Source organism: Balaenoptera borealis (genome assembly GCF_965194805.1).
Source record: "Balaenoptera borealis genome assembly, chromosome: 9".
Classification (NCBI taxonomy): domain Eukaryota; kingdom Metazoa; phylum Chordata; class Mammalia; order Artiodactyla; family Balaenopteridae; genus Balaenoptera; species Balaenoptera borealis.
In genome coordinates, this window is record NC_138873.1 from 61773193 (window position 1) to 61834140 (window position 60948).

Below are 60948 nucleotides of genomic sequence, written 5' to 3' on the forward strand. Positions count from 1 at the left end.
AGATTATAGTAGTCTGTATAATGAAATGCCTGCGATATCATAGATGCTTGGGTCATCATGAAGGAAATGTATACTTTATAGAAAGTATGGAAAACATTTTGTCAAAAAATGGAACGTGGGAGAAAAGAACAAAACATTTGATGTCCTGTCCTGGGGAAAAGGACATGGTGGTGCCTTTTACTAGTGAAAATTGGTAGTAGAGTTATCTTGGTTAATTAAAAAAGAGAGGGAAATACTTCTATTGCCCGGTTCTGCTATATGTGTTAGGATGTTATTCAGACAGGGAATGAGGACTGGCTATCTGACAGAAGGGCAGAGAGATGTGAAGTGTATGAGGAAGTCGTGACTCAAGACAATTAGGATGGCTAAGCTTGTTTTGATGGCATACTTGGAGAGAAAAGGACAGGGCCAGTACAAAGATGAAGAAAACCAGACTCCTAAATTAGAGAAAACGAGGAGGAAAGAGAGAGACCATGAATTGGTTCAATGATAGATTGATAGATTTGAAATAGATCTTTGAAAGAATCAGATGCATTTGTATAACTGTTTAAGGTAGAACGTTTCACTGTGCTGAACAATATCAGGGTATAATTTTCAGGTAATTTTAGGCTGGTGGAAATATCACTTTCGTGGAGCCTGCTGTATTTCCCTTCTCCTCACGTTTGGATTTCTGCTGATGGAAATGCACTCGAGGCACCAGTGCCATAACCAAGTGCCAAGTCCCATTCCAACTCTAAAATTAACCACGATGGCCCTTTGGGAACCTCAAGGATATAGAGACTACAATTTTAAATTGTCTCCTTTCCTTCCTGCACCTCTTCACTTGGTTAGGCCAGAATTTACACCTGACTCTCTCAGATAATTGTTGGATGGCTGCCAATCCTAGTAGGGACAATGGTTTAGAAAAATCCTCTCTCACTGATTTCAGGGAGTTTGCACATACCATGGGGGAAATACGCCTTGCTGTAGCCCACCCCTCTGGGAATTAATGGACCAGTGACTGCACATAATGAAGCTCTACCTGGGGAGAGAGCCTCCGTGATAATCTAGTGATCTTCAAGAGAGAAAGTCTGAGCCCAAGGAGCTGCTCTCAAGATTATGTCCTTGTGGAGAGTGCTTCCTTTTAAAAGTCAGCCTCCTTCCATCGCACTGTCCAGTTGCAATGGGAGTTTCTCCACAGCCTAAAAATTATCACCCGACCCACAGTTTGGGGGACGTGCAGTAGACTTCCAGGGTTTGTTAAATCTCCATAGCCTAGTATCTCACACGTGTGCTACTGACATTTAACCCAGAGGAAACAATTTTTTTCTAAAAGTAAATGGTTACCAAGGAGATTACAACTATTTGGCAGGAACCAAACGTAGTCTAAAGTTTGGACAAAGTGCTAGGGGAAAAAAAGGTACATTGTGGTATAGTGCTGAGGCCCTTTATATTCCTCCTGATTAAAATTCGCCTGATAACTTACTTTCTGGAAACAAAATGTAATTCCTCAATGCTAACCTTTGATTCTTAAGACCTAGATAGTAAATAATGAATGGGACCTAGATAAAATGAGTTCTAAAAATGTAATTTTTACTTTATCTGATAAATTATATTTTCTTAAAAAGAGCCTCTTTAGAGAGTCATACTAAAATATTTACAGATGAGGTAGTATGATGTCTGGGATTTGCTTCAAAATAATCCATGTGTGAGGGGAAAGGAATAGGTAGAAGTACAGAAAAAAGAAGACTGGCCAAGAGTTAATAATTAATCGAATTTAGGTGATGGGTACATGATTGTCTATTGTGCTACCCACTGTACTTTTGCATATGTTTTCCGTCATGAAAAGCTGGAAAATAATAGCACATAATGGTCAATCTTAGAGGCATTTAATTCTTGGGAATTTGACTACTTTCCTCAAGACAGATCATCCAAAATTTCATAGCAACTGTACATCATGCTTACTACTTAGCTCTGCCTCCAGGTCTTTATTTAGCATGAAATGTTGGCAAAAAGTATGGATCTATTTTCAAGGAGGAAGCTCCAAGGAATTCAGCTTGATTAAGCCAAATGTGGAAGAATCTATATCATATCCACCTGCATTTCTAAGGGAGCGCTCTCTGCTGGGTCAAGAGACCTACATGCTCAGGTGCCAGAAAAAAGTGAGGTTCTAAAAAGAGAGGACAGAGTGTGGATAGAATTCAGTTTTGTTTTTTTTTTTCACACACACTGTATTTTATTTTTACAGGAGATAAATAAACTGACACCAAGCATTGTAAATGGATGACCACAACAAAAGCAACAATGATTGCAATTACCAAACATGAAACACACTCATACTATGTCATAATATTGACATTCAGTCCAGTAATCCTCCACTGTAACAGCTCCTTTACTTTGCAGTGAAAATTGATTTGTATATTTTTTGCCTCTGAGTCCTTGTGGGATTTTTTTTTTTAATTCAAACAGAAAGTCACAAAAATTATAATCATCCTCATCAGTTCACTCAGTCCCATGTAATTAATTTTCTTTTTCATCTTGATCTTTTGTTAGCACTTTTATGAATTCATCAGTTTTCCATTAGAGTTCTGAAAATGCTTGTTCATTCAGTTCAGCAGTACAGTCAGTTACCAGAAACCTGTACTTGTCAGAGGCTTTTCCATGAATTCCTTGAAGATGAAACCCTTTTATAGGAACATTTTTGCGAAAGCATCAGAGTACACCCAAAACTGTCTGTAAATGACAAAAGACTTAAAAATGACCACGGTTAAAGAGTTGATGAGGGCTTCCCTGGTGGTGCAGTGGTTAAGAATCCACCTGCTAATGCAGGGGACACGGGTTCAAGCCCTGGTCCGGGAAGATCCCACATTAAAAAAAAAAAAAAAGAGTTGATGAAAGTTCATAATAATGCAATTGACAAGGAAATTTAGGTATTTCTGAGATATACATTTTAAAGTAATAACTAGAATTATGACTTATAACATTATACCAGAACATATAAGATTTTTAGAAATTTCATGTAATGTCTGAAACATTTATATTAACATATTTCCATACAAATAACCCAAAGAAAGTTTAGTATTAGTTGTTTTTTGTTTGTTTTTTATACTGCAAGTTATTAGTCATCAGTTTTATACACATGACTGTATACATGTCACTCCCAATCACCCAATTCAGCACACCACCATCCCCACCCCACCATGGTTTTCCCCCCTTGGTGTCCATACGTTTGTTCTCTACATCTGTGTCTCAACTTCTGCCCTGCAAACCGGTTCACCTGTACCATTTTTCTAGATTCCACATATATGCGTTAATATGTGATATTTGTTTTTCTCCTTCTGACTTACTTCACTCTGTATGACAGTCTCTAGATTCATCCACGTCTCAACAAATGACCCAATTTCATTCCTTTTTATGGTGGAGTAATATTCCATTGTATATATGTACCACAACTTCTTTAACCATTCGTCTGTCGATGGGCATTTAGGTTGCTTCCATGGCCTGGCCATTGTAAATAGTGCTGCAATGAACATTGGGGTGCATGTGTCTTTTTGAATTATGGTTTTCTCTGGGTACATGCCCAATAGTGGGATTGCTGGATCATATGGTAATTCTATTTTTAGTTTTTTTAAGGAACCTGCATACTGTTCTCCATAGTGGCTGTATCAATTTATATTCCCACCAACAGTGCAAGAGGGTTCCCTTTTCTCCACACCCTCTCCAGCATTTGTTGTTTGTAGATTTCCTGATGATGCCCATTCTAACAGGAGTGAGGTGATACCTCATTGTAGTTTTGATTTGCGTTTCTCTAATAATTAGTGATGTTGAGCAGCTTTTCATGTGCTTCTTGGCCATCTGTATGTCGTCTTTGGAGAAATGTCTATTTAGGTCTTCTGCCCATTTTTGGATTGGGTTGTTTATTTCTTTAATATTGAGCTGCATGAGCTGTTTATATAGTTTGGAGTTTAATCCTTTGTCCATTGATTTGTTTGTGAATATTTTCTCCCATTCTGAGGGTTGTCTTTTCGTCTTGTTTATGGTTTCCTTTGCTGTGCAAAAGCTTTTAAGTTTCATTAGGTCCCATTTGTTTATTTTTGTTTTTATTTCCATTATTCTAGGAGGTAGATCAAAAAAGATCTTACTGTGATTTATGTCATATAGTGTTCTTCCTATTTTTTCCTCTAAGAGTTTTATAGTGCCCGGTCTTCCATTTAGGTCTCGAATCCAATTTGAGTTTATTTTTGTGTATGGTGTTAGGGAGTGTTCTAATTTCATTCTTTTACCTGTAGCTGTCCAGTTTTCCCAGCACCATTTATTGAAGAGACTGTCTTTTCTCCACTGTATATCTTTGCCTCCTTTGTCACAGATTAGTTGACCATAGAGGTGCATGGGTTTATCTCTGGGCTTTCTATCTTGTTCCATTGATCTATGTTTCTGTTTTTGTGCCAGTACCATATTGTCTTGATTACTGTAGCTTTGTAGTATAGTCTGAAGTCAGGGAGTCTGATTCCTCTGACTCCATTTTTTCCCCTCAAGACTGCTTTGGCTATTCAGGGTCTTTTGTGTCTCCATACAAATTTTAAGATGATTTGTTCTAGTTCTGTAAAAAATGCCATTGGTAATTTGATAGGGATTGCACTGAATCTGTAGATTGCTTTGGGTAGTATAGTCATTCTCACAATATTGATTCTTCCAATCCAAGAACATGGTATATCTCTCCATCTGCTTGTATCATCTTTAATTTCTTTCATCAGTGTCTTATAGTTTTCTGCATACAGGTCTTTTGTTTCCCTAGGTAGATTTATTCCTAGGTATTTTATTCTTTTTGTTGCAATGGTAGATGGGAGTGTTTCCATAATTTCTCTTTCAGATTTTTCATCATTAGTGTATAGGAATGCAAGAGATTTCTGTGCATTGTGTATCCTGCAACTTTACCAGATTCATTGATTAGCTCTAGTAGTTTTCTGGTGGCATTTTTAGGATTCTCTATGTATAGTATCATGTCATCTGCAAACAGTGACAGTTTTACTTCTTTTTTCCAATTTGTATTCCTTTTATTTCTTTTTCTTCTCTGATTGCCATGGCCAGGACTTCCAAAACTATGTTGAATAATAGTGGTGAGAGTGGACATCCTTGTCTCATTCCTGATCTTAGAGGAAATGCTTTCAGTTTTTCACCAATGAGAATGTTTGCTGTGGGTTTGTCATATATGGCCTTTATTATGTTGAGGTAGGTTCCCTCTATGCCCACTTTCTGGAGAGTTTTTATCATAAATGGGTGTTGAATTTTGTCAAAAGCTTTTTCTGCATCTATTGAGATGATCATATGGTTTTTATTCTTCAATTTGTTAATATGGTGTATCACATTGATTGATTTGCGTATATTGAAGAAACCTTGCATCCCTGGGATAAATCCCACTTGATCATGGTGTATGATCCTTTTAATGTGTTGTTGGATTCTGTTTGCTCGTATTTTGTTGAGGATTTTTGCATCTATATTCATCAGTGATATTGATCTGTAATTTTCTTTTTTTGTAGTATCTTTGGTTTTGGTATCAGGGTGATGGTGGCCTCATAGAATGAGTTTAGGAGTGTTCCTTCCTCTGCAATTTTTTGGAAGAGTTTGAGAAGGATGGGTGTTAGCTCTTCTCTAAATGTCTGATAGAATTCACCTGTGAAGCCCTCTGGTCCTGGACTTTTGTTTGTTGGAAGATATTTAATCACAGTTTCAATTTCATTACATGTGATTGGTCTGTTCATATTTTCTGTTTCTTCCTGATTCAGCCTTGGAAGGTTATACCTTTCTAAGAATTTGTCCATTTCTTACAGGTTGTCCATTTTATTGGCGTAGAGTTCCTTGCAGTAGTCTCTTAGGATGCTTTGTATTTCTGCGGTGTCTGTTGTAACTTCTCTGTTTTCATTTCTAATTTTATTGATTTGAGTCCTCTCCCTCTTTTTCTTTTTTTTTTTTCCCTTTTTTTCTTGATGAGTCTGGCTAATGGTTTATCAATTTTGTTTATTTTCTCAAAGAACCAGCTTTTAGTTTTATTGATTTTGCTATTGTTTTCTTTGTTTCTATTTCATTTATTTCTGCTCTGATCTTTATGATTTCTTTCCTTCTGCTAACTTTGGGTTTTGTTTGTTCTTCTTTCTCTAGTTTCTTTAGGTGTAAGGTTAGATTGTTTACTTGAGATTTTTCTTGTTTCTTTAGGTAGGCTTGTATAGCTATAAACTTCCCTCTTAGAATTGCTTTTGCTGCATCCCATAGGTTTTGGGTCGTCGTGTTTTCATTGTCATTTGTCTCTAGGTATTTTTTGATTTCCTCTTTGATTTCTTCAGTGATCTCTTGGTTATTTAGTAACGTATTGTTTAGCCTCCATGTGTTTGTCTTTTTTACGTTTTTTTCCCTGTAATTCATTTCTAATCTCATAGCGTTGTTGTCAGAAAAGATGCTTGATATGATTTCAATTTTCTTAAATTTACCAAGGCTTGATTTGTGACCCAAGATGTGATCTATCCTGGAGAATGTTCCATACGCACTTGAGAAGAACGTGTAATCTGCTGTTTTTGGATGGAATGTCCTATATATATCAATGAAATCTATCTGGTCTATTGTGTCATTTAAAGCTTCTGTTTCCTTATTTATTTATTTTCATTTTGGATGATCTGTCCATTGGTGTAAGTGAGGTGTTAAAGTCCCCCACTATTACTGTGTTACTGTCAATTTCCTCTTTTATAGCTGTTAGCAGTTGCCTTATGTATTGAGGTGCTCCTATGTTGGGTGCGTATATATTTATAATTGTTATATCTTCTTCTTGGATTGATCCCTGGATCATTATGTAGTGTCCTTCCTTGTCTCTTGTAACATTCTTTATTTTAAAGTCTATTTTATCTGATATGAGTATAGCTACTCCAGCTTTCTTTTGATTTCCATTTGCATGGAATATCTTTTTCCATTCCCTCACTTTCAGTCTGTATGTGTCCCTAGGTCTGAAGTGGGCCTCTTGTAGACAGCATATATATGGGTCTTGTTTTTGTATCCATTCAGCAAGCCTGTGTCTTTTGGTTGGAACATTTAATCCATTCACGTTTAAGGTAATTATTGATATGTATGTTCCTATGGCCATTTTCTTAATTGTTTTCGGTTTGTTTTTATAGGTCCTTTTCTTCTCTTGTGTTTCCCACTTAGAGAAGTTCCTTTAGCATTTGTTATAGAGCTGGTTTGGTGGTGCTGAATTCTCTTAGCTTTTGCTTGTCTGTGAAGCTTTTGATTTCTCCATCGAATCTGAATGAGATCCTTGCAGGGTAGAGTAGTCTTTGTTGTAGGTTCTTCCCTTTCATCACTTTAAGTATATCATGCCACTCCTTCCTGGCTTGTAGAGTTTCTGCTGAGAAATCAGCTGTTAACCTGTGGGAGTTCCCTTGTATGTTATTTTTTGTTTTTCCCTTGCTGCTTTCAATAATTTTTCTGTGTCTTTAATTTTTGCCAGTTTGATTACTGTGTGTCTCAGCGTGTTCCTCCTTGGGTTTATCCTGTATGGGACTTGCTGTGCTTCTTGGACTTGGGTGGCTATTTCCTTTCCCATGTTAGGGAATATTTTGGCTATAATCTCTTCAAATATTTTCTCTGGTCCTTTCTCTCTCTCTTTTCCTTCTGGGACTCCTATAATGCGAATGTTGTTGGGTTTAATGTTGTCCCAGAGGTCTCTTAGGCTGTCTTCATTTCTTTTCATTCTTTTTTCTTTATTCTGTCCCGCAGCAGTGAATTCCACCATTCTGTCTTCCAGGTCACTTATCCATTCTTCTGCCTCAGTTATTCTGCTATTGATTCCTTCTAGTGTATTTTTCATTTCAGTTATTGTATTGTTCATCTCTGTTTGTTTGTTCTTTAATTCTTCTAGGTCTTTGTTAAACATTTCTTGCATCTTCTCGATCTTTGCCTTCATTGTTTTTCAGAGGTCCTGGATCATCTTCACTCTCATTATTCGGAATTCTGTTTCTGGAAGGTTGCCTATCTCCACTTCATGTACTGCTTTTTTCTGGGGTTTTCTCTTATTCCTTCATCTGGTAAATAAGCCCTCTGTCTTTTCATCTTGTCTATCTTTCTGTGAATGTAGTTTTTGTTCCACAGGCTGCAGGATTGTAGTTCTTCTTGCTTCTGCTGTCTGCCCTCTGGTGGATGAGGCTATCTAAGAGGCTTGATGGGAGAGACTGGTGGTGGGTAGAGGTGACTGTTGCTCTCGTAGGCAGAGCTCAGTAAAACTTTAATCCACTTGACTGCTGATGGGTGGGGCTGGGTTCCCTCCCTGTTGGTTGTTTGGCCTGAGGCAACCCAACACTGGAGCCTACCTGGGCTCTGTGGTGGGGCTAATGACAGACTCTGGGAGGGCTCACGCCAAGGAGTACTTCCCAGAACTTCTGCTGTCAGTGTCCTTGAACCCACGGTGAGCCACAACCCCCCCCCACCTCTGCAGGAGACCCTCCAACACTAGCAGGTAGGTCTGGTTCAGTCTCCCCTGGGGTCACTGCTCCTTCCCCTGGGTCCCGATGCGCACACTACTTTGTGTGTGCCCTCCAAGAGTGGGGTTTCTGTTTCCCCCAGTCCTGTCGAAGTCCTGCAATCAATTCCCACTAGGCTTCAAAGTCTGATTCTCTATGAATTCCTCCTCCCGTTGCCGGACCCCCAGGTTGGGAAGCCTGACATGGGGCTCAGAACCTTCACTCCAGTGGGTGGACTTCTGTGGTATAAGTGTTCGCCAGTCTGTGATTCACCCACCCAGCAGTTATGGGATTTGATTTTACTGTGATTGCGCCCCTCCTACCGTATCATTGTGGCTTCTCCTTTGTCTTTGGATGTGGGGTATGGTTTTCGGTGAGTTCCAGTGTCTTCCTGTCGATGCTTGTCCAGCAGCTAGTTGTGATTCTGGTGTTCTCTCAAGAGAGTGAGAGCACGTCCTTTTACTCCGCCATCTTGGTTCCTCCCTAGAATTCAGTTTTTATTAGTCCCTATGATCCTTGGCATCAAATCTATGTCAATGGATGTTTATAAAATTTGTTCAATTAGAATTCTCCTGAAAAAATTCTAATAAGTGCATTTCAAATTCTGTTGTTTTGCAAAATGCCAGGGATTAATAAGTTCAATTACAATTTCCTCCAGAAAAGCAAGAGCACTCCCAATGCACTGATTTTTTTTTTTTTTAAGAGTTAGTCATTGCCAAAGCACAGTTACCAGATAGGTTATGCTAATTTTCCAACGAGGTCAGCAGCTACAGCTTATATTACAATGTTGGAACCTATTGTTAGTGCAGATGCATTTTTAGATACAGCCAGAAAAATAGAGAGATGGATGTTGTTCATTCATTAATCAATCATTTAGGAGGGAATTCTGGCATAATGTTATATGCACGGGCTCTGGAGCCAGACTGCCAGCAAGAATCTCAACATTCCCTCTTACTGTGTGGCCTTGGGCAGGTTATGACACCTTTTTTTTTTTTTTTTTTTTAATTTTTATTTATTATTTATTTATTTATGTCTGTGTTGGTCTTCATTTCTGTGCGAGGGCTTTCTCTAGTTGTGGCAAGCGGGGGCCACTCTTCATCACGGTGCGCGGGCCTCTCATTATTGCGGCCTCTCTTGTTGCGGAGCACAGGCTCCAGATGCGCAGGCTCAGCAATTGTGGCTCACGGGCCCAGTTGCTCTGCGGTATGTGGGATCTTCCCAGACCAGGGCTCGAACCCGTGTTCCCTGCATTGGCAGGCAGATTCTCAACCACTGCGCCACCAGGGAAGCCCCTATGACACCTTTTTGTGTCTCATTTTCCCCCAACTCTTTCATAGTGTAGTGGTTTAACTAAGTTAATATTCATAAAGGCTCTAGAACAGAGTTAGCTTTTGCAGTCATGGAGCTTATAGTAAGATAGGCTGTTAAGACATCAATCCTAGAATGTTGGAGCTTGAACTAAGACTAGGAAACCTAGTCTAATCCTCTTATTTTATAGCTTAGGAGGCGTGAAGGAATACCAGTGTCCAGGTTCCACCATCAGAGAGCTGGCATCTGGGTTGGGCCCTCGGGTGAGTCTAATGTGCAACCAGGGGTGAGATCAGTGACTTGAAAGTTACAGAAAACTGTTCTACTGGAGGTTTTTCTGCTTAATCTTACTATCTGACATCTGGATGGAACATTCTATGAGGGCTCTCAGCCCTTCACCCAATGTCTGTGCATCCGTTCCCACTATGTTAAAGCAGAGCAACACAAACATATAATTAGTGTGCTCATACCTAATATTTATTGCTGTGAACACCTCTGATTTTTCTTTCCCAGCTTAAAAATAGCCGTTTGCTTTAAAATGCCAAACGTGACAAGAAGGAGGGGATATGGGGATATATGTATATGTATAGCTGATTCACTTTGTTATACAGCAGAAACTAACATACCATTGTAAAGCAATTATGCTCCAATAAAGATGTTAAAAATAAAATGGCTCTGAAGAACCTAGGGGCGGGACAGGAATAAAGACGCAGACGTAGAGAATGGACCTGAGGACACGGGGCAAGGGAAGGGGAAGCTGGGATGAAGTGAGAGAGTGGTATGGACATATATACACTACCAAATGTAAAATAGATAGCTAGTGGGAATTAGCTGTATAGCACAGGGAGATCAGCTCGGTGCTTTGTGTCCACCTAGAGGGGTGGGATAGGGAGGGCGGGAGGGAGGCACAAGAGGGAGGGGATATAGGGATATATGTATACGTATAGCTGATACACTTTGTTATACAGCAGAAACTAACACACCATTGTAAAGCAATTATACCCCAATAAAGATGTTTAAAAAAAAAAACGCCACGTGTGACAAGGCCAGCGTTGCTAAGGGTAGAGGTGAAGGCAATTTGCCTAAATCTGAAGCTTAGCAAAGAGCCTGGACTAGCCCAGTAATGTCACTTTAGACAGTAACAATTTTCTGCCACCTAGTGGATACTTCAAAGAATAAACCATATCTTTATTTTTAAAAAAATCAACATTATCACAAAGCAATGACTTCTAAGGGTCCTGCTACCAGAAGGAAACGTTTTGGGGTTAGTGAGAGAAATCGTTTTCCACACACTATGTCTGAAATGTAGTCTTCCATTTTTATTCATTTACTGACTTATTTTTTCAATGGAAAAAAATTCATTGTCCCATCACTTCTCTTAATATTGCTAAAAAAAAAAAAGTAGATACACAAAGTATAAATCCAAATATGCTTAATTCCTAGAAGTTTACATGCTTATCGGCCTGTGGTATAGATAAATATGTTTATATTTGGCTCTTTCAAAAATTTCTCCTACTGGAAGAAATTAAAATATTGTCTACACAGAGACTCTCAAGGAATCTACAAAAACGCTCTTAGGACAAATAAGTGGGTTTAGTAAGGTTGCACATAAAAGGTGAACACAAAAAAATCGACTGTATTCCTGCAAACAAGTAATGTGCAATGGAGAATCAAAGTTTTAAAAAAATCCCATTTACAAAAGCTCCAAAATAACTGAAGTATTTAGGTATAAATCTAACAAAATTTGTGTAGGATCTGTATGCTTAAAATTACAACAAAAAACCTCCTGGCAGACAAATAACTATTCTGCAATTCAGGGAATTATGTACCAGCCAGAATATAAATAAGGCTTAATAAAAGTTCGATAACAAAGTAATATTCAGAGTAATAAACACATTGCTTTACTTAAAAAAATTCTCCTTTCCAATATTGGGGGCAGTAGTGTCCAAGTTTAAGAGCATGAACTCAAAAGCCAAGCTTCCTGTTTTAAAATTCGGGCTTTCCCCTCTATTAACAGTGGGAATTGGCGAACTTAACCTCTTTGTGCCTTGGTTTCCCCATGTGATAAGGATAGTACCTGCCTCACAGGGCTGCTGAGAGGATGAAATCCATGCAAAGTCCTTGGTGTCAATGTCATTAGTATTTTTAACTGTTGTTATTGTTTATGTGTGTATCAGTATTTACTAATTATGGGGAAGAAGTTCAGAAGTGGCTTGTACTGAGACCCAATTCAATTTAAAAAATTAACAAGCATTTATTTAGGCTTATTTTATACTCAACATTACAGGGAATACAAAACTGAATCAGACAGTGCCCTGTTTTGAGTCAGTGTTCTCAGAAACGAATGGGGGAGAATTAACTATAATTCAAAGCAAATATATTGAGTGTGAGACTGGAAGCATATTGAGTGTGAGACCAGAGTTATAAAGAAAGTAGAGAGGTGGAGGAGGGTATTTGCAGCTGGAGAAGTTGACTTATGAGCTGTAGCTTAAATAATGGATAAATTTTAATGGAAATTAAATTGCCTAAGTGGAGATGGTAGGGAGGACTCCACAGGTACATATTTTAAGCAAAGGAATCAAATTGGGAAAAATCTAGGATTTATTTATTCTGGATGCAGTAAGATCGGTCTAAAGCATAAGATTGCTTCATTCTTTCACCCAACACTTATTTGAGCATCTACTCTGTGCCAGGCTCTGTCGAGGTATGTTTATGATGGTCCAATAGAGTAGACAAAGACTCCATCCTTAAGGATGTGTATTCCAATGAGGAAGGAATACTGGGAGAGGAAGTCTGGGAAGAGAGGGTGGGACTCGATTTTGGAGGAGCCCTAATGAGGTGCCAACAAAGGCTGCTGAGTAAGATGGAGCCATGATCAGGTGCTACTTGAGAAATATTTATGTGGTGGAGGAAGTGTGAGTGATAGATAAAAAGACGATGCTGTAGAGGCACAAAAACATACTTCAGTAGGCGGTAATGAACGTCCAGGTGAGAGGGAATGAAACCTTAAACCATGGAAGCGAAAAGGAGGAAACTGACTTAGAAGACACCCAACAGGGGGGAGCAGGACTTGGACCAGCATGACGAGGGCATGTGAAGAGTGATGCAAGACGATGACACTAGGCTCGCTGAGGAGAGGGGAGGCATAGTTATGTAGTGCGTCGTCCGCATCACTGGCACCATAGACGCTGGAGCCAGACCTATCTGTATCATGACTCAAGCCAATTATATTATCTCTTTAAACCACAGTTCCCTCATCAGCCCAATGGGAATAAATAAAAGTACCACTTTATTAGATTGTTGTAGAAAATAAAGACAAGTCCTTCCCACATTACTGCAGACATGGTGAGCGCTCAGCCCTGGAGGCTATTCTTGGGGGAAGTAAAGAAGGCTAAGCAGAGTCACCTACACCTGCCTGTATTTAGCATCAGATGTACTTGTAGTGGGGGGGCGTTGCTCTCACCTTACAGCTGACGGTTGTTCACAAAGAAGATAATTAGCCAAGAAGTTTTTGACAATTATTCCGCATTAGAAAATGAATCACAGATTAAAGGACCTTAATTTTTAAAAAACTTTTGTTGGAGTGTAGTTGATTTACAATGTTGTGTTAGTTTCAGGTGTACAACAAAGTGAATCAGTTATCCATATACATATATCCACTCTTTTTTAGATTCTTTTCCCATATAGGCCATTACAGAGTATTGAGTAGAGTTCCCTGTGCTATACAGTAGGTCTTTATTAGTTACCTACTTTATATATAGCCGTGTGTGTATGTCAATCTCAATCTCCCAGTTTATCCCTGCCCCCTTACCCCCTGGTAACTATAAGTTTGTTTTCTACATCTGTGACTCTATTTCTGCTTTGTAAATAAGTTCATTTGTACATTTTTTTTTCCTTTTTAGATTTAAAGTAATTTATTTTGCATTTGGGAATCCAAGCAGTTGTGAATTTTGGTAGTATTCTCCTCATAAACTGGCATAGTCCTCATTTCAGCAGCTAGAAGCATACCTCTTATGAGGGACAGAGATTTCGTGAAAAACCTAAGAATGAGAATTGGACTAAAGTTTCAACAGCCAGAGTGTTATTTCCCCCAATCTCAGGACCTGTCTCTGAACATTTGCCAGCTGAAGACTTTTATTATCCCATCTTTAGAAGCTACATATAGAGCATAATATCAGGAAGCAGAACTGTGGGTGCTGGTTAAGGACCAGGCAATATGGATCAATAAGTGTGCCTAGATGTCTGTTTTCTGGAATTCCTTCCAAAGTAATTACGTGAAGAGTCTGAATCTGTGTCCAGAGGGAATTAATGCACATTAACACAAAGAGAGCACTGAAATAGGAGAGGTGAGATGGTCAAAGGGGAAGCTTAATAAGGAGGAACAAGAGAAACACCGTACCTGGGGAGGAATGAGGCAGCTCATGAATGCTGCTCTGGTATGCTAAGAAAATTTAGGATGCCCAAAGCTACACATACTCAGCAACAGGTTAGAGTAAAATTGTCTTAAACTTTTTTTTTTTTTTTAATTATTTATTTATTTATTTATTTATGGCTGTGTTGGGTCTTCGTTTCTGTGAGAGGGCTTTCTCCAGTTGTGGCAAGCGGGGGCCACTCTTCATCGCGGTGCGCGGGCCTCTCATCATCGCGGCCTCTCTTGTTGCGGAGCACAGGCTCAGTAGTTGTGGCTCACGGGCCTAGTCGCTCCGCGGCATGTGGGATCCTCCCAGACCAGGGCTCGAACCCGTGTCCCCTGCATTGGCAGGCAGACTCCCAACCACTGCGCCACCAGGGAAGCCCTGTCTTGCACTTTTGAGAGACACAGAGAATGCACTTTGCAGTTTAAGCAAAGTAAGTACAATTACATTTCTAGCTGTAAGTACATGAAACAAAACTTGTTTGGATAGATCGACTCCAAATTTGGCAGGCGTATTTGGGATGGTATGGCTTAACATAAAAACTACTCTGCATGCAAAATCTACTTTGAGGGCCCAAGAGGAAACTTCAAGTATAGGCAGTTATTCTCCAGGGCACCTGAAAATTAAGTGTCTGAAGAAACCCATGTGAATTCTGGTTGAAAGAAGCACACTCCACAGATCAGTAGTCACTGGACAGAGGAAACAGCGACATCAAATTTAAAAAATTCAAAGCAGATGCTTGAAGATGCAGGTGTTGATTTGCAATCTAGCTGCTTCTCACATGGGCAACTTCATATAACACAATCAGGATGAGTAGCAAAAAAGATTTACATATTTATCATGGTTACTGGCAATCAACATAGGAAGAATATTATTATAACAATGATAACACTTTCACAACTAAAATTTAATTCAGTAAGTATTTATTGGTCATCTACCAAGTGGCAGACATTTTGCCAAGCTCTGGGTGTATAAAGATGAGTAAAAGCATGATCTAGGGGTGGAGTCAGGGTGGAAAAGAAGGTGAAGATAACTAACGTTTAATAACTTTTTAATAAGTTAAATATGTTTTAGGCAGATGGGAAGCAGTTTGCATCTATTTCATCTAATATTCAGAGCAGCTTTTTGAAGTTTATATTACAGATCCCCAATTAAAGATTGAAAAACCGAGGCTCAGAGAGTTTAGTAACTACCAGATGTCACACGCCAAGGGAAGTGGCTAGGCTGGGATCTGAACCCGGTTTATCTGGCTCCAAAGACCATCATCTTTTAATTAGATTTTCTCCCATTCCTAACTGTAATATAAATTGAGTTATTTAAACTGCTCACAGAATTGTAAAAGAAGTTGAGGAAAATGATTAATTTTTTTCTAAGGGATAGCAATAAAGATTTGACATAGGAGGTAACTTTGATCTGGGCTTCAGAGGTTGATTAACATTTTGACAGGCAGGAGACTCCTAGGCAGAGAAAGTGTAAAGGAATGAAATTTGAAAGAAACAAAAAAAGCTTGCAAGGGAAAATTTTAAAAGTGTGGCTTTTCTTATAGGAATTAGGTGTAAGGGACTGGGGAGAGCAGGGAACCAAGACAGATTTTTTAAAAAAAACAACTTTATGAGATGTACTTACATATCATACAATTCACTCATTTCAAGTGTACAATTTAATGATTTTTAGTAATTTTGCCAAGTGGTGCCACCATCACCATAAATCAGTTTTGGAATATTTTCATTCCCCTATTAAAGATCCCTCATGCCCATTTACATTAGAACCCCATTCCCACTCCTAGCTCTAGGAAACCACAGATCTACTTTCTGTCTCTATAAATTTGCATTTTTGACATTTCATATAAATGGAATCATACGTGACCATTTTTGTCTGGCTTCTTCCATTTAGAATAATGTTTTCAAAGTTCATGTTGTGGCATGTTTCAGTACATCATTCTTTTTTATGGTTGACTAATATTCCATTGTATGGCTGTACGATGCTTGTTTATCCATTCATCAATTGAATACTTGGGTGGTTCCACTTTTTGGCTATTAGGAATAATGCTGTTACGAACATTTATGTGGACATATGTTTTCATAGCTCTCGGGTAGATAGCTAGAAGTAGAATTGCTGGGCTGTTTGGTAGTTTTATATTTAACTGTTTGAGAAACTGCCAAACTGTTTTCCAAAGTGGCTGCATCATTTACATTCCTGCCAGCAGTGTATGTGAGGGTTCCTGTTTCTCTACATCTTAATAGCACTTGTTATTGTCGACTTATAAATCACAGTCATTCTAGTCTGTGTGAAATGGTATCTTGTGGTTTTAACTTGCATTTTCTTAATGACTAATGGTGTTGAGCATCTTTTCATGTGCCCAAGACATAAAATCTAAAGGCTCTGTTTGGATGATGCATTTAAGATGCGGAACATAAGAAAATAAGTGGAATTTGTAGGAAGGATAGTGAAGTTGTGAGCTGCCTGCATAATACTGATTTGCAGATGTTCAGAAGGCAGAGAAAAACTTGGGTCTGGAACTCAGAAGAGAATTGAAGGCAGGACACGTAGATTTGGGCTCAGTTACACAGAAAAGGCAATTGAAATCAAGAAACTAGATGTGTTCATTGACCGGGAAAATGTGGAGCAAGAAGCTTGAGGAGAGAATGTTTAAGAATATCTGTTTTAAAGAAATGGATAAAGGATAGTGTACAGGCAAGGGAGGCACAACTTTAGGTGACATTAAGAGAGACAGGTGTCATGGATGCCATTGGAAGACAATCTTAAAATTTTGCCAATGTTGATATTTTATTGTACTTCTTTTCAGTGTTTTTCTTCACACATAAATTAATAAATTAAGTAACATTGGAATATATCATACATATTGTTTTATAACACTTTATTTCCACTCAACCTCAAGTCATGAGCATTTTTTCATGTCACTAAGTAGTCTTAAAAAATTATTTTTTTCGTGGCTGTTTTTAAAGTTATTTCATTATAAGTAGGTATCATAATTTATTCTCTTATTTTGGACCTTTACATTGGTTTCTTGTTTGGGGCTTTTTAAAGAACACTGCAGTAAACCTTCCAGTACAAAAATATTTGTGTGGCTCTCCAATGATTCCTCCAGTATAAGTTCTTAGAAATCAGAATTTCTTATTAAAAGCTTATGGAAAAAATTTTAAGGTTCTTTTTATATACGTTGACAAATTGCCTTCCAGAAGTACCTTTCTCTCCCCAGCTGTGTATAAAAATAATGAGCCAGATGTATTGAACATGAAAAGAATATCTCATAAACATAAGGACAATATTTAACATCATTACTGTTTTAGAAGATGTGTTTCCAAGATTGCCATGAGCACCTATTGATGGGAACCGCCTGGAGAATTTTGTAATTTTTTAATTTTTAAAATTATTTAAAGTGTACAACATGGTAATGTGATATGTATATACATAATGAAATGATTACTGTGGTCAGATTTTGAAGGAACAAGGGAAGGCCAACAATAGCAAATACCTCACAGCAGCATTGGAAGGTGAATATTAATGACTTTGGCAACTATGTATCTGTTGGTGGCATCTTAAGAGTAATTTTACCTTGAGAGGGGGAGACAGATACCAAATTATAATTCTCAAAAATCTTATTAAAAATGTTCTTTTTCTTTGTCCATTTATTTTGCTTTCTTCAAATGCCTTGTGGTTTTGAAAATGTTTTATTATACTGTAGGGAAAAATGTTTTTAAAAATCAATTTTCTGTTTTTTTCAAGAATGTTAATTTTTTATCACCACTCTTTTTTTCTTCATTTCTTCTTTATCCATGCTCCCTCATTTATTTCCTTGGGTTAGAGTTTTCAGATAAACAGCTTCATAGGTGATGCTACAGAAACAAATCAAGGATAGGCTGTCATTTGTATAAAGAAAGAATAAGCCTTTGGGATTCAGTGTGTGGACTTCCATAAATGTCAAACCTAACTTTTGTTTTTGTATGTGGTGGGAATAGAATTTAATGTCACTGTTTGAGTCACTGAATGGGTGTCTGTTGAGCTCATTAATGTTCCCCATTCAGAGAACCCTTTATGGACATCCACTCCATAAGCTTATTACCATTCGTGGGAAAATATTTGACCCAAATACTATTTGCTTCTCTGTGACATGGATCATAATTCTATCACAGTGAGCTGTTTCCTTTCTCAACCACAGAGATATACAATCCAGGCATTCCAAATACACATAAACTCTGTTATTTCTTTCATAAACTCAAACTTGAGCATGAATCTCTTCTGTTTCTTTCCCCTCCTTTTTGATTCTCAATTTGAGAACTATCTCCTCCAACCCCACATTCAACAGGGTATCTGGTCCAAAAGCTGGTCATCTGGGGAAATTCAGAATGTTCAGAATTCTGAACAAGAACTTCTCTAATTCTCTCTGGATAATGCATTTTTAGAACTGTCTAGGAAGCCACATGGATGATTGAGTGGATGGACTAATTTCTAATTTCTCTTGAGTTTGATGGTTCAAATGAAGACTCTTGGTATCCTTGCCCCTTGGTGTTCTTTTGTTATGTTGGCATAACAAATCTAAACACAGTAACTTCTGAGAAGTTACAAGGTCAAATCTATCTTATGACATTTTACCCAAGTCTTGCTAGGTCTCCTTTACCTCTTCCTGGAAAGAGGACCTCAGAGTTCCCCAAACATTTCTTTAGTTATCCCAGCTGACTCTTGGAATGTTTCTGATAGAATAATAAAGATTTAAAGGTCTGATGCTTCTGAGGGAGAGGTTCATGCTAAAAGTAATACCCCAGCAAGTATAGTTTCTAGTGATATTCTGTTTCATTGAAGAAACACCATTCTAAGACATAAAAGTTTATCTTTTGAGTACCCTTTAGAATTTCATTATATTTCAAAGCCTTATGATTTTTAAAAATGCTCTAGAAATGTTTGAGAGATATTCTTCTGAACCTTTGTGAAACACGTTCTGACATTAAATGATTTAATCATCTAATGTAACTCTAGAGAGAACCTAATTGATGCTTATAGTGTGGATTAGCAAAAGTTTCATGAAGTCTGTTACAGACACAGATTTTGCTTTAGATAAAACAAAAGATTAAAACCACTAAGAGTTTTAACAATTCCTCTTATATATAAATAGTATTCCTCCAATATATAAAAGAAATTAGCAGAAGACTACCTCTGTCAAAACAGGAAAATCCAATTGAATGGGATATTTCTGATAGAACATTTTTAGAATCACAAATAATAATTAAAATAATTTTTAGTTTAGAATATTTTAAAATTTGATCACTAAGAAAGAACATAGATGTGGAGGCATTGCTGTTTGGGTCAGACAGAATTGAATTATGCTATTTTTGTATTAATACGAAATGATATTTGGACATATGGTTAATTTAGGTGTTACAAAAATGAAGATAAAAGTCATTATGCCCACTTACGTAACAAAAGTAGAAACACTACAAAGTTATTCCATACCTCTTTTGCTTACTGCACAGTTAATGTAAAAAATAAATATCTAAAAACAATTTGAGAAATATGTACTATACAAACTCATTCAGCATAAGAAACTTCTGAAAACCAGAATTTGTAAAACAAGTAGAAGCAGTATTATTGTAATAGTAAACATCTGTAAATGTATTTGAGAATAATTTATGTGCTCAATTAAATATATCTAAAACATACTGTAGCAATCATTTTCCTATTTAAAATATGAATTATTATCAATACAACAAGTAGGTTAAAAAGTATTTTTTTCTTAAATTCAAAAATGGTGTTACTAACAATAGACATATATTTTTAGGTTGATTTTTCATTTGTAGTACTAAATTTTGCAGTGATATTTAACCAAGGCCATTCGTGACAGTGTTATGCATTTTCACAATGGTTGACCAATCTTTCACTCCAAAGTACAACTTAATGTTTTTTTAAAGTAAGTTTTGAACCCATGATTGTAGCGCTGTCACACTTCACTTAACCAGTGGGCCTAGATTGTCCCAAAATAACGTTTATGATTTTGTTAAGTGAAAACTGAACCGTTGGTCACCCTTCCTGTTATCATGGAAGCAGAAATTCTTCTCTTCATTTTTCTCCTTCACCTCTAACCCCAACATGACAACACAAAATATTTGATTCACTGACTTGTCTACTCATCTATATCAACAAATCTAGCTCTTGGCTTGCATTACCTATTGCTGTTTCTCTCTTTTCACTTCTGTAGCCACTAACCAAATGTATTACTGCAGTCGGAGATCTTCATCTTTGGAACCTTACCCTCTTCAGTTCTAGGCCACACGGCAGCATTAGCACAATGTTCCTCACACACTGTTGTTAATGCTTTTTCTCCCCTATTTAAGAACAATTAGTAACTTTCTGTTGCCTGTTCTATTAAGTGTAAGCCTTTAATCCTAAGAGTTCATTATTCTCCCTTCATCTGACCCTTTCTCGTTTAGCAATCCCATTTCTTCTTGCTCTTTGGCACAGTTGTTCTGCTACTTCCAAGCCATCTGGCTGCTCTTAGCACACAGGATTTGCTTCTAACTGCTTCCCTACCTGTGCAGATGTCACGCCTTGAATCACTGGAAGCCCGCTGCTTCCTGAGACAGCCCATTCCATCTTTGGGTAGGTCACTTAGAGAGGTTTTCTCTTTACTGAGCTAAATCAACTCTAGTATATTGTGTATGACTTTTACTTTTATCTTTGTGTGTCAGTCTAAGGCTGTCTTCCTTCTCAGTTGTCGTGAATATGTGTGTTATGTCTATAGTGGCACTTTTCATAAGCTCTCTGCATCCGGCTCTCCCACGCTTCCATACCCTGATCTACCCTCCCACCACCCCAGAATCACAGGAGCTTGAGCTCTAACTGCGCACAGTAAATGTTTAATACATGTTTGATGACTAAGCTACCTTCTAAATAGGGAATAAATATCTTCTAAAAATAGAAATAATTCTCTATTTAGAAGGTAGCTTAGTCATGTGAAAGTATATGTACTTAACTATACTTATCAAAGGATCACAAAATCTCTGTCTTGGAAATGGTTCTGTGAATTTTTTTAATTGTAAAGATTGAACACAAGCCTGATCACGTGCATACTCACACCCACCCCACTATCCCACACAGCAAAATGCCTAAACAATACCAATTGTTTAAGAAAAACCATTACATTTTGTATGTTTGTTTATAATTGACTAACTGAGACAGTGTTACATATTGTATATCTACACAGATTTAAAATGGCTTGGTTTTCTAAATATATGATACACTGTTATATTCTAGATCATAGAACAATTGGCATATTCAGTTTCACATGTGTAATTTCAAACAATGCAGGAAAAATATGGATATTTTTGCCTGCATTTAACAATGTGAATAAGAGAAAATATCTTGGCATTGTTAATACCAAAAAAAGGACAATTATATCTTTCAAATCGCCTATGAAGCCTGACCTTTTATTAGTATCTCTAAATTGCTAATCTCCAAATGTCCTTGCATTTTAAACTATTTCAAAAAATGTGTTTCCATAACAATTTTAATTAAATCTCTTGTGATGTAGTTGTAATCAGCCACAGCATGTAATTAGACTTCAATCAGAACCTTTAATGCTATGCAGTAATCTGAGAGTAGACACTTATAAAAATGTTATGTCAATGTGGGTTTCTTCTCGTGACCTCTCTCTGCTCCACCCAAGTGACACCATAACAAAGGGTGGTAACTGAGCATGGAGAGCAGAGGTTGATTTCCATTTATCCCACATAATGTGGAAAATTTTGTCCAGGGGCAGCTAGGTAAGGTCATCATCAGTAGATGTCTGGTATAAAGTTAAACACATGGTGATAGGCTTTTTACTAAGGCTGTGACCAATAAACACTGGCTTATTTGTAGATTGGCTACCGAGGGTTGAGAGTGCCCCTCACAGTCATGCAAGAGCTTGAAGCTCTAGAACACCATTGGCATGGGTGAGGTGAGTTGCATGGGCATGGAGGAACAGTGGGGAGGGCTCATCTGTAGACCTTATTGCTCTGTGGTGCTGCTTTGCAGGTCCTGAATTATCAGCAGTGAATTATTCTTTTTCAGTTCTTGTTATTACTAGGTTTCTTTAAAGCCCACTTTTATGTCTTCCCATTAATCAACTATGTAATTTTGGAAGGCAAAATGCATGACGCTCAGAGCTAGTTATGCATTCTATTATGCCTTTAGATATCTGGGTGAAAGTCAGGTTCCAACACTCAATCCCTTCCCTAAAACTCATTTCCAGAAGTGATGATTTAATGATCTATTTACTTTAAAGGTTTGCCTTTGGGGACTGATTATCTTGGTTAGCTCTCTTGAAAGAATAGAATTTTCTTTCATGGAATCTGTAAGTATTTAGAAAAAAATCTTTGTGGGCTTTGAAATGCATTTAATACAAAATGTGTTGAAACCTATGCTTTGACTATCCTTAGGGAGAAAGGACCCTTTTATAGATATGCAGAGAATATAAAGAGAATGAGAGGCATAGTGTCCAGAATTCTCAAATTCCATTGATTAAATATGGTAACCAACCAGCTGTGGAAGCAGGATGGATGAGGGCAAATCGTAGCTTTGTTCTTCAACTCTGAAGTCAGTACTTGTGAACAATAAAAGAATGATAAAATGACAAAATACTTAAATGTGATGATTAGTAATCAGTTCCTCCTGATCATTTTTGTTCTTCTACCATTCACGGCCAATCATGTTATGTATAACTAGCTAGTTAGGAATGCAAACATTAGTTTCATGTATGCCCTTCAATTTGATCTCTTGTTTTCCTTTTTACTCTGCAGGTTTGAAAAACATCAGTTTTCAGTAATATCATCCATGACTTCTAGGTATAGATCATACACTTGATTACAGTAAAGAAATATTTTCCTGTATTTCTAACAGCAGAGTGCAGTATTTTGCAAGGAAAGGTGCCTTTGCGACTTAGTATATATTCATTTCTGTTAGACTGTGTTTTTTTTTTTTTTTTGAGCTCTTATAACATAGTTCAATCAGACTGTGTGCAAAAACTCTTCCGCTATAAACTCTACGTGAATTTTTTCTAAAAATTAAGTCAGAAATACAGCGTCGATCGAGTTCTGGATTTAGTGAGAACAAAAGCAAGGTGGATTTCAGGTGGGGAAGGACTGTCTTCTACATGTCAGTGTCCACCCCAGAGCCACATTTGTGGCAGAAGATTTCCTTGTTGTGAGTCAGGAAGCCTTCCCCCACCAAGGAGACTGAGCACTTCTCACAGTTAAAGCATTCGCTGTGCCACTGGCGGTCTTGAAAGCAGATAAACTTGGCACCTCTGAAACCTGTAAAGGAATTGGAGAAAAAGAGTAATCTATTCTTTCAACAGATAGATTGAGCATTCTCTCAGGGACTCTTCTGGGAACTGGAGATACAGCAGTGAGCAAGACCATGTAGAGGCAAGTAACCTAAGAAAGGAGGCTGCCCCCAGTGACCTGTGTCCATCTGGGAAAGTCGCCCGTGGACAAGTTCTTTCTATGAGACCCAGCCAGATTCTCAGTCAAATTTTTTCATAATCCACATAAGTAGGTAGAATCTGGGTATACAAAGCACATATTTTTGGAGACAGTTAAGGATTGCCTAAGACATAAGGAAATACAGGGTAGTGCAGTGAGAAGAAGGTATAGGTTTTGAAGTCAGACATATCTAAGTATGAATATTTATTTTCCCTCTTTGTGACCCTGTTTACTTAGAAGCAAAATTAAGATAAAATAAATGTATACTTCCCAGCCTGGTATTTGATATCTTAATGACTTGTAGTTCTCTTCTCTTCCCTCTTTTTTCATGTTTCATTTTATTCAGGATAAAGTCCCATGGTCGTATTGGGGCTTGGGACACAATTCCCAAAAGCCCTAAATAAAGAATTTCATCTAAACTATCCTGTAGCTAGCCTAATGTGATGACCTTATTACCTTGCCCAGAGGTGACTTCAGCATAGGCTTGCAGCAAAGATCTGTGAATCTGATCCCTCTGGCCACTGAGGCCATGCTACCCATTGATGAGTTTCTAAGAGGTGCTTTGTCAGCCTCTGTCACTTCAACTTGGGCCTCACTTGAACCATAGGGTTTCTAAGAAAGGTATGAGAATTTGAGTCTTCAGTGAGACTCTATCTCTATATCCCAAATTTGAATCCAGCGTATGGTTCAAGGAACTGATTTTGAGGAGTCGTAGAAAAGGAGAAAAGGTCTAAGGATTGGGAAGGGGTTGGGATGCCCTAGGCTTGAGTCTTTATTTGCCAATGATAATGAACTTTTGTTTTCATCCTGGAAACGTTTTTTGATGTCTTCACATAAATTTACTAGTTCAGGGATAAATTTACATCAAATTCTTGTACTTTTCTTGATTAAATTTATAGCTTGCTTATTTATGATGCTGTCATCACTACTTTCTAATAAGAGTAAATCAATAATGTACCAATTAATTCCCTTAATATTATTCAAAACAAGCTGACTGCAAGAATAATGTTCTGTATATACATAAATCATCTCTGTTCATCAAACTAATTATTATACATCCAGCATTTTGATGCACATGAGGTTTTCTTGATTTTATTATTAGGCCTTGTACAGGTGGCAAATGTAAAAATAATTCTTTCTATAATTTTACAAAGAAGAATAAAAAAGAAGCATCTGGTAGCAGGAATATAAGAAAGTCCTGACTCAACATGTGAGCTGATTGTAAAGTTTTTTGATTTTGGATATGTTTACTCCCTCAGGTCACAAGAGTCATTTGCAATAAGAAAGTCAGCAATGAAACAGGTCTCTGACACCTGTTTTATTTGGCTTCATTTATTCCTGAAAATTCTATAGAATAAGAGCTAGCATTTGTTGAGCACATGAAGATGAGCCAGTCACTATTCTAAGCCCTTTACTTCATATAGCTCTCACCTCACCTTCATGGGGTAGATATTACCATTAACCCGACTTTGCAGACAGAAATTGTCGAACAGAGAGGTGCAGACTCTTGGCCAAATCACCCAGATGCTAAGTGGCAGATCTGGGATTCAATTTCAATCCTAGGCCATCTGGTTTCAGAGCCTATGCTCCTAACTTCACCAAATTGTCTAAAATTTCTTTTTTAAAGAACATAACCAGGAACCTTAGCATCCCTTTCTGAAGAAATCAACATTTGAAACTCACTTTACTAAAAATAAACAGAAATAGAAGAAAGCAAAGATGTGATCTTGTTCAATTCCTCATTTTGCAAATAAGGCAAATGAGGACCTTGGAGGTGAGTTTTGTACCCATGGGTCACACAGTAGTCAGGGGCAGAGGCAAGACCAAGGTCTTTTACTCCCTAGATCAGAGCTCTTCCTACTAGACCAAGCTGGTTCATTTATCCCAGAAAGTTTGCAAGGTAAATCCTATCTTGCAGGAGGAGAAAAAATTGTAATTACATCTTGAGTTTGTTCCTTATAGATTTAGTTACTTTAAAATAGTGTTTTGAAAACATTCTAACATAGTTTCTTAGGATGACATATTGTTTGCATGAATGTACAACTTTCAGAAGATAAATATATGGTAGTATAGTTCCCTGTGGTACATTAGTTCAAATAGTTCAATTTTAAAGAAGCACTACTACAGGGCCTATATACATTTAAGAATCGGATCAAAACATATTAAAGTGAGTTGGAAGTTTTTGCAGGCATTTAGTTTCTGGTGTCTCTCAATCACAGACCTAAAAGAAGGTTAAGATAATGACCAAAAGACTGTCCTAAATTAAATGCATATCCTGCATGTGGATTACTTTGGGGACAAATCATTGGTTCCTGATCATCCCTATGCTTCATGTGGAACAATGTAGTTTTTCTGTCTGATCTAAAAAAAAAAAAAAAAAGCTGTGCTCAGTGATTGACCTGTAACAACCCATCAGAAAAATCACATGAATCTGTGATGGGTCAGAAATGAAGCTCATCAAGGTCAGGGCTTGTGTAGGCGCTTTCAGATCAGTATTAGCCATTTGGGTCCCCAGAAAGTTTTCAAACCATTTTGAGTTGTTTAATTGTCTCATTTCTTCATGGAACACCCCCCGCCCCCAGCCCCCAATTTTTTTTTCTGGCCAATTCAAGAAAAGTGTTGTAGAATAAATTGACTAAATCCATTGGGCTGTGATTGCAGATTCTACTGATTTTGCTGCTCCAGTTACTGTTGCATTTATGGAAGTCCCATTTCTAACTAAAACCAGTAGAGATGGTGGCTTATTCTCTTGGCTTCAGGAGTTGCCAGATGTATAGAAGCAGGAGAGCAGCGTGGTTAAGAGCCCAAGATTTGGAGCCCTATAGTCTGGGATTGTCAACGTAAGCCCTTGAAAGGGTTGGAGAGGTGACATAGCTGAGTGATAGAGACAAGGTGGAAGCAGCAAAGGGGGCATGCCCTACATAATGGGCCAGCCACTCAGCTCCATATGACCGTGACCCGGCCGGGAAAGCGAGGGTAGTCTGCTCACCCTGGGCAGGCTCTTTGTTTACTTTTTGGCTACAGAGATGGATTTTACATTAGTTGTTTACAAACAAGTGCAGGCCAAACAAACCATGCTTGCTGGCCAGATATAGCCCATAGGCCAGTGTGAGATTCTGAAAAACATGGTGCCTTCCTTGTACAGACAGACAGAACTGTGTTCTGTTCATCCAGGAAACTCCCTCCCTTGCAAGTAAGTGAAAGCCTATCAAGCTGGGTTTGCAGCAAAACTCTTTATTTGAAGATGAATAAATATTCAGTTTTACTTTGTGATATATTTGAAGATAGAGGAGGAGGAAAAGGATAAAATAATCTTTAATTCTGTGTTATGTAAACTGAGCTAAAAGTGAAATATGACCTAAGAGTACTAGGAATGGAGAACAGAAGTATAGTTCTGCCACGTTATTCAGTGACCATACATTGCCTAAAAGAATAGCTTTTGGATTTCTCAGGTGTGATGAGATCTTCAGTTCCTTTACTACAGGATTAGCATTTTAGAAGTGTCTCTAAGGAAAATGTAATGCTCTTTTTACCTTGAAAATCCATTTAACACAGATCGGATTTACCATTTATGTTATTTTCAAATCATGTCATGTATATTTTGTTTCTTCAACAGAATGCTATCTTGTTTTTTTTTATCTCATCTATTCACAATTAAAACTTATTGTAAGTGAATAGAAAGCAAAGAGAATAATACATTTGTTAGAAGCATCTTAAATTGAGGTTTAATTAATTCCTGACCTATGCTATCCTAATTATTATAGCTTCAGATTTTTGTACAGTACTTGCATTTAATTAAAACTTTTTCTATTTTAAGGCCCTGTTACCCTTGTTTGGAATTCAGCATTTTGTTTTATAAGTATCCCTTCCCCCACTCAACTTAAAAGTTCTGCCTCAGATCAGGCCTCCTTGTGAAGGTCTTCTCCGCTCATCTTATCCTCCTTCCCTGAATTATTACTTTATGTACAGTCAGTACCATGAGGTTTAGTATTAATTACCCTCTACAGAGCATAGCTACCTTAATTATACTCTATACTTGCCTTGAGGGTTCTGCGTAATATTTATATTTATATATAGGTACCCATGTTTATTTCGAAAGGAAACATAAAGGAAAGATCATTCTTTTTTAAATTGCATTTCCTGAATTAACTACATAGCATTTACAGAGCCATAACTGTCTCATGGTAGGACCATATTAAACTGAATAACTCACCAGTAATAGGCTTGGTGCAGGTGGCACACTTTTTGGCATAAAGATGGTTGTAGCAGTCCAAGCAGAATGGATAATCATCTCTGGACATAAACTCTTCTTCACAGAGCTCTTTCCTACAGCCACGGCACAGAAAGCACTCTTTATGCCATGGCTGGCCACAAAACATTATCCCACCTGAAGTAATCACCTGGCAAATGATCACAAAAAAGGCAATGACTGTGGAAGTTATTACAATTCAGACGTTTTGTGATTCTTTTCTGTGCCCACAAGTGGTACTTTGGGCTACTCTATCACATTGTGTCAGGATGTCTTTTCTCTGTGATTTTTTTGAATCTATATTAGAAACAAAAGGCTACAGGGATTAAATAGAACTGGTGATAAATATCCTAATTTTTCTCCTACAATGGAACAGAAAGGAAGCAGGGCCATAATGAACTCAGGAAGATGAAAAAGAAATAGGCCCTTGATTCCTTTGCTCATCTTTCTCTTTCTTGTTGGTTTTCAAAGATCTGTTTTTAGAGCTAACATATTTTCTATGCTATGTTATGTCCATGTATAACTTTTAAGGATCCTAAAAAAAAAAAAAAGCTTTTTTTTTTTCCTGAATGCTTTATTCCAGCAGTAGTAACCCTGAAAGGAATTGATCACCACCATAATCTGCTAATAATAAATAATATTTCTGAGGTGTTTTTTCAGTCTTCAACCCTGTTCTTAACTTCTTCTTAACATTCTCGACGTCCTGACACAGTAGGGACTATTATCTTTCCCCCTTTAGAGATGAGCTACTACTGAGAGTTAGAGCAGTTAAGTCAATTGCTAGGGTCACACAGAGCTAGCATTCAAACCTGCACAGTCTTATTCCACAGCCCATGTGCTTAACCATGAACACAGTACTGAGATTAGATTACTTTGCACTGATAAGCAGTTGACAAGTCTTTGTTGAATGAACAAACACTAAGGGAAAAAATGTTTGGAAAGCAACTCCAGTATTGTATCTAGCACAAATAGGGGTGCTGTGGGCAACTTCAGCATTAGGGTTCAAAGTCATAAGTGCTGGTTGTACATTGAACCTTAATGTGTGATATGCTAGGGTTTTGCAGAGATGCTTGTTATTCCTCCATAAGATTTATTTTCTAAACCAGTTTAATCTGGATTTTACTTTTTTAAAGGCTGAGATATCTTTATTTAAAAATCAGATGGAAAAATATTAGACAGCTTTTCTTGTGTAGCAATTTTTAAGTCGTAGCATCTTTCAAATCCACGGCTCTTGAGCTCCTGGGGTGTCCGGGGAACCTGGCATATGCTCATGGAAATGTCTCATAATGACTGAAGCAATGTGATATCTGAGATGCCACCTGTAATCTTTGTATGCACATTAACTAGATATAGAAAAAGTAGTCTCTTCTAAGCCATGCTATTGTGACATCTAAGTATCCTATAGCCATCCTATAGGATACTTGTCTATCCTGTAGGCTTTTGAAAAGATTATTCTAAAAATATTTTAAAATCTTACAATGACTATCTTAAAAATTAAAGATACTTGATAGAAAGTTATTTTTCATAAAGGAGAAAAAGTATACTATTCTAAATAAGTAAATAGAAAACATAACGGTGTGTGTGAGCTAAAGCAATTTAAAATGCCCCCTACTGACTTCAAATGCCTTACAGAAGGCACAGCAGAATTCCAGATTCCTTTGATTTGTTTGGTCAAATGATTAGCAGGCAATGCTTAAAAGATTCAAAACTTGAAAACTGTATTCACAGCAAAATAAAACTTGATGTACCCACCAAAGATTGTTTCATTAGGGAGAAGAAACTCTGGAACATTAAAAATTGTTTGCTTGTGATTATATTCTTTTGAAGAGGCAGATGGGCTAAGATGAAGTCTAATATCCAAGCGTGGTTTTTGCTACTGATTGATCCCAGGATTTAGAACAAGTTTCTTCTCTGGCAAAGTGGAGGCAATAATGATTTTGCACCCAGTGGATGAAAGCTGATGAATTACAGAATACTCTATGTGAAACTTGAGGAGTTTGAATTCAGAGTACTACAGTTTGAGGTTACTTGCTTTTTGGTAGAAAATAGATTTTATTTTGTGAAACTAAAATGTGTGAAAAAAGTTCTATGGGCCTGATGGTCAAGTAGTTTTTGCTTATTTTCTTTTGTTTTATATTTGGTCTTTGGCTTGGGTTGAAACAAATTGTTTTTCTTCAGCTTGGATCATCTTGATCTGTAACATTTATATCCAGCTTTCCTTAAAGGACTTGTGGTTTTAAAAAATTAAATAGAAAATAATCTGGCATGTTGTGATCTGTCTACTACCCAATAGAAACATTTCATAAATTTTTTGGTGACTTCAAATCATGTCCTAAATACAGGGCAGGCTCCTCTAACCTGGGAAACACCAGGGCTTTGGCCCCAGGTAGTGCTCAGCTCTGATGTACTAGAGAAGTTCTCGTGAATCTTTATAGCATTGAAAGAAACTTTATATTGTGTGCCCAACAAATGATTTTAAGATGAGTCTCACGAGTGTCATTAATATTTTATTGTAAGTCCTTAAGAAACGTAGCCTAAAAACGGCCAACTTAGTTGTCCCGCAAAGCAGTGAGATAAATCTATTTTATTTCCAGCATCCCTTTCTAAATGCATGTCATTGACTGATAATTTTTCGGAGCTTCATCTGTCACAGGGTCATAGGGTCTGACTGTTTCTTGTAAAGTCATTTTCTAAGTTGTTATTTCTGGTAGAGTAATGGAAGTCTTCGGGCGTAAGATGGTTTTGTAGCATGTTACTTTCAACTGTAATTTTCAGCCATCATGACAGTGTAATTTAATAATTATAACATAGGGGTTGATTGATGCCTCTTCAAATGCAGTACCAGTATTTTAAATATATGTGGAAAATCATTGAGTGTGTGTATGTTTGTACATGCATTTGTAGAAAGTGGCAATGACACTTCAGATGCAAGTATGCAAATGGTCTTAAGAGACCTGCCAGAGTAGCCTGTAGATCAAAAATGTTTAGAAACCACTGGACTTATCCAATATGTTTTCATGATTCATGCTTTCTCATCACAAGTTATAGGGTTATTTGAAACTTATGATGCCTCACAGGTCAAGAATTTCTTTGAGAACATCAATATATATTTATGGAATACAGACAGACTTTATCAAGGTGATAGAGATGAGTGACTTTTTCACGTAAAAGCTTAGAGGATACAAAAAGAATTGGACCATGTTTACTTGAAAAAAAATGACTTTTTTTCCTATTGGAAAATATGTTTTGAATGGGTGTCCAAGTTGAAAGGCCCTGCAGGAGCTCTGGAGCTGGAGGTGAAGGAAACCACTCGAAGTTCTTAAGTCATCTTTCTGTCTTTCTGTCTAATGAATTTCCCTAATGATTTTGTCAATCTCTTGAGTGTCACTCTCTTATCTATCCACTCTTTTTTTTTTTTTAACATCTTTATTGGGGTATAATTGCTTTACAATGGTGTGTTAGTTTCTTCTGTATAACAAAGTGAATCAGCTATACGTATACATATATCCCCATATCCCCTCCCTCTTGTGTCTCCCTCCCACCCTCCCTATCCCACCCCTCTAAGTGGTCACAAAGCACCGAGCTGATCTCCCTTTGCTATGCAGCTGCTTCCCACTAGCTATCGATTTTACATTTGGTAGTGTATATATGTCAGTGCTACTCTCTCACTTCGTCCCATCTTATCCTTCCCACTCCCTGTGTCCTCAAGTCCTTTCTCTACGTCTGCATTTTTATTCCTGTCCTGCCCCTAGGTTCATCAGAACCTTTTTTTTTTAGATTCCATATATATGTGTTAGCATACAGTATTTGTTTTTCTTTTTCTGACTTACTTCACTCTGTTTGACAGACTCTGTGTCCATCCACCTCACTACAGATAACTCAATTTCATTTCTTTTTATGGCTGAGTAATATTCCATTGTATATATATGCCATATCTTCTTTATCCATTCATTTGTTGATGGACACTTAGGTTGGTTCCATGTCATGGCTATTGTAAATAGTGCTGCAATGAATATTGTGGTACATGTCTCTTTTTGAATTATGGTTTTCTCAAGGTATATGCCCAGTAGTGGGATTGCTGGGTCATATGGTAGTTCTATTTTTTATCTACTCTTTAGAAATATAAAAGCTTCAAGCTAAGAAGACATTTATATTGCTTGGACATAATGTGAGGAGTGAAATATCCTGTTTAAATTGGTTCCCTTAGTCACTCTGTGAGACAAATCCATATCTCTCTGAAATTAAATGGATCAAAAATTTTCTAAGAAATATTTTGTATTCAAAGAGAGACATGGGCCCTCTACCAGAATATGTGAAACCTTGCCTGAACAGCAGTGAATGGAACTGGAATATCAAATCACTTGAGCCTTTGGAACATTAAATTCATGTTCTGGGTGGAATTTTATGGTGATAAAAATAGATGGGCCTCCTCACTGTGACAGGTAGTGCTTTCGAACATGTTGGAATTCAAAATTAACATGAATGTGCAAAGACGGATATAACATGATAGTATCAGTTCATTGCAAACATATAATGCCGCTAAAAAGCAATGGTTTGGAAGATTTCACAAGCTTCATCCTCTTTAGATATTTACCTTCTTACAAAAGCTGCAGTAGTGAGCAAACTCCATCTCAAAACACGGCACACAATAATTGCCACTCTCTATGGAAATCAAAGGTTTAGTTCCTATTGGCTGTTGGCAATGCTTGCACACAAAGCAGGTTTCATGCCAGTAGTTTCCCTTAAATTCCATTTTTCGGGAACCTGTACCCCCAAAGTAAGAACCTGTTAGTACAAATCAAGCATAATTGTTTTCTTTTAAGCAATAATATGTCAAATTACTTAAAATATACACTAAAGTTAAGGTGAAAAAAGCAATCATCCATGTAGAAAAAATAGTGTTTACTGGTTTCCAAAACATTTATCTGAAAAAAGAGGTCAATAAATAGAGTTCAGCCACGGTGATGGTGAATCACTCTTTCGCTGGAAACTCTTGTGCTGTTTCACAATTTTGAGATGCGAAAGTACTATAAATGTAGACTCTGAAAGGCTGCACATGGTTCAGATAAACTGGGACATAATAAGCATTACAGGGATATTAGGAATGCCCAGGGCACAAACTCCTGGGCTTGATGTTGTGTAGTTATGGTCTCCTAGAAAATCTTTGAACCTATAATAAGAAAATGAGAGAGAATTGTTCGTATGCTGCTGCCCATAGGGATTGAGAAGAGGACCAAAACAGAGAATTAGTACTTGCTAAAGGTGTAACAATTTACTTGGATCCTTGTTTTCCCTGGGAGAAAATAAAGATGACTGACCTTCACACCAGTTTGTGTTGAGCTACAAAATGATGATTGGTCCCATTCTCCTATGATGGATTGATTATGTTTTCTGATGTTATTGGTTCTGCCTAGGACAGGGTGTTTAGTGCAGTGTTAGTATTATTTATTGGTATAGATTTTATCTTTATTCCATGGCTCAGTTTCTGGTTCAAAATGTTTCTATGAATTAAGTTTATGAAAAAACACAAAAGACAGTACTTTGCCCATTGGAGACAGAAAGAACAATCTTTTCATGTCTAAAGTACACTAAATGAGATAAAGAGATAGCAGAAAGATGTCTTTCTGAGAAGCAGGGTTTTGTATACTATCGTCCCCCTTTATCTGTGAGGGGTACCTCCCACGACCCCCAGTGGATGTGTGACACTGCAGACAATACCGAACCCTATATATATATATACTATGTTTTTTTCCTATACATACAGACCTATGTTAAAGTTTATTTATAAATTAGGCATTGCAAGAGATTAACAACAATAACATAATAAAATAGAACAGTTACAACAGTATACTGTAATAAAAGTTACGTGAAGGTGGTCTCTCAAAATACCTTATTGTACAAGTTTAATGCTTTTTCCATCTTAACCAAGCACCTATCATGCTCCGTGGCCATAACTTTTGCAGTTGGAGGTGCAAAACTAGCACGAATTTCTTTTTCCTTCTTCACAGTTTCATGGATGGAAAATTCGTTCTTACATTAGATCTCAGCAACCTCAGCATACAACTTCTTTCCTTACTAAGTTGAGAACTTCCTTTTCATTTAAAGGGAGCACTTTATGGCTTTTCTTTGGCGTACCTGAATGGCCAGCATCACTACTCTTGCACTTTGAGGCCATTATCAACTAAAATAAGGGTTTCTTGAACACAAGCACTGCAATACAGCAACGGTCTGATCTGATAACTGAGATGGTTAATTAAGTGACTACTGGCCAGGATGCTCTGGACAAAGAGATGATTCACGTCATGGGCAGGATGGAGGGGGATTTCATCACGCTACTTAGAAGAGCACACAGTTTAAAACTTAAGAAACTTTTACTGCTGGAATTTTCCACTTAATATTTTCAGACTTAATATTTTTGGCCTCGGGTAATTTTAACCATGGAAAGTGTAAACCATGGATAAGGGGGAATTAATGTACTACACTCTTCCTGTGCTTGGGTTTAATTCAAAGCGTTGCAGGTTCAGTTATAGACCAGGAGTGCCTTGTGATCTTACCAGGCATGATGGTCTTCTTACAATGGAAGCACTTGGAGGAGCACTCATTAGAATAGTACTCGGAGCACAGCTGGCACTCATCCTTGGCAGCAAAAGGCTTTTCCGCCAAAGACTGATTGCATTTGGCGCAATTGAAGCATCCTTCATGCCAGTGATGGCCTTTGTAACAAAGATCCTTTGAGACAGTAAATAAAAGTTAATTAAGTATGTTTGTGACCAAACAGGCCATTTTATAAAACAATACTAAACACTCTTGGGACTCTGGTGCCAGTAGGTGGTGCTGGTAGCTTGAGGGCATGTTGTTATTGATACTTATTACCCATAGAGAGGCGACTCTCTGGGGCAATTAAGAACTAGAGCCTGGGGCTTCCTTGGTTGGTCACAAAAGACAGATGGAAAATAAGTGTACTCTCCTGTTTCTTCACATTCCCTCTACCTTCCTTTTATAAACTATAAGAAAGGTTTTTCATGGAATGATTTTTATTTTTAGGTTGTAACATCCTATTACTGTTTGAGATTTACCTCAACAAAATCTCAACACTAGTTAACTAAAACAAAGACCACCCCGGCTCCCCCCCAAAAAAGGAGAAAAAAATATATAATAATGTGCATTCTGGGGGGAATGGGTGTATGCGTGAGAGGTATCAGCGCACAATGGTTTAATGAAGATGGGGCTAATGTGAAGCGAGAAGATACAGGTTTTGAATCTTTACGGCTCCAATTATTTGTAATAGTTATTCACTTTTATCATTCTAGAAATAACATTTCAGCTGTGTAACTTTGGGCAAATAACTTCTTTCATCTTTAGCATCCTAAACTATCTCCTAAGATCATTGTAAGGATATTAAAGTGTATCTTATGTTTCACAGTGCTGAGCATAGCGCCTGGAACTTGATTGATGATAGCTTTGAAAATCCTTATATCTAGTAGCAGAGCATTAGAGTATTAACAGTCAACACTAAAGAAAAAGAGGCATTCCAAAGCACTTGTCTGCTGTTCATATGCAATAATTCTGTGAACTGAGGTAAGACCTACCTTGGAATCTGATTTGATCGGTTCTTTGCACTCCTCACAATAGTTAGAAAAGATACGATCATAACAAGTAACACAGTATGGATTATCATCCTTTAGTACATACTTCCCAAGAAGTGATGCCATGCAGTATTGACAATCAAATTGAGCAGTTGTCATTTTGGCTTAATCCTATGAATAAAAAAATAATTTACATATATAAAGGCAAGATTTTTTGATAAGATAAATTATAAAGCCTCAATACAACATGAGTCAAGCACTTGAATAGATTTATATTTTCTTATATGAACACCCACCAATTTAGGAAATAAGCTGTATTCATGGTGACACTTGGAGAGATTTAGGAAAGGCCACTCTCCCATCTTGGCAGTTCCTGTGTGTTTTACTAGCAAAATGCATTAAACCAGCAGCCAGAGTGTGAAAAAACATCTTGTATTCCTCATTCACTAATGTGGAATTCAATGAGAATGTAATATGTGTTGAAATAGGATGGTTTTATCTCAAGGATATAAATATGAACTGTCGATAGAGCTTTCACTAACTGTCATAAGTTACTGTCTTGTTGGAGAGTTCTGGAGGTGGAGTTCCATGGGAATAACAACAGTCTTTTTTTGCTCTAACTGAAATAGAAATTACTAATGAAGTACATTGTCATTTTCCCCGCCAGCCTTTTATTTCCCAATTCTTTATCGGGTACCTAATGAGGGTTCTGCACATTAGTCCTAAGGTCTTCTTGTACCATAGACTCTCCCTTGGGACGTCCTCCTTACCTGTGGCTTCAACCTCCCTAAATATACTGTTGACTCAAATCTCTAGCTTTAGCCTGTTCTTCATTTGCCTCCTGGATATCTCCACTTAAATGCCCCACACTTAGCTGGTCAAATAAAACTCCTCAGCAGTGAGGATTCAGTCCAAGTGTTAGGTCTTTGTGACTGCCACTGAGCAATTTTCCAGGTGTGGACATGCAGTTAAAACCATCAGTGGTAGAAAAGAGCTATCGGATTCTTCAGGTTTTAGGGCTAAACTAACATGTACACAGAAGGAAGAATAACAGCAACATTTTATAGAATGAAAAACATAAAGCCAAGGTCAGGATAAGAATTCTAGTTATTTTGTAAATTTAGGAAAACCATTAAAAAACAAAACACGTGGATTTCAAAAGGGTTTAATTAGGCGTCGAACACAAGTTTTTCATTGTCACCAAAAATAATACCACTGATTTTCTTGGAAAATAAATATATTGGGAACTATGAATATTTTCTAATTCTCCACCTCAGAAATTTGTTTTTTTAAATTTTAGCAAAATCAGAAAATCAGTTAATTATTGTGATGATTTTTACAGCATTTTTAATGCCAGTTTTTATTTACTACTTTCAGATTGCATTCTCACATATTTTGCCTTCTTTTATTTTAATGATGAAGTTTCCAGCAGTGTCTTGCTGAATGTACATTGTCATTAATTCTGTTTATAGCAGACCTTTACTAACAAAGAAAAGACTAAGGATTTAGAATATATGTGTCTTTTCCCAGGAAAGATGAAAATTCAGACTAGAAGTTCCCAGTGGAACATACCAAAATTATCTCCAAGGAACACTGAATTCCCTATTTGATTAATTCCACAGAAATGTCCCTTTTTAGTGAATACAAACACACTAAAAGGATTGCTGAGAGCTTGGAAACAGGAGGAAATAGATCTAAATCCCCTGAAAGATTTAAAAATGCAAATTTTATTCACATTTACAGTGATCCAGTGTTTATCTCTTAATAGTGAAATACGGTATATACCTTTAACTTTCATCACTTAATATGGAAAATACCATTTTCATTGTTAATATTTCTTTAGTTTTAGATGTATATAATAGCACCATGAAGCACAGCCTCTCAGGACTTAGGAACTCCCAGACTACTTCCATTTTGTGAGGCTTTTAGTATATTATAAAATGAAGAAACACCAAAGGGATCACAAAATTGGTAGAATTTCAAGTTTTTATTTTAAACAACACTCTAGATACAACATTATAATACCTGTACCTCATTTGGTGTTCAGAAGTCTAAATATCTAAATATCTAAATAAATATTTATTTTATACATTTCTATATCAATATTTATATTATATCAGTGAATATAAACACTTGTCTAAATGTAAGTACAAGAAGATCCTGCCCCATCCCCATTCTAATCACATAATAGGCCTTGCTCCATAAAAATTCTTAACAAAATTGACCCTATTTTCTCCAGTTTTTTAAAGGAGAAAGTACATCTTATTCCATCTGTTTTTTTAAAAACAAAGTCAGGGAGTTGGGGAGGGTGAGAAGAGTCAGTTCAATATCTCAGAACTATGTAATTTTGCATTTTATAGAACTGTACAGTGGGAGTAGGCATTTGGTCCAGGTCAACACGTGTTAAATGTCTACTCTGTAATAGTTGAAGTCCCTGCCCTCAAGAAGTCTGGATTCTCTTAGCTCTTACCTTGGTAATAGTGAATAAATTTGAGATAAGAGAACAAACTGAACGTTTGTGCTCTTATTCTTAGTTGGGGAAAGTACACTAAGAAATTCAGTCCTCATTTTCATAAAGTCTATCATTTAACTATGGGTATATGAGTACATCTATATAGAGTTTCTTAGAGGTGTTATAACCATAAATATGATACACATTCCACTAGAACCATATAGAATTCTTAGCAACTAATAGAAAGGAGTGAGGAGCTACAGTAAAGGGAGACCTTTCTAAGAAGATTTGAAGGAAGTTAAGCTTTTGCAAGTCTGTTAGGAAGGAAGGAAGGAAGGGAAGAAGGATCTTGATTAGCAGGGAAGGAAGGGGAAAAGACAAATGGGAGAATGGCACAGGATTACATCCAAAGTTGGGGAATGGTGAGTCTTGACGACAGATTTTCACCGGGGTCCATTCAGGATAAAGGAAGACCTTGATGAAACTATTTAAAGCTTTTCAAAGCTATTTGGACCTTTAATAAAAGCAGTTCTAAGTGGTGTGAGGGCAGGCAAAAGAGGCAAGAGTATGAATTTTTCCCATTGGGTCACATTTTCCCACCTTATTTGCTCCTAAACATCATTCTGTACTTTTTTTTGGCCTTTCTCTTTTTTCCCCCTCTTCTTTGTCCCTTACATTAATATTTTTGAATAATCAGAGAATAACTAGTGTCCTCAAGAGCAGACCAAATGTCTAGTTTTTAATCATTTTCTAACAGGTAAAACTGTAGGAAAGGGGATAGGGACTATATGAATCTCATCTCAAGAGCCCCCATCTGAGGGTTAATTTGGCAAAGATATTGAAAAATGTTTGCTTTCAAAGATTTAAAATCCTTGAACAGAGCTGATTTATAATTATGAGTCATAAGAAATCTTAATAGTATCCTAATTGAATAGCATTTAACTTTTCCTGGCATGAACTTAGAAACGTTAGTATCAATATCAATTAGACATTCTTGTCAAACTTTTCAAAAGGATTAGATTATATTCTTGCCAAACTTCTATCAAAGTGATTCTGCAATTATGCAACAGTTTAAGCACAGAATTTTTATCATTGCATACTGGAGTTTTGGAAGACTGATTTAGAGGTACACTGATATATCAAAGAACCTATGAAGATAAGATAAATAGCTCAGAAGTCCAATGTCATGAATGCACTTGGCTTTCTTTTTCCAATTCTCTCCCTTAGATTTTAGATTTCTACCTAAAAGCATGTGAGTTTTATTGGTCCTAACTTCTATAGCTGAGAATGCTGTTTCGTAACATGTTTCACATGTTATTTTTAAAACCAGGAATAATTTTGTGTCAAGTTATGTTATATGGTGAGTTAATGATTAGAAGTTTAATGCTGTGAGCAGTGTACTCACTTATATTTTTATTATGCTGAACAGATTCCCAAAAAGTATAGTTGAGAGAATATCAAGCAGGAGAGAGGCAAGGACTTGAGGCTATGCAGGGTATCTTTAATATGCTTTGGTTTGCAAGGCATCACACACCATTCATTCATTCTATAAACAGGTATTTTTTGCACAGTAATCTGCTAGAAGTTATGAAGGACATAAAAATAGACTAGACTCAAATTCCATCCTCAGAGAGCTTATAATCTAGTAGGAAGAGTATGGACATTTTATAAATAACTAAACAAAGGTTTGGAAGTGATAAGGAGAAATGAAAAGTTATAATAATTTAGAGCAATGGTTCTAAACACAATGCATGTTAGAATTTTTTAAATTTCCAAAGTGCACTCCTATTCGAAACCAATTAAGTTGGGATTTCTGGGGGTAGAGAATGAGAATAAGTATTTTTCAGCTCCCAGAAGGTTCTAATGTCCAGTGATAATTAAAAACCACCAGTTAAGAGAAGGATGAAGGAAATTACTTTTACCTGGGAAAAATTCAGGAACAACTTAGAGAAAATGGCATTTGAATGGATCGTGTGGTAGTTATCATGGGTTGGTTCTCCCAACCCTGGCTCTATCCTCCTCCTAGTTGGAGAAGTCAGGCAGCTAAAGACATCTCCTGGACCCTCTTACAGCTAGTGTTGAGGATGCAAATTTGGCTCTGCTAACTCCAGACAGGTGTGTGTACATTGGAAGGTGGGAGTGATACGTTCCTGCTGCTGTTGCTGCCGGCAGGCTGGGTCGTAGAAATGTGCGTGGTTTCCCCTGTTCAGAATGCCTGAACTCAGGTTTTCCAGGGTCCAGGGACTTGTTTTCGGTCTGTGAGAGGTAGTCGTGGTAGTGGTATCAGCGGTGGCAGCAGGTTCCTGACCTCTGGATTACAGGGCAGGATGGGTGCTGTGGTGGGCAAAGAGCAGCCTCTACCATCCTTGAAGGAATTGTTAAAAATACTAACAGTGAGTGCTAATGCTCCCGTGTGTTTCCTGAGAGCCATGTACTGTGTTAACCACTTTGTGTAGATTCTCTCTCTTAATCCTCACTACAATCCTGTAGGATGGGTCTATTATTAATATCCCCATTTGACAGATGAAGAAGCTTAGAGAGACCAAGATAACTTGGCTGATAAAAATGCCAAATCCAGGATTTTATCCTACACCTGTCAGAAACTGAAGCCCAGGATCTGAGCCTGTGTAAACCTCTCCTTTCCTGAAGATGTTGAGGGAGGGCACTTGAGACTGACCAACAGAATTAGGAAAGATGTTTATACTTGAATACATGAGGCCTGCATGGAAAATAGCAAGTAATCTATTTGAAGTGGCTTGCAGGGCATGAGAAGGTACTAATTGGAGGACAAGTTTGGAAAAGTAGGCTGGGCAAGATCACCAGTGGCTTAAGTTTCAAGCTAGAGATGAACATATGTTTTCTATAGAAAAGATATAACCACTGATGATTGAGAATAGATGAGTGAAGTGTTTTGAGCGGAGATTCGTGAAAATTAATGGAAATAGTGAGAGAGAAGGGATTGGAAGGTAGATATACCACAGACAGGAAATCGATAAGGAGTCTATTTTTTAATATTCCATTTAATCAACATATATTATTATTATCCCCATGTAAAAAGAGTTGTTTTATGTATTTTGGTGGGAATATGAAGAAGAATTCTTATTGAGGAAATAATGGCCAGTCTATTAAAACTGACAAAATACATCATGTTACAAATTTAAAAAACAAAACAAAAACTATGACCCTCACCCAGACTAAAAACACACAACCTAGGCACCTCTGGGTAAAACTACTAAAAATCAAAGATAAATAACATCTTAAAAGTAGGTTAAAAATATTACTTCCAGAGTAACAACAAATTGAGAATTTACCTACTTCTCAACAGAAAAAAATGGAAGGTAGACAATGGAAAGGTAAAATGGCTGAAAGAAAATGGGAGCCAACCTAGAAGTCTATACTCAGGTAAAATATCTTTTGATAAAAAAGGTGAAGAAAAGATATTTTCAGACAATCAGAAACTGAATATATCAATAGCACACCCATATTAAAGTAAATATCAAACAGTGTTCTTCAAGGAAAAGGACACTGAGCTCAGATTGAAGCTTAAAGATAAAAGGGTGAAAAACAACAAAAATTATAAATATGTAGGTGAATCTGAATAAACATTAACAGAACAACTTTAAAGAATTTGAACACTTAGGCAAAATGGGAAACTTCAAAGATAAGTAAAACGTTAAAACGGATACAAAAAGAAATATAAAATTTTAACTGGTTGGTAACTATTAGAGAAACTGAATTTGAAATTAAAAGCCTACATATAAAGTAAAATACAAGGCCACATGGCTTCTCCAGTGGATTTTACCAAGATTTAGGAAGAAATAACACCAATATTAACAAACTATACCAAATAATTAAAAACAAGAAACATGATCCACTTAATTTTGAACCCATTAAAACTTTGATTACCAAAATCTAAAAACATTATGAGAAAAATTTATAGGCCAATCATACTCATAATAATAAATTTTGCAGTAAATACAAAAAATTTAGCACAGACAATAACTAATTGAATCCAGTGATATATGAAAAAGTTAATATCATGATAAGCTGAGTTTATCCCAGGAATGCAATTTTAGTTTAAAATTAAGAAGAGAATCACTGTATTTTACCACATTTACCAAATAAAAGAGTAAGCCATATACTTAGCAGATGCAGAAAAGACTGATAATTTAAAAAATTGCTCATTGGAGGATACTATTAATAATGAAAAGCCACAAAATGACAGATTAGTAGATGATATTTGCCACATATATAACTGACAAAGGATTAAAATGCAGAATATATAAAACATCAATAAGAATTTAAAATAAACTAATGGAAAAATGGGCAAAAGATATAAGAAAAAAATTTTTCTTTTTAAATATCTGACAGATATTTTAAAGGAAGCTCATTCAACTCAGTATGAAATAATTTGTACTCATGGTCAGAAAAAATTAGCAAGTCTGACAATATGAAATGTTGGTGAGGATAAGGAGCAACTGGAACTCACACACTGAAATAAGAATGAAAGATGAATGGATAAACCACTCTGAAAAACAATTTTTCATTATATTGTAAAGTTGAACATGTATCCTTCATATGACTCAGTAATTTCTCCCCTAAGTGTGTGACTCATAAAATCTTGCAAAGGTCACCTGAAAGAAAGTTCGTGGCAACATAGTTTATAGTAGCCCTAGTAGCAGGAGACTCTGAATGTCTATCGAAGGGAAAATGGATAAATAAGTAGATGTATGGTCATATAACATACTGCTATATGGCAATAAAACAGATGAATTACAGGTGCCCTCCTTAATACAGATAAACCTCACTACTGAGTGAAGTAAGTAAGTTATAAAATAGTAAATACACCGTGATTGCATTTTTATAAAGTTAAAAAACAGCCAAAATTGATTATTAGGAATTATGATAAATATATGGTAACATGTTATTAAACATAATAAATGTTATTAAAGCTATTTTAAAAAGCATGATGATGATGATAAACACAAGAATTAGGATGCAGTTTAAGATTATCTAACTTCTGGAGTTAGTCGGGGATTGGGAAGTTGCAGAGGGTTTCAAATATGTGGAAAATATTTGATTTCTTAAGCCAAATTATTTTTATACTTTGCATATATTAGAAACATTATTTTCTATATATGTAATGTTTTGTTTTTAATAGTTTAAAAAATGAGTGGGTGATAAATGAGTTCTTTCCTTATGTTTGTCAACAGAGAAGTAATCCAGATGGATGTAGTAATATCCTGAGAATATTTTTGTGTGCTAATGGTGGTCATGGAATTTATTGTCCAAACAGGGAAGATATGGGGATAATTGTGGGCTGATTCAAAGGGTAAATTTCTCAGGGTGACCATTTTGGATGCAAAAAAGAGAAGGAGACAAAGTTTTCTCTCTTTCTTTCAATACTCAGTTACCATGAAAGTGTGCAAAGCCAAAACATGGTTCCAATATGTATGATCTTTGTCTTATTACTTTACAATAAGACACGAGCTGTGTCTTACTATCATGTCAGAGATTACAAGTTTCAAAAGTAAGAGGGCTTTTACTTTTTATGGTGAAATTGAAACATACTAGGATATAATTTGGGCCTTCTGGTTTCCAATAATGTCTCTATGTTGGTGTGGTTTTGAGGAATTTTATTTACTTGAGGGAGTTGAATTACCATATATCCTATATTCTAAATATCAAATATAAGTTGTTACGTTGATTTGATTATAGCTTTCTTTGTTCCATGTGGAGGCAGGCAGTACTATATAAAATCATCAAATTGATTATGTGTCTTGATAAGAGGATATACAGTAAATGGTATTTAAGATTACTTCTATCTCTACTACATGATTTGTAAATTTTGCTAAATGGGTGAAAATAATGCCACAATCACTACTTTTGCACATACGTAAAAGTGCACTATTCTTCAATTCAAAGTTTGTTGGGTTTTCTGGCTTAATTTTCATCTGGTTATTCAAAGTAGCCTCATTCAGCCTGTATAAATACATTGCTGCTCATCTGAGAGTGCTACATGACTATTTCAATTGCCCGTTCAGGTCTTTCATTGATTCTGTAAAGTAGATCTGTTTCTGCTTTTCTTTAGGAAAGAACTTGAAAGCATTGAAATCTAAAGGGCATAAGGAATATTAAAATGCTCTTGGGAAATGTTAGTTAAAAACGCTGATGTCTTTGAAACTTGTGTGATTGATATACGGAACTTGGGTGAAGACGGAAAGTGGATGAAGAATCTTAATTCGAACTGTACCTAAATGAATTTACCTGTGCTAGTTTTCCCATTTAGGATTTTAATTTGAACTGTTGCTGTGAGGGCAGATAGGGGCTGATGGCCAGTCAAGGGCACTTTGGAAGCCTCACTGAGGAAAATATATTGCTCTGTGCTCTACAAGGAGTTACAGAAACCATCCTCAGTGTGTGGTTATGCAATCCACCTAGTCTGCCAAGGCAGTGTTTTCAATCATTCTCCCCTCTCTCCCTGCCTGTACCCCCTACATATATTTATTGGGTACCATATCCTATTGATTCCACTTCAGAAGCATTCCTTAAATCTTTGTTTAGGCCGTCCTCATATCTCTGATGGACCATAGTGGCTTACATCGAACTGAAGATATTATTAAAAGTTTCTCCCTCTACTGAGTAGAACCAAGCACATTTCTACTGTATGAATTTTGCTCTCTAAATAAGCTCAATTTCCCAGGGAGTTCCAGAACATCTTCCACAATACTCAAGAAAAATCTTTCTCAGACTCATGATCATCTCCCTTCCTTGGAGAAGAACCTCCAACAGCTCTTCTTTGACTATAAAATAAAGTCCGTTACTTAGCATAGAGACCCTTTGCTACTTTGTCTACTTTTCTCACTATCTCTTCATCCCTTTCCCAACCCTGTACCATCTGAAACGCACACACTGCACCTATGCTTTAGCCATTTCCCATGACTCCCTATTCTTCAAATATACTATGTCTTTTTACACCTTTGAACCTTCATGCGTGACTTTTCTTCTGTCTCTAATGACTTTCTTCTTGTCACCCTCCCCCCCACCCCATTGACCACCTACTTCTCAGTCAAGGTCCAGCTAAAAATCCTTCTCTCTGCAGCTTTCTCAGATCTCTCTGGACAGAAGTTGCTCCCATTAGTTCATACATATGTCTCTTTTTCTTGGTAACAGTTATTTTGTACTGTGTGTGTCTCTCTCACTTCTAAGCTCTTCAAGGGTAAGGATGTTGCTTAGTTCTGTGTGTCTCAGGTCTGAGCATAGCAGGACCTCAGAACATGCTTTATGGCTGAAGAAATGAATGAATGGAAAACTTCCTACTTCCCATGAGCTTGGAGTCCAAGACAAGAACTAATGAAAACACATATGCAAAGGGAATTCTATCAACAGAATAAAAGATAAAGGCTCAAGTATAAAAAAGTTAAGAATTTGCATATGTTCACTTGAGTAGTGAATTAATTCATATCTATTATATCTATGGCAAATACATCCAAGGACGAGATAAGATTAGGGAACGGAAGGTGAAGATCTAAGGGCCTGTCCATGACAAGGAGAGTCCTTTCACTTTCCCTGAAGAAGACAGCTAGAATGCCCTTTAAATACCAGCTGAGGAAGGTATCAAAGAAACAGCAGAACATGGTTAATCTGTTGACATTATTAAAGGGTTTCCTCTCTAAACTGTGGGCACCAATAGGCTTCCATTAACAGTTTTTGAACTGTATGATCAAATACTTCAATTCTCTGTTGGAAGATGCACCAGCCTTTCTGCATCCATGAATATGATTTTCGGAGACAGATCATGTCTTTACCAAGATTGCAAGGTCATTGTCTTCAGAGATAGGTGATATTAGCTGAAGTATTATTTCACTGAAGTGTTATTTCTGAGTGACTGAAATTGACAATTTGGGTGGACTTAAATGAGATATATGAAAAAATATATCCTCCAAAGTCTGTGTAAACTAGGCCAGACAAAATAAGTATATGTTGTACAGTGGAAAAATTTAGATTCACAGATTTAAAAATATCATGGAGTTGGAATAACTAGTAAAGTTCTACTCTTAGTTTTTTTAAAGAAATTCACGTTCTTTTTATTTATTTATTTATGACTGTGTTGAGTCTTCGTTTCTGTGCGAGGGCTTTCTCTAGTTGCGGCAAGTGGGGACCACTCTTCATCGCGGTGCGCGGGCCTCTCACTATCGCGGCCTCTCTTGTTGCGGAGCACAGGCTCCAGACACGCAGGCTCAGTAATTGTGGCTCATGGGCCCAGTTGCTCCGTGGCATGTGGGATCTTCCCAGACCAGGGCTCGAACCCGTGTCCCCTGCATTGGCAGGCAGATTCTCAACCACTGCGCCACCAGGGAAGCCCTACTCTTAGTTTTTTCCTTTGTTTCTTTTCCTAGTTCTGAGGGTGGAGTTGAACAGACCTGTGTGTACTTCCGTATCTGTTTTCTGCTTATAACCCAAGACATAACAAACATACTGAGAAAAATATTGGGTTGGAAAGCAGAGGCTATAGATTTTTGCACAAGTTGCTTAAGCACGAGTGTGGAAACTACTGCTATGGAAACCGTATAATCTTTCTGGCACTTACTTTCCTTAACTATGAAATGAGAACATTATTAGCTGCTTGTGATCCCACCCACAGATCAAGTGAGATTAGAATGGAAAAGTCATGAGTGAGTTGGCTGTAGGTGTATTTGACTTGATGGAAAGTGTAATTGTAAGTGTAGTTCCCATTTTGAAGAAGGAGGCTATTTTCTAGACCCTTCAAACACTACTTTTGAAAACTAAACAATTTAAAAAATAACTAAAGCCATAACTTCAGGCCATCAATCAAAAATTACCTAAAACAAGCATCATAGAATTGTGGTGGAATGCTTGATATTAGTCTCTAGGGACATATTCACAAGCCCAGTTTGTTGAAAGCTGAATGTCTTGTGTAGGGAGGTCAAATGAGAATTCTCCTGAGACCTGATGGCACTGCTCTCTCGTGAAACAAAATAGCTGACGAGAGCTTTCCATCTGGTTAATTTGTTCTGTGGATACTAACAAAGGAAAAATGTGCTTTGTATGATTTTCTTGGAGGGATTACGTTCAGAATCATGTAATTATGGCAGTGATTACTGAAACAGGTACATTGTAGTTCATGGTAATACATAAGTATAACCACATTTTAACAAACATTATATTCTTTACAAAATAAAAAAGTAGGACTCTCAAAAAATATATAGGTTTAATACCATCTTTGATTTTTTTCCTCACTGAGATATAAGAAAAATTTTAAGACATAAAGAATACCACCTTTTAAGGTGCAACTGGATTATCTAGATCTCTGTCTATCCAGATACCAACTTCCTGCTTTTAAACCCATCATTAGGCTTGCCTCAATTTTTATCCCAAAGGAACCACTATCATTTCAATAGGTATAAGCTGTCATTCCTTCTACTCCCTGTAGCCTTGCTATTATTTCTGTAAAAGGTGTTCTGGAAGAGCAAATACAAGTTCCTAGGTTGCCTCAGGATCTCCTCAAAGTCCTGAGTTCTCATGTAGTGCTGGGGTTTGGTATACACAAGGACTGAACTAAAACTAAACTGAACATTTATCTAAATGTATTTAGCACAGAGTCAGCACATGGTAGGGACAGGATGTTTCCTGCATATGAATCCCCCAAATCAACCTCATTTTCTGGAGATGGATTCTAATCTAAATATCACTGCAGATCTAATATAAGTATCAGAGAGTATTCCCTCCACCCATCTCTAAGCTTTCTGAAAAATTCAGCAAGTACTCTATGGAATACTAAATGTAGTAGTTGTGTCAGTTTTTTTGTTCTGTTTTGTTTTGCTTTGTTTCATTGGTTTTCCTTTCTATTTGAAGATCACCTTCATCATGCTCATTATCTACTATCAGTATCTGAGCCCTAGTAGCTGTTTTCTCAGCAGTGGGGAGGGAGCTCATTGATTCATCTGTTTAACACTGTTTCTACCTGCTTCCTCTTGCATCTATTGACAAATGCAAGCATATTTAGCAAGAAGTGTGATCTGTCATTGTAGAAACTAAGTCTCCTGTGGAAGGACTGAATCTCTAACACATGCTAGTCCTATGAATCACCCCCACAGGGCCAGGTATTTGAGTTCACAAGATCACATGAAAATTTCACTATGGTCTAGTGGAATGTACTTCATCAGACAGGAAATGCAATATCTTTTGTACCTTTTTTCCTTCAGTTTTTGAGTTCAATGTCATGTGTTATAAAGACATTGTGACTGGATCACTGTAAAGCCAAGACAGCTATTTTATTTTCCTGGGTGGTTTTTTTCTTTGTTTGTTTTTTTGGCCGCGTTGGGTCTTCATTGCTGCACGCAGGCTTTCTCTAGCTGTGGCGAGCAGGGGCTACTCTTGCTTGCGGTGCGCAGGCTTCTCATTGCGGTGGCTTCTCTTGTTGAGGAGCATGGGCTCTAGGCGTGTGGGCTTCAGTAGTTGCGGCACGCGGGCTCAGTAGTTGTGGCTTGCAGGCTCTAGAGCACAGGCTCAGTAGTTGTGGCGCACGGGCTTAGTTGCTCCACAGCATGTGGGATCCTCCCAGACCAGGGATTGAACCCGTGTCCCCTGCATTGGCAGGTGGACTCCCAACCACTGCGCCACCAGGGAAGTCCCTTGCTGGGTGTTTTAAAATAAACTCTAATTTCCTTCCATAATTAGTGATGAGAGAACTCTAATTAATTCACCTTAAGAAGATGGCAAACATATTCAGTTTACACAGTGCCTGAGAGCAGATTAGGGTAATAACCATGGACCCAGGAATTTAGAGGAGCTGAGCCAAGTGCTCCAATCACTACAGTTGTCGATGCATCTTAACCCCGTGTAATCTTGAAAACCTAAAAGTACGTGCTCCTTAGAACATAGAAGAACCGAGCAAAAAATACTTTCCATGATTTTCTTTCCAATAAATATATTTTTAAATATGAGAAATAAACCATTTCTATTCTGATGAAAGATAGTATTAGAAACTGTCCAATGAAATGAAGAGCGTGCTTTATTTGGAAGGTGGCCAATATAAAACGATAGATGTATTCTTTATCTAATAGAGCCTATAAAGTAGTTTTCTAAATCGAAAAATGGCTTAAAAATGACAACTCCAGTTAAACGAATTGGGAAGAATGTTCAGTCGTTTAACTAAGAGCACGAAATAAGATTTCATAATCAATCACTTAATTCTTTCCTGAGAATAAGACAAGTCTGACCATATAATATATTGGCTTTCATGTATCCTGGCATTAATGCGTATTATAGATTCTGTTGGTTTATGACCTTCTTCAAATTCATAAAACACAATGATGAAAGAAGAGCTCATTTCTGGGCCTTCTGAAACAGAGTCTGTCAAAAAGTTCTAAAGCTGCAGACATTTTTGAATTTTAGGGTATATGAGTTTGTATTATAAGGTATATTTAAAGTATATGAGTAACATTTATGAGTTGTATTATGGTATGTTCAATGAAGACCCTTTGTGTTTCTCTTAGATAATTCTTATATTCTAACTTCTATTATAAATTTTGGAAGGGGGGTTGTTGTATTCCTTATGACCATAACATAAGCTCACTGAGAGCACCATATCTTACTCATTTCTGTACTCCAAATGGAGCCTGGAAGTGCCCAACACTTAGTGGGTGATCTTTTAAAATGTTGCAGATAAAACTTAGGTAATTTTTAAAGGATTTCTACTTTATTGAAAGTGGTGATGGCTAAAGACCAAGAAAATAAGCTGAAGCACCTCCAGTTTTGAATTTTCTGTTGGGAGGCATCATTATGATTCCCTAGTGACTAAGCATGCTAGGTAAACATTCTTCTCTTGATTTATAGGGATGAGGCACCAGATACTCTCTCTTTTCCTCTGAACTTGTAAGGCAAGTCAGAGGATAACAAATGTCTTATGTCTTTCAAGTCTACCAGCAGTTTAATAAGTGGATACCGGTGTGGTGTAGGTGTCTCTTTGGAACTTTTTATTCTGTTTTCAACAGTAGTAGTCACTGCAGCCTTTAGACTCCTATGAGCCTGTAGCAGGAGCTCTCCCTAGCCCTTCACAGCCTGGGGATGGGGGTGGCAATCCCAGCAGCCTGCCAGTGAGGGCTAGCCATAAGGCATAAGTGCCCCTTTTCATATGCATACAATTTCCAATCATTCTCCAAATTAACTCTCAGTTGCTCATTTTCATGATTTTTGTGGGGACGGGTCATAGTAACAGTTTATAAAACTACTCCATTATCAGCATCCCATTTGGCATTTTGACAGCATCTAAATACGTATATGGCAGAAAACATGACATTTATATTCTGCCTTATAAGGTAGAATATTGTAAATCATACCCGTAGATGGTGCTTTAGAGCAAATTACATAATACATATCAAAATAACTTAAAAACAATTATGAGTTATGCAAAAATAAACCTTGCTGAGAATATATAGGAATTAAAGTAATGGTAGACAGAAAATTTTAAGACTATATATAATTTGTTACCCTAATAGTGCTGTAACATTTGGTACTGATCAAAACCAAACTTACCTTCTCATTAACCGACATTTAACTTAAAAATACCTAGTCACTCTTGAAGAAACCACAAAAACAGTGATGAAGAGGCAGGGAAGGTAGTGAGATTTACTTTCCACTTGTATATAGCCTTTTGTACCCTTTGAATTTTGTACCAAATGGCTTATTTTAAAAATTAAATGAAATCTTAACACAAATCAAAAGGCTAAACTTATTTCCCTTTGAATCACTTGTTCTTGACTATAGAACATAAGAACTAAAAAAGATAGATCAGTTTTAGCTCCTCATTTTACAGGGATAGAAACTAAATTCCAAAGAGGATATTTTTAGAGCTAGTATTTCTTTCTAGAAAAATTAGGAAAAATGGAATATACCTTCCAAATTAATTTTTGTAAATACTTAAAAGGAAATACCCACAGTGCTAATCAAAGTGAATTTTAACAAGCTTCTTTTTTTTAGCTTCTTTTTTGGCTGTTTAGAGCCAAGCAGCTACTCCCCTCCCATTTTATAAATAGATGCTGACTCAGAGTCTTTAAATGACTGTCTTTAAATCACACTACTTTCAGTGACCTATTCCTGGTCCAAGCTCTTTAGCATTTCAGACCTTTCAAAATCTGGCATCTTCCTTGGCCTGGTTCTATCAGTTTTAAACCCAACAATATCAAACAGCTCTTTGAACACAGTGAACGTTACTTCCGTAGGTTTCACAAAGAGCTCTTGAGTGCCAAAATGGTGCTTGGCAGTGAAGGTAAAACCAGGTCTCTCCCTGTGAAAAGCCTCCACTCTGGCATGGGAGAGAGGCTCACAAATAATTACTCTACTCCATCAGTCTTACCAGATCAGGGCCCTGGCTCTCCATACTTCAGCACACACTGTGCACTGTAGCCCTAGTTAATCGTCTTTCCCGCTCAACAGTAAGCTTCAGGCGGGACAAATGCTATGTTACCACCAAACTAACTGGTGTCTAGTGTATTATCAGCATGTGCTGGGCACTCACTAAATATTGTGGATGAGAGGGAGTGAGGGGAGAAAGGAGAGAGGGCAGCTGGAAATGCTTGGACGTAGGCACAGGGTGCCCTGGAAATTTCAGGAAACTTCTAGAAAATGTCAGGTAACACTTCTAGAGCTGTAGCTTAAAGTTGGAATAAAAGCTAGTCTCTAAGAAAAGGTGGGGAAGAGCAGTGGGGAATCCACACAGTTGTGAATGTGGGGAAGCAGCACACTGGGAGTGTGGACCAGGCAGAGAGCATTGCTAGACCTGCTTGAGGGACCACACCTGGAGGATGGCATTTCCTCCATACCTGGATAGGCAAAAGGTCACTTACAAAATGAGATACTTTTACATGTCAGAGCTTTCAAAACTCAACTACACATTGCTATGAATATATATTTGCCCACTTTTCTCTTCTTGGCCACCTGAAGACCATACCCTTAAACACAGGTCTGGGATGTATGCTGTCAACTAGAAGTCTCTCTTACTTGGCATTTTAACAGTTTACATTGATGACTTAAATTTATACTAAACTAAAATTATACTTACATTTATACAAAAAAGCAGGAATAGTTTTTTGAATTAAAAATCATATAAGAGAACCTCTCATTTCTCTCAGGTTTCTATACTGGTCATTTAAAGGAATTTCTCTCTTTTGAAAGTGTTGGGGGTAAAATGTTGGTCCCTTGGCTCACTGATTCTGTTCTACCTGGGGAGCGACTTAATTGAGAAGCAACTGGGCAAAGAGGTCTGCTCAAGTGCCACTCACTTCCCTTCCCCTCCTTCCGGTGGGATTTGCCAGTGCACAGGCCTAAACTCTGCCCTCCTTCCTGGAGGGAGCCCACTATAGCTGCCCAGCCCCATGAGGGGGCACTGGGTTAGAGTTCTCTACCCCACTGCAAATAAGTTCAATTCAGGATGGGAGGGGCAGTCTCAGGGAAAAGCTTCGTTTTCCAACCCAGCCTTAACAATAATAACATTGATAATAAATGGATTCATATATGACACTTGTTTCTATTTCACAATTGAATTAGAACTCTGAAAGAAGAGGCTCATGGTTAAGTGGGACTTTCAAATCCACACATATATTACAATAAAGGTGGCTTTATTCCTAAGTCCTTTTGCTGTACTGCATGCGTATGTGTATGTGGCAGGAGGGAAGAAAAGAGAGAATAATATATATACCAGTTTTTATTAACCAGGATGGTAGATTAGGATTCTCTAATTATGCTAGGTTTGTAGTTTAAAACTTAACAGAAACAAAATGAAGAAATGAATAGCATTATTTCTAAGTTCTTGGCTCAGTCAAAAACCAAACAAAATAATAAATATTCTAATTACCTTCATCAGAATAACCATTAATTCTGTTTTAAACGTGTTTGGTAATTTAACTTGTTATCTAGTTCCTCTTTAGGTTACAGTTTATAAGATTTTTGGATTTTGAGTATCAGTTTTTCAGGTGGAATTCTGATAATGGCATATATTTATTTTTATTCATCAATTTTTTCAGATCATTTGGTGCCTAAGTGAAAAATATCATAAGTGAAGTACCAATAGGTATTCTAATAATAATTTATGGTTTACAAAGTGCTTTCGTGTATATTATCTAGAACAGTCATTCTTAAACATTTTTAGGTTAAGAATTTTTTAGCACCTAATGAAAGCTATTTACCTCTTCTTAAAAATATATTCATATTCCTGCATTCACAGAACTTTCTCAGACCTGATGAAGCCAGGGTTCTTGGAACCAGGCTGTAGAGTGGAGGTTGCCAACTACACCCCAAGGACCAAAATCTAGCCACAACCTGTGTTTGCATGGCTTGAGACCTAAACATAGCTTTTACATTTTTAAATGATCAAAAAAAAAAAATCAAAAGAAGGATAAATTTTTTTTGACATCTGAAATTATATGACATTCAAGTTTCAGTATCTGTAAAGTTTTACTGGAACACAGCCTCAGTCCATGGCTACTTTTGAACTATTATGGCAGAGTTGCTTAGTTTTGAAACTTAAAATATTTACTGTCTGACTCTACAGAAAACATAAAATACATTTTGTGGTTTTTGGTCATATTTTGTTCGTGTTTGTTAAATTACACTTAACTAGAGTTTGAAAAGGACTTCTGCACACTGCTTAAAAGCATATAAAATTATTTACTAAATGACTTTAAAAATAATACTTGAAATCATTAACATGGTGTTTGGAAAAGTACTTAATGACGTGGCAAAATGCTCCTGATATTGCTTTAAGTGAAAAAAAAAGTAGGAATTAAATAATCAGTGTGATCTCAACCACATAAATACGTTTGAAGAGTAGGAAACAAGTTTAGAAGAAAATATGCTTGATTAAATTTATAGATTTTTTAAAAAGATTTTTTACTGTTCATTACTTTCTAAACTGTACAATGCATAATGTATCACTGAAAATAAGGAAAAGTATTGAACAAAATTCGAGTGCAGTCATTTAGTTTAAAAAAAAAAAAACTCTCAAAGATTAGAATCTTCTGTAATAGTATAACTGCAGAAATGTTCAAGGGAACAAATTAATAGAATGATGTAATTACAAGACCAGAAATCATTTTTAAATCTTACTTCCTTTAGGTGGCATGACAGCTTGGTGTCAGATGCTTTTTTTTTTTTTTTCCTGGATGCAAATTATACCCATGAATCTGTTAAAGAAGTGCTGAATTTTATGGGAAGAAAAAATTTTACATAACATCAAAGCATTTTTAGTTCTATACTGAGAAACCTTTGGTCAAACTTTATGATAGGCATCTCCTTGTTCATGCATGAAATGGTCATCAGCACAGTGCAGGGATTCATGATGTAAGCAAAATTGAACAGCTTGACCAATGTTTCTGTAGATACTATACTGACTTGATCTACTTGGTGAATGAATGAGTGAATACATGAATGAATGAATTACCTGTATGTATGACTTTTTGGCCCTGTCAAAAAAATGATAAATAGTTTGATACCTTGACCAGGACAACTATTAATAGTCTTTTTAAAAGTATTAGGAATTACATGATTATGATATTTTACTTAAATTGTCTTATGAACAGTAAGGATCATTAAATATAAAGGATCATTAAAAAGGACAGAATCAAGCTGGAAGACAAGAACCCCAGAAGCCCATTTCCCCACCATCTTCAGCGTGTACTATCATTAAAATTAAATTGAAAATAAACCCCAAAGTGTATTCTTAAATAATAAGAGGGGAGAATCTGATACATCAAAATGATCTACTGAAAAATAAAACTCAGGGTCCATTGATGATACTGCTCTGGCAAAATGAATAAGCAAAGGAAAATCTCAAAGCTTTGCCAACAATCAAGTAAGATGGGTTTAAGGTCTAGTAGCAACAGAATTGTATAGCAGAATTTGAGAAGAGATAAAAGCAAAAATGCCTATTGGTAGCATTACTCTAAAACAGAATTCTACAAGATGGGTGTTTTTATTCCATCTTCCAAAGTAGTGAGGCAAACTAATGCGCCCGAGTTCACAGAAGACTCAACATGGACCAGACTTCAAAGTTTTGACTCTCTCCTCTGTCATTCTTGCACTGACTATCTAGCCTTGCATATTTATTTAATGAATTAAAAAAATTTTTTCCTTTCCAGTGGGTTAACAATCCAACCCAGAGGCAGCAGTTGGAGAGAAGCTCATTCTATTATATCCAATATTTCCCTTTGCTCCAACCAGATCTTAAATCTTTCTGTTCCCTGACTCCATGTCTCATTTTATGGGTCTTTAGAAATGTGTATATAAAATGCATTCATTCTTACTGATCATCTGAAGCCTGCAACAGTGTGTGGGATGCTAGAAATTCAGCGGTAATTGCCACAGTCCCTTCTCTAAAAGAGCATACAGTCTTGTAGGAGATACAGATAAATAAATGAGTTTATAATGTGAGCCCAAGAGGGCACATTGGTAGTATGAGGATATGCAGAAGTGGCACCAAACACATTTGGGTGGAGGGTGGTCTGTAAGTTCTTTCCAGAGAAGGGAGCACCTGAGGGTGACTAGGGTGAGTTAGGTCTGTATGCACAGAGCTCTTCTTTGGGTATATAAATTGAGGGAGAGGTGGAGTTAGTTCACCTCCAGTTTCTGGCTTGAGCAACTGGTTGTTGCCCATGGAGGCCTGGCAGAAAAGAGGCATTTGCTCAGTTCTTAATCTGCTGAAGGTCATTTGGTATGACTGAGCAGCAGAGTGTGTGTGTGTGTGTGTGCATGTGTGTGTGTGTGCACGCACGCATGCGCGCGCGCCTGTGTGCGCACATCAGTGCCATAGTAAAAACTGTTTGGGAGAAGAATGTAGAGGCTAAATTATTCAGGGTCTTAACTAGTAATAATAACAACTTGCACTTAACACTTTTTCTATGCCAGACACTGTTGTAATTTTAATATAACACATTGATTCCTCATTTCAAACCTAAGAAACCTAAGAAAAAGTTATACAATCATGATCTCCATTTCATATACAAGGAAAATGACAGACACAGAGGCTGACTCCTCTGAGTTCCCAGATCTAGTGAGTAATATAGCTGAGACTTGAGCTCCAGCCAATCTAGCATGAAAAGTGTGGTCCATGAACCAGTATTATCAGCATCACCTGGGCGCTTGTTAGAAATGCAAAAACTCAGGCACCAACCCAGACCTACAGAACCAGAATCTACATTTTAACAAAGACCCAGAGGTGGTTCCTGAGCACTTTAAAGTTTGGGGACATCTGCTATAACCCACTAAACTCTACTGCTTCTCTTTACTTTGGGAAGGAATCTGGACATTATCCTAAGGCCAGTGGAAAGTCAGGAAAAGGTTTGAAGTAAGAGATTGACAAAATCAAATCTGGTTTTAGACCAATAGTTTCAGTGGCTTCAGTATGGAGAATGCAGCAGAAGAGGGCAATTCTGGAGGCATGGAGACCCATGAAAAGGCCACTGTTCACCAAGTAAAAGAAGATGGCAGCCTGAAATAGGGTGATGGCAGTGACATAGGAGAGAAGCTGGTGAATGTATGAGGTAGCATGGACAGAATTTGGAGATTCTTTGGGTATATAAGTTGAGGGAGAGGTGGAGTTAGTTCACCTCCAGTTTCTGGCTTGAGCAACTGGTTGTATCATGATGTCATTTTCTGTATGAGAATACTTGGGGGAAGTAGGGTGGAAAGTAGGAGAGGGGAATGATGAATTTACTTTTAGATTAAAATGAGATTTGAGAGGACTGTGGGAAAGCCAAGTAGAGCTGTTCAGCCAGGTCCAAAGAGAGAGGGCAGGGAAACCACATACATTACTTGAACATTTTGAAATTCTATGTCAAAAATTTTACCTGGCTTGCCCTTCAGGCCCCTTCCCTTCCCGCATTGTATTCACTGGGGTCCAAGCCTGCTCTGGGCAATCCTGTATTCAGCAGATAATTGGACATATAGGTTTGTAGCTCAGAAAAGATATCTTAGCTGGATATAAAGATTTTGGACTCAGTCATGTAGAATAGATTGTAATTGAAGTAATGACATTTAGCTCAGAAAGAGAAAGGGAATCTAGGATGTAGGGAAGAGGAAGAGGAATCTGTGAAACAGACTGAGAATAGTGGTCTTAGAGGTGGGAGGAAAACCAGGAGTTGGATACCATGGAATCCCTGTGTAAAGAGTGTTTCAAGATGGGGAAAGTGGAGAATAAGGTAAAATGCTTCTGAGATACTAAGAAGATAATGAGAAATGTCTGCTGGACTTAGCAATACACTAGTGATCAGTCACCTCAGTGAGAGGTGGGGGAAACTGATAAGGACCAAAGCCAGACTGCAGTTGATTGAGAAGTGGGAGCTAAGAAAGTGGAGATTCTTTACAAGGTGTAGACAATACTTTTACGAGATTGAGCTATGAAGCCGAAGAGTGAGGTAAGTGGAGGAGCTCAGTAATGAAGGAGAAGCTTTTCAAGATGGGGAATTTGAACATGTTTAAATGTTGATAGGAGGAGCCAATAAAGAAGGAAAGAATAAAGATTGTGATCCCTGAAGCAGAGGGTATGAGATAACGGGCACTAGTTTAGATCTTCCCTTTCATGTTCCAATCTACCAATAGGCCGGTATGGGGATTGGGGGGAACGGCCAGAGAAACAGGAAGGTCCCACTGCAGTCACCTGTTCCACATTCTGGGGTCTCTAGAGGCTTAATCCTATCACCCTTCCATTCTAAGCCTTACTCTCCACGAAAGGAACTGTTCTGATACTTGAATCTTCTACTTTTATTTCAGTGGACACATTGCCCAGAACAAGTATGGCTATGAATTAACTATGTATCGGCTTTGAAAATTAACCCTTAAATGTCATCTCCAGCTAAAATCCTTACCTTAACCTTACCTGTCCTCAGGTGAGGACAGTTGAGAGAGACAGTTTAGACATACTTCCACTGTAAGCCTTTTAAAGATTTGGTAAACCCACCAAACCCAGGGTTTGTCTGAAGTCTGTGGTTTCATGGAGAATAGTGGTTCATAATCAGGACCCCTCAAGAATACTCAAGGACAGGTTTCAAGAGTCTATCAACCCCAGAAATGTCAAGGAAAAATCTATTTACAATGGGCTTTTTTTTTTTTTTTTTAAATGAGAAGAGGGTCCATTGATTCTATCAGATTCTTAAGGGAATCTGTGATCCCGAAGTGGTCTAATGCGGAGATAGATAATGCTCAAGCTGATCATTTTGGAGGGACTCAAGGTGTTATGGCAGGAAGGAGTCCTCTACCTCCTCCTTCCCCTCCTTCTTTTCACAGCTCCTTCCAGGGTACCATAAGGTAACCAAGAAAAATGATGACAATCAGAGAGGAAAAAGATAATTACAAGAACATGGAAATGTACGGTTGTTTAGCTGACATCTGACTCAGAACTTTCCATGTGAACCCAAGTATTTGGTTTTCAATTCTAAAGAGATCATGTTTCCTAGATTGAAAATGTGAAAAAACAAATCAAAGCTTCTCTAACATGTTCTAGATAAAATTTTATTTTCAATGTAGTAGAAAGTTACTAGGCTTGCTTAAGGAACCCAAATTAATCCAGCTTTACTCAGAATGTTGTTGGCAAGTATAATAAAAATAAGAGGTAGACTTGTCCCTGAGGTAATGTTACATTAAAGCACAAATCTGCTGCTCTCGTTTAGGTAGAACAGTCCCAGAATTGGCAACTAATGATAACACATGGGAATAAATAGAACAAGTATAGAAAACAGACATCAGAGTTTACCTTCCCCACCAAGCAATTTGGATTATGGCTTTAGGCACATATCATAAATATGTTAAGAAATATCTTGTGTGATACATATATTTGCAATATTTGTGTTAAATTTTAATCCATATACGTTACTAATAAACATGCTGGAATTTATACACGATAGTATTGTGAATGTGAAATGAGGGCTAAAATGACTTGAGGAATTTCTTACATTTTATTTATAAGAATTACACGTTTTATTAATGATTGTTTTTAGTTCCTACATTTCCAAAACGAAAATTGACAAGCTGAGGAGCTGCATTTGGTTTTCGAATGCATGACAGACACCAAAAAGGGTCTGATTAAAATAGTGAGGGAAAAAGCATAAACACATATGGGAAGCATACTTTTGCTTATGTAACGCTATCCCAGTTTCAAGAAGCAATGCTTTAGATTCATTCAGTGTATTACATATCTGTGTGGGTCAGAAACACAGACATTTTAATTCAATCTTAGAAAGCCTAAGATTAGGAATTGTCTTTATTTCTGCTTGTGAAAAATAGGCAGATTTGTTTGTTTTTTTAAATAGCAGGAATCTCACTAACTCACTTAAAATCTGTAAATGACTTTAAATTGTGCTCTGGATATGTAAATCCAGCCATAAAATATCCTTAGTGATAAAGTCAGTCATCCAAATAAATTAAGCCAAATAAAACTCCAGTATGGAGTCATTCCTTTTTTATAAATACAATGAAGTTATACCTCCAATTATAAAGACAATTTTCAGAACTCAGGAGGCAACTCAAAAGTTATCTGGCTACAATGTTGCCTTAATACACATGGCACAGAAATGAGAAATCTGAAAAGCTCAGCATATAAAATTTGATAACTGTTGGCTCAAATGTTTAAAAAGTTTCTAAGAAACTTCTAGATATATACTTACTTGCTAAGTAAAAACAAATCACTACAAAGTTTCTTTTAAGCAGTCACTAGAAAGTTTATAAGAATCTCTTGTACTTAAAAAAAAATTAAAGAAGCCAATAAAAACCACATTAAAAACACAAAGAAAACATTAAGGAAAAGAAAACAAAACTTACTTTTTCTTAAAGCTGCTTCTTCCAGTGATTTAAACAGTATGAAAGGAGAATATATGATGATTTACTTTTCCCTCCAACACATTCATATGTCAACTCCAAGAGGAATAGAATGGGCCACCAAAACTATCTGAGGGTCCCTCCCAGTTGCAGCTTTTTAAACTTTGTGGAAGACAATAGGAGGGTGTGTGAGTTTCCTCCAAGTCTTGTGACATGTACATAGCTGACTCCTACTGGGCTGAAAAAGCACTCCTTGTCAATTTTTACTTAAAATTATGAGTAACAAATTCTCTGCAGGACGTCCTTAAAGGGAAATCCTGCCAGAATTAGTATCTGAAATGTCTGGATAATCTCCAGAAAGTTTAAAATATAAAGTGCACATACAGACACTCACATACACTCAAGAAATTCCCACTGCCTAGGCTAAATTGAGGGCATATTTAAATTAAAAAATTTCTATAACGGATGATGTATTTCCTGTTTTTTGTTTTGTTATTTCAGTGACTATCAGAACCCTTCTTATAGGTTAGAAATGGCTGAACTATAGAGCTTTTCTTTTGAAATATCTGGAAAGAGATGTGGTCCCATGTTCTCACCTGTAGCGTTTTTGGTAGCTTGAGAGATGAACCGTGGTTTGTGGCTTCTATCATTGCCTTCCTGGGAAATTTGCGAACTTTGAGCCTTGGATTTGACTAGGATAACTCAAAGTAGTTGCCTGCTTCCTGCCCAGTACCGTGGACCTGGCATTCCCTGCTGTTGCCTATTTCCCTATGAGCTGGCAACAATTGTTATGTCACGTCCACAGCTGTATGACTTCATTTAAGCACAGACTCAGATAGTCTTTTGAAATCTTAAGTCAAAACTTGAAAAGTGGCTAGATATTTCATGAGTCGGATCTAAAGAAATGTTTGAATATTGAACTAATCCACAACAGTAATTCTCGGTGGGTCAAACTGATCCATAAAGCAAGTGACATTTGCTCTTAAACTCTCCATCTGAGGCCATTTCTTCAGTTCGTAAAGGTGGGTGAGGGAGGAAATGTTCCGCCTTAACTCCATTTATGCTCAGACCAAACTTGAACTGTCCTTGTTCTAAGTGCCAAAGGAATGATATGTTAATATTTTCTGAGGTCAAACTCAGTTACATACAATCAAAAAACT

The 60948-nt window shown here is 37.1% G+C and overlaps 1 protein-coding gene across 2 annotated transcripts; it reads right to left on the bottom strand.

Annotated features, from left to right (window-relative positions):
* Positions 1-14588: 14588 nt before the first annotated feature.
* Positions 14589-60459, bottom strand: FHL5 (four and a half LIM domains 5). Of its 2 annotated transcripts, none has more exons than XM_082405279.1 (6): positions 60385-60459; positions 35515-35682; positions 34480-34654; positions 32520-32689; positions 27890-28076; positions 14589-23505 (listed from the first exon to the last, which is right to left on the bottom strand). In XM_082405279.1, the coding sequence occupies exons 2-6, from the start codon at positions 35668-35670 to the stop codon at positions 23342-23344; spliced, it is 852 nt and encodes a 283-aa protein (XP_082261405.1). In that variant the 5' UTR covers positions 35671-35682; positions 60385-60459; the 3' UTR covers positions 14589-23341. The 2 variants fall into 2 exon arrangements, with proteins under 2 accessions (XP_082261405.1, XP_082261404.1); XM_082405278.1 differs by lacking the exon at positions 60385-60459 and adding an exon at positions 59792-59907.
* Between the last annotated feature and the right edge of the window lie 489 nt (positions 60460-60948).

Coding starts and splice junctions, on each gene's coding strand:
- FHL5 (XM_082405279.1), bottom strand. CDS start 35,670: ATGACAACTGCTCAATTTGATTGTCAATACTGCATGGCATCACTTCTT. Junction 34,655..35,514: donor CGATCAAATCAGATTCCAAG/GTAGGTCTTACC, acceptor ACTGTCTCAAAG/GATCTTTGTTACAAAGGCCA. Junction 23,506..27,889: donor CTGCACCAAGCCTATTACTG/GTGAGTTATTCA, acceptor ATTCCTTTACAG/GTTTCAGAGGTGCCAAGTTT.